Genomic DNA, 72,089 nt, shown 5'->3' on the forward strand with positions numbered 1-72,089 from the left:
GAAAAGAGATAAACTACACTGCTAAGATACTAAATTTTGAGACAAAACAGGAGAATCTGGTATAGCGCAAAAATAAGTTGATTAAAACAGAAAAACCATACACAAGGTCAGGAACTCGTGTATTCTCTTGTAAGCAAAGTTCCATGTTCGCTCTTCGATAGGACATCAACGTTCTTTAGTTGCATTGTATTGAAACAAAGCGACAAAACAACGAACGCATACAGATACGTCCGGTATTACAACTTGTTGCTAATACGTTCATCCGGTTTGAGAAACACAATGGAAACTAGAACATCAAAATATTTAAAGTGTTTACTGTCTGCAGTTACCGTTTCTATGTACTTTTACCCACAAATAATTTTATGATTCTTTAACACTTTTAAATAATTAATTATTATGTAAGATAAAGTGTTGTACTTTCAACCTGTTTTTCAGAGATAATTTCACTCATGTCACAAAACGTTGTTCTACAGATTACCTGATAACTCTTCATTGAAACAACAAGAGTTTAACTATATAAAGACTGCAGAGTGATACTCAAGCATGGGATTTTGTCTCAGATCTTCAAACCTTACAAACACTCGAGGTGAGTAATATACAGTATTTGTGATAAAGTCCGACACTTCAAAGTTGCTCTTTTTGTTATCATTTATTAAATAATAGTTTAATGACTGTTAATGTCATTAAATACAAAATCATATATATATACTATTTGACTACAGGCCTATGATATAAAGTATTCTCCAACTACCTCGAAACAAATTGTTGCGTGAGCACCTTAGGATTCTAAAACATGTATTTTTGGATAGAGCACATACTAGTTCCTAAGTGAAGTCTTGATCCGACTACAGTAGATCCCATAGTTCATTTTTTCATGTTTTCGGCAGCCTATAACACGTAAACGATGGGTTTTCGCCCTATGTTTATTGGATTTTTTTTTTTGTTTTACTCTCAGGAATCACTCTTCTGCTTTTGTACAACGAATTTAGCACCATTACTGTATATATATATATATATATATATATATATATATATATATATATATATATATATATATATATATATATATATATATATATATATTCATTCCTATGATCTCCAAACTTACAATTAAAAAATTGAAAGTGTTACGTTTATGTTTGACCAATGCTTTACAGAACATCAATTCTACAGAAGTTTATGTACTCTTAAAAATTCTTTTTTCTTTTTTCAAAAATGAAGTCTGAATTTAATTAAGATTAAAAAGTCAACTAAATTTCATTCCTTGAGCTTTCATTTATTTGGAAGACAATTATTTCTTTCTCAACAGAAACATTTTTATTTTTTTAATGAACCATATTTTCGTATCTTGACTTAGATTAATTGGTTCTCGTTTTTTTTTATTCTAAGCACTTTTAATAGTGTGCACTTATTACATTATCCAGTGTACATTGAAAAACAATCATGTTTTCATAGCAAAGAAATGCTTAGGAAGTATTGTGAAAGAAAGGGGATATTTATTCTGAGGTGCTGTTTATGGTTTGATACACCTATATTCTGTTAAAACTAGGTGAGATTTGAAAGAGAAACGATCTTTTCTTCCGACGGTGGTAGTAGTTCAGAAAAGTTATTTGAACCCAATTCCACTGACAACTGGTGGCATAGACCAGAGTCATTGCTTCTAGTTCGTAGTCTTAAACTTCCATCTTCATACGATGAGAAATACCGTACTAAATTTATAAGTTGGAAGTTAGTTACAAAATTGTAGTAAGCATTTTTATTTGTAAATTACAATAGTGCTTATAATGTACTTATTAGATGTATTTGAGTGAGATAAATTAGTAGCATCTTCAATGGAGATATTTCATTGCAAGTATTCATTTAATAAATATATCAATTCACATCAGGCCCGCATCCAGGGGGGCCTAAGGGGGTGCTCCACTAAATGTTTGCTGCCCCCCAAAATTTTCACGGTAGGCTTGCAAATGAACTATAATATGGTTGGATCGGGCCACCCCGAACTTCAACCGCCCCTCTCCTACATATTTGGGCTGGCTACCGGCCTGATTCATATACGTAAAACGAATTATTATTTATAAAAAATGGGATCTAGAACCTGAATATTAGTATAAATTCTGAGAATAATTTGTTTGCTGAAAGTGTTAAATTTCGAATTAATTGGAGCTCTTATTCTGTATAAATACTGTGTCATTTCTACCGACTTATAACGTTATGGTTCCAGAGAATTAGATTCGTAAAAAAGTTTATATAAAATATTTTTAATTTTTATTACTACACAGGCAGATTTTCGGACGCAAATCGGGCCTCTGATTTTTTTGTGAGGGCAAAACTTTTCATTGAAAATGGTACAATCAAACTGGAGGATGGTAAATTTAGAGGGTGAAAGCAGTGGCGGATCTAGAAAGTAAAAACTGGGGATCAACCAGAACCCAGACTGTGATACACACATCATGAGTTTATATACTTCCAAAAATGTATAAATAATAAATTATTTTTGTCACTCAAGAAACTGAGGACCTAGGCCACCTTCTCCGGGCTAGATCTACCACTGAGCGAAAGATAAATTTGTGATGGAGAATACTAAATTTGAGGTAGAAAGTTAAATTTCAGGGCAGAATGGTAAATTGAAGTCCAGAGTAATAAATTTGGGAACAAACTAAATTTGGGGGGTTGAATGGTAAATTTGGAATGGAGAATAGAAGCTTTGGGGAGAAAGGTAAATTTGGGGTACAGAATAGTAAATTTAACTCTTAAAGATAAATTTCGGGGTAGAATGGTAAGTTGGGCTGCAGAATAGCAAATTTGGGGTACAGAATATTAAATTTAAGGGAGGAAGGTAAATTTCGGTGCAGAATGGTAAATTGGGGTACAGAATAGTGAATTTGGAGCAGAAAGGTAGATGTGAGGGTAGAATGAAAAGTTTGTAGAGGAATAATGGCATTTTCTTTTATCTGGAATACTCACTGGAAAAGCTTGCGTAAACACAATCATTTTTTCTCAATTAAATTCCAAAGGAGAGAATACAAGTTGTAAAATATCAGAAACTTTTATTTTCTTTTATTTTAACGGAATTTGTTCTTTAAAACGAAAAAGATTCGATTGACTACTATTTCTCTCACTTATAACAGCGAGAAGTATGCACCTTGAAGAATTTGTTACATTAAGTATTTTGTTAATAGTAAATAATAATAATAATAATAATAATAATAATAATAATTATTATTATTATTATTATTATTATTATTATTATTATTATTATTATTTAGAAAATGGTGGGAAAACAAAAATAACATTTTTTGTGTTATTTATTGACATAAACTTGAGTAAATGTGAAAAACTTTCTCAATTTAACTCCAAACTAATTCAGTTAACATATAATAGTATGATGCTCATAAAATACATTGAAATTTACTTGTTGAAATTTTAAACAGAATTCTCAAACATGAAGCAAATATGCTAAACTTTGAGCATTAGGATTGCTTGTTTTTTAAGCTTAATGTAGTCTAAAACAGATTGAGATTGTAAAAAAAAAAAAAAAAAAAAAAAAGTGTTTTCGCAACAGTCAAATTATCACAAGTATTGTGCATACAGTCTTGATGAAAAAGATCTGGCTACCATCTCCCTATGTGAAACCTTCATATTCTCATTTATAAATAGAACTGAATAAAATTAACTCAAATTTCTTTTGGACAATTTAGAAGTTTCTTCAAGCCGAAGCAGCACAATTTCGTACATACAATTAAAAGAATATGGCATTTTCAAGAGAAGTCGTTGGCCAAGTATCTTTTAACAAGGTTGTGTACTGTACTATCCAATATATCATGATTCTTGACTTGAAAGTATCTAAAAAAGTTTCTATGTACTGTACTATCCAATATATCATGATTCTTGACTTGAAAGTATCTAAAAAAGTTTCTATCATCAATTTTATATTTTAGTGTTATAAAGTAACACAATATTATGAAATTATAATTGTCATCACAATATAGTATCATTTTTCTTTTATTTTAGATGAAGACTGCTTTGGTTTTGCTTGCTATTTTCGGCCTTGCTTTTGGTGGACCCAGGGGTATGTATCAATTAGACTCTACCGCATTGCCCTATAACAAAATGTTAATACTCAATATTAAATATTTCAATACTATACAATAGCTAAAGATACACTTCAATCTGCGTACTCTTTGTGACCAGTGAATTTTGATTAGTTGATTAAATCAGGCCTGTATTCATTGGAGCCATTTGAGGAGGGCAGGGGGTAAATGTCCTCGTGAGTTTGATAAGTCCACGTTATTTAATCAATTCTATACTAATACAGTAATAAGAAACACGAAATTGTTATACCTGTGGAGCAACTTGCCTTCCACCCCTCCTCCGTGGCAAAATTTGAAATAACGCTACTGTCTGTATTTAGCATTTTTGCAGCTAACAAATTTTAAACAAATTGAAAATCAATAAGTGAATCTTGAGAAAAATTTGAGAAATTGGGTGATTATGACACACAGACGATGAGATCAGCCAAGCTTAAGAATAAGTTTGTGATAATTAAACAGTCCCAAATTTCTTGTTCTGGTGACTGAGTTAACACGAATTAATCAACAACGGAAAGGGTTTGAAATTACGATCCAAGAATACAGTGTCAAAAATAGAAAAAGAGGAATAGACCTAATTCATAACTAAATAGTTAATTACCTCTTTCTAGTCAAATAGCTTGTTCTTACTTGAATATTTACAAGTGTTCTTACTGCATGCGTTATAAAATTCGGAAATTTCCTGAGCTATGTGACCGCGACAACTCGTGAAAAGTCTGAGCTCTACGCAAATCATAGAACTGCTTTGCCCCACGTCACGTGTGATGCATCGGAAGAATTCGGTGCTATTCGTGGCGCTGCCTTCCGAACGTACACTTGGGAAAAAGTGAAACAGCAGAAGTGGTGCACCAACAACGTTGCCATACTTAGAAGACATTAGGAACAAACGTTAAGAAAACAGCACTTAAAAGAACTGTAACACTAACACTAACGACTATTCGAATTAAATGGTAAAAATAATAATAGCAAAAATATAAAATAACGACCACAACAATAACAACAAAACGAAACTTAGTGCGGCATTCCGACAACGTTGTACCCTCAGTAGATGTTCTGCATATAGCGCTAAAAACAACAGTCGCAAAATTCGTGGGTGAGAGTTGACGACCGGGACACACCCTCGCGTTCTGTTGGGTGGTGAAATTGATAAATCTAGGTGAAACTTCATTACCCCTCGCGATCACTAGAGTCCGAAAAATGAAAAAAAAAAAAAATTAGTAAGCATGCCCCTGCTGTGGATTGCTTTAGTCTACATTTTAACTAATTAATTTTCTTAGTTATTTGAAGGTATCAATGGCTTTCTGTCGAAAGCACGTTCTAATCTCTTTGTTTTCGTTTCCTTTTTTTAAAAAAAAAGCCCTTCACTTACCTCATTCCTAGGTTTTAAAATTTGGTGAATATTACATAGCTTATGCATCTAAAAACAGAAAATAAGCCTGATAGTATCTACAAATGTCATTAAATAAAACTAATGGCTGTTTTCAAACGTTTCCTCATAGAATTTGGATGAGGAGTTTGTGACGTCATAATTGTTGGAAACTTAAAATTCTATGCGTGAAAGGACTTGAAAACAATATTATTAGTTCTTGTAATAGCAGTTTGCTGATAGTATCCGGATCACTTCTTATATATATATATATTTTTTTTTTTAAATATTCTTTATCATTCAATGGCATTAAAAGAAAGTGTGTTATGAAAGATAGGGCGACCATAATTGGGACACCTAAAAAAAAATTAGCTCGAAACTCACTACACTTAAACTTTCCATGGGTGAAGATGAAACTGTTAGAAAACATTCGTTACTAATACCCAGTACTAAATTCCAACTTTCAGCTCTCTCTGCTTCATGTCTTTGTCTTCCAAGCTCAACATATGTGCACATGTAGATCTTTCTACAGTAGGTCGAAAGTATAATCTTAAGCAAATTGATCAAGCAGCTATTGTAAGAAGATTCTGAATTTGAACCGTGTGTTCTTCCCTCTCCCGTCGTGTATATATATATATAAATCTTTTTTTACACTGAAGGTCTATTCTTATTTCAAATATGGTTCAAATTGATCAAGCAGGTTTTATACGGCGATGCTAAATTTGAATTTTATTTACCCTTTTCTTTGGTACTTTTTGATTCCCGCATTAATATGGATATATATAAGTCTATGAACTGTCCCGGGCCGAAAGTCTACTCTTGTATCAAGAATGTTCAAAATCAGTCAAGCAGTTATAGCATGATAGAGCCTACTGTTGAATTTGAATTTTGAGCCTCCTCAGTGGTGTGCCTGCTTACTACATACTTCTCTTCGCCACTCTTCAGCGCGCCAAAATAGATATACATAAAGATAAAATATATCTCAGATTGTTCAAATCATGCTTGAATGATGCTTTGCTAAGTTCGAATTTCAGACCCCTTTCATCGCGTATCTCTCCTTTGTTCACAGCGTCAAAATAAATGCATAAACTTGTTTCAAGGAGGATTCAAATCGATAATTTCTACATTTTAAGTTGCTGTATTCTAGAAAATTTTTAAAATGGCATTTTGCTTTACAGTATTTTTTTAGATTTAAAAATTCACATGTTATTTCAAAGATATGTAAACATTATCCACATATTAACTAGTTCCTCAATTATCTCAAACTAAGATGAATTTTTTCATTCATTCAATATTATCAGAATATCACGATTGTTATGATGAGTCTTAGGTATATATTAAACGTTTTAGTATAGGCCAATGATATGTGAAAGTGTTTAATTCCCCCAATAAGAGTACAAAATGTAGGAAAAAAACTATTGCAATGTGATACACTTTGTTGTACCAATAATATACTAATAAAAAAGCTCTAAAACGAAGGGGCGTTTCAAGTAAGTTTCCTCAGGCAAGTCCAACCCATTTCGGCCTGAACTCATTTGGGAAAACCTAGACAATCGGTAAGAACCTATGAATCCTAGAGCGGAAAATTAAATAAATACCGAAAGTAATCTAATTATATTATTGTTTCAGGTCCCTATTACATTCAATAAGTCAGGTTTGTTAAGAAAGTCACTATAACTATACTTCCTAAAATTGTAACAAGTGTTCAGAACACATGTAATGATTATATATGTTATAATGAAAAATTGTGACAAAGGTGTCATTCTTATATATATATATATATATATATATATATATATATATATATATATATGGGCACTATTTTATGGCCGCAAAACGGGACAATCCTGATTAATCAGGACGTATCGTGATCCTAGGGAAATGCAGGGGCGCATAACGAAGAGTTTTAATGCTAAATCTTTTCAACATTTCCAATAAAACAAATTCTTGCTACTTTGCTGTCAAAAAAAGTATAATATTGTTTCTAAAGATGAATATGAACAATTCTTGCATACAAGTTCATCACTAAGTTTTAATGTATCTCCACTTCCTCCCCCTCCCCCAGCACACACATCTTCAATTTTCTCGTACTTATTATATATTTATACAATGGAACTAAGTCATTATTTTCTGCATTTTTAGGTGTCCATTGCGTTGGTTTTAACACTTTACGAAATTTAGATACAATCCGCCTTATGCAGAGTCGTTTCGACGTATGATTAGTGTCATACTAAGAGCCTGACTACTGCAGGAAACATGTGTTAGTCGAACTCTTTAGTATGGCACTAATCACGCGTCACAACGACTCTGCATAGGGCCCAATATTACTTTGTGATAACTATAAATTCTTCGTGCAATTACTAAATATTAATCACGTTTATTTGTTTAAATACTTATTTATAGTGCTTTGGATTTTAAACAATGTTTTAAGTTTTGGAAAATAAAGTGCGTTATTCTTATTCGTTAAGGAAAACAAACTTTTCAATTACTGCAGCACAGAAGAATAAGATTTAACGAAATAATTATTTCCCTCATTTCAGCTGACAAGTTCGTTCCTCTCCAACTACCAAGACAGGCCTGTGACTTGGCCCCAGCTCTCCAACAAATAGAGCAAACTGTTGACATCGATCAGCTCGTCGCATTCCTCGAGGATAGCTTCCAGAATGATCCTGATGGTCAGAGAGTCCTTGCCTACCTGCAGAGCGAAGATTTCAGGACTATCTTGGACACCATCTACAGCTACCAACAAGTCAGAGATGTAAGTGCATAATTTATTGGTCATACTTTAGATTTATATAATTTAAGGATGAAACTCTATTCTCTAGTTCAATATATCTGGATGTTTTCTTAAGGAATATTCACATATTTGGAATTAGATTTTAGACTATACTTTTCGTATGTGTAAACATATTGAACAACATAATTAAGAACCTTTACTTTCATTGAGTAACTAAAAAATACCTGACGTCTTAGTAATTGTCGACTGATTGAAACGATAACATACCAGTCCTTAAGGTTATGAATATGGTCACAGTATGATCTGTAGGAGAAAATGCTTTAAGATATTGTATTATTTATTAAATTTATCGAAGTAGAAAAGAAAAATATTAAACTGTTTTAGAGTAAATTGTATGTTGTTTCAATGTTATCATGTATTATGTTCTGTAATTTCATGTATTTACATCTTTAATTGATTTAAAGCCAATTCTAATTATTAAAATTAACATTTTTAATATTTCCAGTTAATCGACTGGATTGCTGACTCCAACGTTGACATTTACGGCATCATCAATGAAATCTTGGGCATCCTTGGACTGCCAACCATCACTCCTGGAAGTGCTGCTGTTCCCCGTCAATTGCGTCATAAGATTTCCAAGAGTCTCCAGAGCTGGTTTGACCAATTGGCCAGTTTGATTCCTGTCGATGAGCTGTTGGCCGTTGTTGTCCAATTGTTGGCCACTGACGCATGTGTTGGCGAACTCTTCACTCGTCTGTCCTCCCCAGAAATCAACGAAGTCGTTCAGGCTGTCCGAAATCTTCCTGAGACACAAGATCTCATCGCCACTCTGGAATCTGAAGGAATCGATGTCCCAGGCTTGTGGAACCAAATTTGCCCCATCTTGAACTGGTGTGAATAAACTTTTGTTCTACCATGACATGAAGATATTGTGTATATATATCTTGTAAATAAAGTTTTGTTAATATTTTACATTTTATGTGTTCTTGTATTATATGCTATCCTAGAAATGAAAATATACAAAATAAGCAAAAAAAGACCTTTAGAAAACACACATACTTACAAGTTTAACGTATATTCTATCAGCTTTGATAGTTCTTTGAACGGATCGTACTATACAGTATATACTGAATTTTATTCACTTGTGAAGTGAAAAACGAAAGAAAATTCATAAAGTTTTTATCAGCTCTTAAATATTTTGTTCCTTTTGTATGTAGTCGCAAGTTACATTTTAGAATAATATTGCTGACAGATTATTACAGTGCACGGACTGCTTATTTAATGAACTAATGAGTGTAATAACCCTAGTTTAACAAGACCTCTGTATTTCTTTCTATTGTTCTCCTATCATCCCCTTTTAAAAAATTATATAATCAGCAATGCCATAACTTGATGAACACCATTCAGCTCTAGGCCCTGGTTGCTATCTTTGATCTTCCTTATAGTGTATTCCAGAACAAAGTTAAACAATAATGGCACCAACGCATCTCCTTATTTCAGGCCATTCTCGACATGAAAGCACGTGGACAAAATTTTTTCTACCCGAAATTTACTTTGGAATTCATTTAAACATATCTTAATTAATCTAATTAGCTTTTTCGGTATTTCAAATTCTGTAAGAATGTTGTACAATGTTTCTCTCCTAACCGAGTCGTAAGCCTTTCTAAAATCAATAAATAATTGATGTACCGGGGTATTGCATTCCCATTTCTTTTTGAGTATTTGGCTAGTGGTAAATATTTGGTCGATAGTTGTTCAATTTCGTCTAAATCCGCACTGATAACCTCCATTAATTTAATCTGCGTATTGGGCCAATCTTGTAGAGTGTTTGAGAGGATTTTATAGGATGTTGACAAAAGAGAAATGTCTCGATAATTATTACAGTCAGTTTTGCCGCCTTTCTTGTGAATTGGAACAATGATTGATTCTTTCCACAATTGTGGCAATTCTTCCTTGTTCCAGATGAGGAGAATGAGTTTGTGTATCTTGTTCCACAATGTTTTGCCTCTAGCTAAAACTAAATCAGCCGGAAGTACACTTCGAGATTTGTGTTTCTTTGATTTCTTTATAGTGATTTCTACTTCTATTCGGTTAGGTTCTGGAACATGAGGTTCTACGGTGTGTATTTCCGTTTCTCCATACACATTAACTTCCGTTTCTCCTGCGTGTTAAGCAATTCGTCAAAGAAATCTTTCCATCTATTTAAGATGTTATCTGTATCAGTGAGAACTGTTCCATCAGCTTTCTTTAATATATAAACACGAGGTTGATACCCTTTCTTAAATTCGTTGATCGCCTTATGCATGTCCCGAATGTTTTTAGCTTTACTAATATCTTCAAGTTCCTTAATTTTAGCTTTCAAAAAATCGGGTTTCTTTGTTCTAAAAGTTTTGGAAGTTTCCCGTCTGATGTCTACGGAACTTTATGTAGTTATTTCATTCGGGTTTTGTAGCCAAAGTAATTTTACCTGTTTTCTCTTCTCCGCTAGTAGAATGCATTCCTGGTCGAACCATGGTTTGTTTCTTCGTATTTCCGCCTGTCCTAATTTTTATTTTGCTGAAATTTTAATGCTATCTCTTTTTTCAATCCAAGTATCCTCAACACTAGTGCACTCCGAATCTTCTAAAGCCGAGAATCTATTCGAAACTTCAATTTGGTATTTCTCTTTTCTCGCTTTCTTCTAATTTCTTTAAATTAAATCTCTCCGTTTTCAGACATGGAATATTTTCTTTATTCAGCGATAATCTCTCTCTTATTATCGGTGCTACCAGGTAGTGATCAGTGTCACAATGAGCTCCTCTAAACAACTGAACATCAATTATGCTAGATTATCTTCTTCTATCTATTAAAACGTAATCAATTTGTTTATTTGTTTTTCCGTCTGGTGAGGTCCAAGTATATTTATGAACGTCGCGATGTGGAAATTTAGTACTCTTCACGGCAAGGTTTTTGGATGTTGCAAAGTTCACTAATCTAACACCGTTGTCGTTGCTTTTCTTATGCAGACTTTCATTCCCTATAATTGGTTTGAAAATATCCTCTCCGCCTACCTTCACATTGAAATTCCCTCATAGAATTTTCATATGGTATCGTGGGAGTTGGTCAAATATCCGTTCCACTTCTTCATAAAAACTGTCTTTTATATCGTCATCCTTGTCTTCTGTTGCGGCATGTACATGTAAAACAATAATACCACACCACCGACTCTTAAGAGTAATAATAGAAAGTCTATCAGTAACAAACGCAACCCACTTAATTGCTGATATTATTCGTTTGTGAACGAAAAACCCTGTTCCTAATTGGTGATTTTTATTTCCTTCCCCATAAAAGAAGGTAAAATTTCCGGAATTCACAGTTTCATTTCTTTCCCACCTAACTTCCTGAACTCCTACTACGTCCATCCTGTATTTCTCTAGCTCATTCGTTACGGATTTTAACGCACCTGCCTGCCCTATAAAGACTTCTAATATTCCATGTTCCAAATCTCATGTCCATTTTCTTTTGCTGAAGTCATGTCAAGTTATCAGTCCTACTCCGAGGCTTCTGCGAATATTTCTGAACAAGCTTCTTTTTTATTTACAGGATAAGGTTGTTAGCCTCACCCAAACCCCCAAGCTGGAGGACCACTCCTAGTCAGCTGTCCGCGACTACTTATTCAGTATATTCGCAGCTAACCTCTAAATTCTAGAGGCCTTCCCCTCGATCCGCAACCTGAGGACGCACCATGCCGTGGTGACAGTAACCCACATTACACCGCTTTTATTATTATTATTATTATTATTATTATTATTATTATTATTATTATTATTATTATTATTATTATTAGCGGTGTTATTACTTTTTGCCTTTCAGTGCTTTTTTTAAAGTCAGTTCATGTTTCTCATTTTTTTAAAACTGTTTTTAATCATATTATAGAGGAATAATCAAGAAATGAAAACACGAGCAGATAAGTAATAGTAGTTATACCTTACGCCAATTTTAGTGACCCCCATTTAACAATTTCTTTACCCCATTCTTTGAGAAATATTCTTTCCTAGCTTTATTAATTATCTGTTGAAAATGCTCTACCTGTTTGATTTTTCGATTTGATTTCTTTTTAGTTTAGAGTCCACTTTCAGCAGCGAGACTATATGAGACGTGGACCACCTACAGCTTAACGTGAGATCCGAACCACATGAGTTATCGCTGAGAATCGAACCCGGGTCTCCCACGCCAAAGGCGCGTACAGTAACCGCTTAGTCACGAGGGAGCTCATGCTCAATATTTGTTAACTCACTTTTAATTAATTAGTTTGTATACTAAATCTTCAAGTTTCCAACATCCGCCATTCGTGAGTTTTTTTTTTTTAAATGAGTTTACTTAGAGTCCACGTTTCCTTGTTGACTACCAATTCACGAAACTTCACAAACAAGGACAGAAGCTTTAAATCATTACACGAAACATGCAAAAGGTCGTTACAGAGTGGTCCTGCAAAACAGTAGAATAAATGACGGAAATCCAGCAGGTAAAAGATTCATAGAATCTATATTTCAGATTAGAGTAGGCATGTAATAACTAACAAGCAAATAAAAAGTCACACAAAAGTAAGGAACATTTCGCTGTAAAGCACTTAAAATAAGTATAAGGAGTTAAAGAGCTGTATTAAACACATATTACAAACCTTAATATACTTATCCACATTGCCATTCAAGCTCTTGTCACAGCGCGGTGTGAGTTTCTCTAGTTCGTAGTTGTAGATCTAATAGTTGCTGTCAAACAATTAAAGCAATGATAGCTTTTATGAGTAGCCTACTTTATACATTAGTGAATTGAAGGTTACGGAGTATTTTCCTTTGTCCCCAAGAATACTTTCCGAAGCAAGTAGTAGTCACCGAGGGCGAATGCACAATGTATGAAAATTATTACCTCTTGCTGGAATATATTGTCGAATTCTTACACGCTCTCAATGTGATAAATATTTTGGCAAGCATCATCGCATGTTTATGGTTTGGCTCAGATTGAGCTTGGTTGAACAAGTACCTCATTGATAGTGGGGAGATATTAAGCTTTCATTGTGCAAATGGATACCGTAGTGGTAAGCGAGTGTATGCAAGTATGTTTAATTGTTTATAGAAACTTAGCATCCCATTACAATACTAGGACTATAAGCGACGTGGATCAACAGTTTAAGGTTAAGGTTCGGAGCCACTGTAACGAGGTCAATGCTCTCTCAACGGGAACCGAATCTGGAACCCGTACACCAAAGCTGCTTGCACTGGCTGCTAGATTAGCTAGCAGAGCTGCGGAAGTATGGGAAAATCAGTATAGCCTCATGGTAAAGCTACAATTTACATGGTGTCTATGTGGATGAGCGAGTGAAGTTTACATACGTGTATGTTTCCAATAAAGCTTTTTATTATTTTTTAAAGTATTTTTTATTCCAATAAAGCTTGTCCTACATATTCTATGTCAATACAAGCTTTGCTTTCAGGACAAACTACATGTAGAAAAACGAAAAGATATACACGGAGGTAGTGTGTGTTCCGCTGAAGATTACTGACCCTTATCACTACGCTCCTCAATCCTCAACAGTTTATTTTAAATACCCGTAGTGAATAACTTTAGAACCAAAAAAAGATAAAACATTTGGACAAGAAACCATATACAGGGTGTTTCAAAACAACACCGACAACGTTTGGGAGGTGATTCCTCACACCAAGGTAAGACAAAAAGTATAGACCAATCTGGGTGCACAAATGCTTCCTTTCGGAGCTATAGGCTGCCGAAAACATGAAAAAGTGAACTTTAAAGGTCCATAGCACCAAAACTGTGGGACCTACCGTAGTCGGATCAATACTTTATTTCGGAACTAGTATGTGTCCTATCCAAATATCCATGTTTCAGAATCCTGAATACTTCCGCAGCAATTTTTAAACCGGAAGTTTGGCTACGGCCATATAATTTGAAGCACTCCCCAACTACCTCCAAAAAAAATGTTGCGGAAGTATTCAGGATTCTGAAACATGGATATTTGGATAGGGAACATATTAATTCCTAAGTGAAGTCATGACCCGACTGTGGTAGGTCCCATAGTTTTGGAGCTATGGACCTCTAAAGTTCAATTTTTTATGTTTTCGGCAGCCTATAACTCCGAAAGGAAGCATTTGTGCACCCAGATTGGTCTATACTTTTTGTCTTATCTTGGTGTAAGGAATCACCTCCCAAACGTTGTCGGTGTTGTTTTGAAACACCCTATATAATCTTAAAATTGGTATGAAATGAACTGTTTCCAGGGTTTCTCTTATATGAAAGAAATCTGAGAATGCTGTTTATGAAGTTATGAGCGTCTAACAATTAAGTGTTCATACAATACGAAAGGTTTTAGTTTATTTAATAATATTTTGTTGCCACTCAACGACCATATTATTTCCAAAATTGTCACGATGTTTCTTCTTGAGTTACTTACAATAAAGTAGCAAAAGTGGTAGAAAACATAGCGAAATTCTACTTGTAAGTAATGAAACAAGAAATAAACAGAAACAACTTCGTGTGAAGAAATTGAAGAGTAGCCATACTTTCATGCAAACTTTACCATATGTATTTGAACTAAAGTTCGTCGACGTACACAATCGAAAGTAAAAATTGAAATAAAACACATATCCAAACTGTTCCCTGTGATCTTGAATGGCACAATAGATTCTGTATAGTGAACTTAGCTGTTATCTACTGATTAATTGATCTGACAAGTACAATAAAAACACGTATACTTTACGTCAGAAAAGCACGTTGTCCTAAACAACGCCTCCTTAAACTTGTGATAATACATAAGAAGATTTCAAGTGTTTATTATGTCTAAACTTCCGCTTCCATGCACTTTATTCCGATATAAGTATAATATTTTTCTTTGCATATTTTTAAAAAGTAAAAATTAGTTATTCAGATTGATCTTTCACCTTGTTTCTCTTAGATAAACTTCTATTTATCACGAAATCTTATCGAACGAATATTCTGATAACTTTCATTCAAACAACAAATGATTTGCATATATAGTCTGCAGAGCAGTTCACAAGTATGGGATTTTGTCTCAGATCTGTAAACTGTACACCCTGTGAATCTGAGTATTGTATTTGCAACTAAACAGTAATGAAGAATACTTTCTACTATGTCTATTCTGATCAACATAGTTATATTTGGCACCGTCAAGGATAGTATGCGGGACATTTGAAAAATTCTAACGTAGTAGTGACAATAACAGGTAAAATATTTAGGCATTCTGTAAAGTGATATCTATTTCTCCAACTACTAGGAAACATCCAATTGCTTGCGCAAATGATCCCCAATTGGCAGCTACAACATTGCATATTTCAAATACTGATAGGCTATATATGGAATTAAGTGAACTTCCCATCGTATCAGTTCTAAATGTAACAAAACTTCAAATACATTAGTTATTAAGTAATAGATAAAACTACAGCAAGAACCACCAAATTTTCATACAACAACAAACATTTTATACATGAGGGGCAAGCCCTTTAACCCCCTTCTACAATTAAAAAAAAAAACAAAAATTAAAATTTTACACATGAAGGGAGCAAGCCCCCTAACCCCCAATTACAATTAAAAAACCGAAAACTAACGTATAGTTCTAACTGGATAGAACTACATACTTGAAAGGAAACATGCCTAAGAACGAAACCAAGTAAATATCTTACAACTAGGGAAAAAAAAAATAATGTGATTTTAATATGGCGAATAAAATTCTGCAGCATGCTACATGAGTAAAAAGTACTTTTGTCCAATGATAAAACCGGAACAAGATTCCCTGTTCCATAAATAATGACATTTATTCCGAAATTGGTCGTCCGCCTAGTCAAAAGCGTATAATAGAGTAAGTAAAGGTAGAGTAGAGTAAGATAGGGATAAGTAGGGTACGGTAGGGCCAGGTTACATTGAGGTTAGGGAAGTTTGGACCCATTTTGTTAAAACTATTAGAATGTGATTTGTTCTCCCTCCGTAAGAATATCAACTGGACGTCTCTGTACAACTGCAGCCATGTTCATAATACAAATGCTCGGTACGTACTAATAAAACCAACCATATGGTAACTTTGCGCGAAGTAGATCTTTGCACTTGCCAACTAGTTCCATGTTTATAACCGCTTATAAAGAAAAATAAACACACCTTCCGCTCTCCTTACATATTATCAAGCACACAAACGAGCAAATTATCCATTCCTCCTCGTCAAATTTTCAAAATTTTGTTAGAAACGGATGGCCAACTTTGGAACTTAACAGTAAATAATATTCAAACTGCAACATCATCCCTTCTAAACCATGTGTGCAATTCAAACTCCTCTCTCCCATATGATTTGATACCAGTAATGAACCTAGTGGAACAGGTAAGTTCTCAAAACCGGAGCAAAGAGAACAAATCAATGAATCGAAGAACATTGTGTAACATTTTCAAAGCTAAGATTAACAGTTATCTTCTTGAAGAGGGTTTACGGAAACATAGAATATTATAAATCCAATTATCATAGTAGTACCTCTGACAGACCCGCATTTCACATCACCATCGCCCTTCATCCTGACAAGTGAGCAATTCACTTACCAACAATGACTTTTCAGGCGTTCCAGTGACATCAATATCTCAGTTTGGGTTTGGGATCATGCTTCGGTGAACCTTGACTATCACCATCAGTAGCTACTAGAGAATCAGAACTTATTTCGGTATTAGATAATGTGGGTAACTATGGCTTTTCGTCTATAGAAGTCGGAGAGTGTATGGTATTATCGCAGGAAATATTTGATACATAAGACTTAGATTGTCAGTGTTTAGGAGCAACTTTTAAAATAATCAGTTACTTTAAATGTACTACAGATTAGCCGATAAAACCCGACAGCCATAGTCGAGTGGTCTGCGGCATTAGGCTGTGGATCGTTAACTGTGAATGTCTTGGATTCAAATCCCACTTCGGGCATAGGTATTTTTAACTGTCCTCGTTTACTTCTATGTCTGTGTGGTGTCGTAATGGTTACAGTGTAATCCGTGCAAAGCGTTCAACAGGTTAAATAATCTGATAAAAAGCTGTTACCCTTTTATATATAAAAAACAGTGGTTAGCGCATGCCTTCGGTGTCCGTGGTCATGGGTTCAATTTCCGGAGAGGCACTCAACAATTTCGATGTTGACCCAGCATCGTGAGGACAATTGGGGAGTTATCTTAAGTAAGAGGTAGCGGACTCCAGTCTAGAAAGCCGGCATTAGGGACTTTGGGTGTCGATGCTTTGCCTACACCTTCCCACTTTGAACGTAAGTCCGCTGGTAGGAACCAAAGGATTGTCGTGCCAAGAATTTAGTTTGTTTTAATTATCATAAATGCCTTCTTTATTATTAAATTTTATCCAATATTTTCTTTTCAACCAGTTTGCGAAATTCAGAGCTAGCTACTTGTTTTTCTTTCAATTCATGTTCATAGTTAGCACAACTAATCACAAGGAAAAACAATCTTTTCGATAAAATTTGCCTCGCGTCTTTCGTAGCTCTAAGTTTAGTTATTTTTAGCTTTTTTTTTTTAAGCTGAATGGCGTTTTATCACTTTCCCCTTGCTTTCCCTATTTTTTTAAGGTTTTACCTATGTTTCTTTCGCACGGACATTGTGCCTATATGCACATGCTTAGTGTGTTCGTTTACAAGAGCGGGCCATTTTCCTACCACTATAGAAAGTAAGAGTGCCCTGTATCAGAGAAATATTAATTGACGTAAGTGAATATATCTGTGATGAAGTCATAATTTATCAGTTTTTGCATCGTACATAGTTTCCTCATCCTCATTAATCTCTTCATCCCCGTTTCCTGAATTCCAGTTCTAGTATTCTTTCTTGATGGGGGACTGATGTCTCATGTAGGCTTATTAACTATAACATCAGCAATAAAGAAAGTGGGGTTTAATTTGCACTAATTTTAGAACATCACGTTAATTAAATAATAATAATAATAATACAGAGCGAGCTCAGGCTACTTGTTAGGATTCTTGCTTCGCAATTGGATAATACCGGGTTCGAATTCGGAGACCAGCCATCCTGACTGAGGATTTTCCAGGGTTGTTCCTCAGTTATACTGGGCAAATGCTAGGTTAGTACCTTGATCTAAGGCTCTGGAAACCTTCCTTCCATTCCTTTTCCAATGTTTTCATCTGTTGATTACTACAGTGTAAAGTGGCCTCTGAGGATGTATCTGGTAGCTTATAGTAAACAAACAATAACGACGTAATATATCTTCACGAAACGTGTGGGTTAATTTAACTACAGCCTTACAGTCCCAATAGATAGCTAAAGTTTTAGTATCAATTTCCTGACTTTTATATACTATTTTCATATTGTTTCAGCTTTCAATTTTCTCATGTATATTCCACCGAGAATTAAACCTGAGATCACATGAAGAAATGCGAATATGTTAAATATTTTTGAACACTTTAATATACAAAACACAAAACGCTTCAATGATACGATGCATGGATATGTTTTGGTTACGTCCTGCAATGTATGATTAAAGAAACCTGGAGAGTGAAGAAAAAATAATAGAAATCTCTTTTATATTTACTCCAACAAACTCCTGACCTCAGAAGGGCAAGCCATAAGTTAGGTAATAAAGTCATACAACGAACACTTTTATTAATACTAATAATACTACACAACCATATCGCTCTTCTGAAATTCTCGTGTGTATGTTTACAAATCTACTGTTGTTCCTCGCCAACCAGTCTATATTTTTTGCTGTACCTTCGAAGTGAAAGATATTCATTATTACGTTTGTTGATGGATGGACTCTAGTGAGTCAGAAACTACTATTAATAAAGAGTTGGTTTTGTCCAGTATTCCTGCGATTAGAAGGGTCTATCTAAAAGATATTTCATTTGTATATGAGAAAATAAGAAAGTTTATTTGCTAAGAATAAAATAAATATTTTCAATGTGAATTTAACATTAAGTTTCGAAGAGGAGCTAAACAGAAGAATTTGTTACCATTTAGATCAGTTTTCAGACAATTCAGTATACTCTGAAATGGGAAGAAGGCAAACTTGAAAATATTTTACTAAAGAGACTTCGATGTAAATATTGCAAGGTCAAAATAAAATAAAGAACAAAGGTAGCACAAACGTGTTATGGAAACATTTAAAAGCACAGCAATCTACTATATTAGAGAATCTGAAAAAAGTTTTGACGAATTTTAGATATTCAATTTTATCATCACAATTTCAGATGCAGGTTTGGATACGAATCAAGATCTGAGATTCGAATTTCGGATCCAGATCCGAGATCCGGAACCAGATCCGAGATCCGAGATCCGGACCCAGATAAGAGATCCGCATTTCGGATCCAGATCCGAGATCCGAGTTTCGGATCCAGATCCGAGATCCGAGTTTCGGATCCAGATCCGAGATCCGGATCCGGATCTCACTGGATCCGGGATATCCGGATCCGAAAATTTTTGGCCATCCCTACCACACACGATGACAGTGATCTCGCCCACCGATAGCGTTGACTGATTCTTTAGGTGCATTTCGCCAGCCCCCCCACCTTGGAGTTTCGAAACAAAACCTATACCAATCGTTTGTGCTACGTTTGTGCCGGAATGTACCGCAAAAATTTTCGTTTGTACCATTCCGGTACGAAGTTATAAGAGTTTTAAAGTGGGAGGCCTGGGGAAACGGCAGTCTCCAACCTTGGAATTTCGAAACAACACCTATGCCAATCGTTTGCACAACGTTTGTATCGGAATGTATCGCAAACATTTTTGTTTGTATCACTTCCAGTACAAAAGTATGACAGTTTTAACTAGGGGGCTGCCGTTTCCAGAACCCTCCACCTTGGAATTTCGAGATAAGACTATGTCAATCGTTTATGGTACGTTTTTACCGGAATGTACCGCAAAAAAAAATCGTTTGTACCAGCACCGTTACAAAAGTATAAGAGTTTAAAAGTCTGAGCTGTAGAAACGGAAACTTCCCCTTTCAATTTCCAAAATTGTAGATTTTCCCAATCGTTTGTACTACGTTTGTAACGGAATGTACTGTAAAACTTTTGCTTGTACCACTTCTGTCAAAAAGACGTAGAAGTTTTAACTAGGGAGCTGCCGTTTCCACAGCCCGCCATCTTGGAATTTTGAAACAAAACCTATGACAATCGTTTGTACTACGTTATTTCTGGAATGTACCGTAAAAATCTTCGTTTGTACCACTTCCGGTACAAAGTTATAAAAGTTTTAAACTAGGAAGCTGCCGTTTCCACAGCCCTCCTCCCCATTGAGTTACCAAACAAATCTTATGTCAATCCTATTTACCATGTTAGTACCGGAACGTACAGCAAAAAAATTCACTTGTGTCCCTTCCGGTATAAAGATAAGGGAGTTTTAATCTATGGGGCTGCCGATTTCACAGGCTCCCACCATTGAATTTCGAAATAAAACATATGCCATAACTAGAAGGATGCAGTCTCCACAGCTCCTCACTTTAAAACTTCTATACTTTTTTAACGGAAGCGGTACAAACGAAAATTTTTCCTATACATTCCGGCACAAACGTAGCACAAACGATTGGCATAGCTTTTGTTTCGAAATTCCAAAGTTGTTGGCTGCCGTTTCCACAGCCCCCACTTTAAAACTCCTACAACTTCGTACCGGAAGTGGCACAAACGAAAATTTTTGTGGTACTTTCCGGCATAAACGTAGCACAAACGATTGGCGTAGGATTTGTTTCGAAATTCCACGGTGGGGAGCTGCTGTTTCCCCAGCTCCCCACTTTAAAACTCTCATAGCTCCGTACCGGCCCAAACGAAAATTTTTGCTGTACGTTCCGGCACAAACAATTGGCATAGGTTTTGTTTCGAAATTCCAAGGTTGAAGGCTGCCGTTTCTCCAGCCCCTACTTTAAAATTCTTATAACGTTGCACCGGAAGTGGTAAAACGAAAATTTTTGAGGTACCTTTCGTCACAAACGATTGGCATAGATTTTGTTTCGAAATTCCAAGGTTGGAGGCTGCCGTTTCTGCAGTCCCCCACTTTAAAACTTTATAACTTCGTACCGGAAGTGGTACAAACGAAAATTTTTGCGGTACATTCCGGCACAAACGTAGCACAAATGATTGGCATAGGTTTTGTTTCGAAATTCCAAGGTTGGAGGCTTCCGTTTCCCCAGCCCCCTCTCACTTTAAAACTCTTATAACTTCGTACCGGAAGTGGCACAAACGAAATTTTTGCGGTACATTCCGGCACAAACGTAGCACAAACGATTGGCATAGGTTTCGTTTCGTAATTCCAAGGTTGGATGTTGCCGTTTCCCCAGTCCCCACTTTAAAACTCTTATAACGTTGCACCGGAAGTGGTAAAAACGAAAAATTTTGCGGTACATTTCGGCACAATCGTAGCACAAACGATTGGCATAGTTTTTGTTTCGAAATTCCAAGGTTGGAGGTTTCCGTTTCCCCAGTCCCCCCCACTTTAAAACTCTTATAACTTCGTACCGGAAGTGGTACACACGAAAATCTTTGCGGTACATTCCGGCACAAACGTAGCACAAACGATTGGCATAGGTTTTGTTTCGAAATTCCAAGGTGGGGGGCTGCCGTTTCCCAGTCCCACACTTTAGAACTCTTATAACTTCGTACCGGAAGTGGTACAAACGAAAATTTTTGCGGTACATTCCGGCACAAACGTAGCACAAACGATTTCATAGGTTTTCTTTCGAAACTCCAAGGGGGGGGGGGGCTGGCGAAATGCACCTTGATTCTTTTGCTGTGCAGACAATCCAAACTGATTTCAATAGCGCATATAGAAATTTGCTCGTCTATATGTATTCTAGTCTGTGTTTTCATTTGTATTTTTCGAGAAAATCGAAAAAAAACGAACTTTTGTGGCGCTAAATTGTATATCAATTGTTTCCAATAGTAACTGACAATTCTTACATCGCTGGAAGAAATTAATATTCATTTATGTAGTACACACCACAGTATATATACAAAATTCACCTTTAACTAGCATATTGTAGTCTGTCTTTTCCTAATGGTAACAGACATGCTCTTCATGCAAATACAACTTGTAATTATATGTATTTCACAATGCTACTGACATACTGGGACCAATACTGAGGGAAAATCTTTGGATTTTTAACCCTTTCAAATTTTGGCTGTTTGAAGGTGAATTATAGACTTTGAGTCAAGCAGCTAGAGCATTATCCATCTAGGATCATGGTTTGTACCTCATTCTCTTCAGAATAGAACAGCCTTTCAAATGGTATGGTACCATTTACATTTCCCTATCATGTCCCTGACGTGGAAAATTTTGAGAGAAATTGTGATTCTTTCTGATTTTTTTCAAATTTTGAGCCCTTCTGAAATCCCTCCTGTGTTAAAGTACAGATTTCAAAATCAACTGAAAAATGTTAAGGGGTGCTCTGAATTAGTGTTGTAAAAAAACGTTTTTTTTCTGTGAAGTTTTTTTTTCAATAAAAAACATCGTTCTTTTCATGTTTTTTTCAAATGTCTGTTTTTTTTCTGGCAACTATTATTTATTGATTTACGTTGCAGATTATTGAAATAATCAACAGAACTTGAGTCGAAGCCCTCGTAACTTACAAACATTTTGTTTCTTTGCTCCTATATACTAGCAAAATTGTGTGATTATTCCTTTCGGCCCTCAGGTCATTTTTGGCGTTTTCCTACATTTCCAGTTAGTGACTTATTGCTCAAAAGCCATTCATTCGATTGATATGGTTAAGGCCTTGTTTTTTAGAAAATGGATGTGGCTATTTTTTGATGTAAGTTGCATTGCAGTGTTGCTAATGGGTGGGAAATTATTGAGGGAAATGTAGGGGTGAAAATTTACAAAAAATTCCCTAACCGAATTTCAAAATTTTTTGTATCTAGTACCACTGCTGCTATATGGGTTCAAGTCGCCTAAAAAAATCTTTGGTGTGTTGACAAGGTACAGTGAAATCCTGAAGTCGCTTGCTTCCATCCAAAGAGGGAAAGAAAAAATTCTGTCATACACATGAAATTTTGACACTTTTTACGCCTCACAAGCAAAAATCAAATATGCCGGGGCTACAGCTTCTCTAATTATCCTATTGAAACTTTTTATGGTGCATTATGTAGGGCAAAGAGGAAGCTTTCAGGTAGTGGTACGTTTGTTTCAATGTAGCCAGTAAGAGGGTAATAATAGAGGGGAAAAGGGAAATTTTCCGAATTTTTCACCTGAAGGCGGGAATTAATTGTTTTGGCTGGAAACACTGCCATCAGACAGACGAAAACTATCTGAAAATAGCTCTTAGTACTCCAAGAATATATCCTACAAGTATATAACAAAGTAAGCATGAAATTTAAACAAAAATCTCATTCTACCTCAGAAATTCACCATTTTCTTACCATTTACAGAACATGGTTTATTATAAACCTCAACTGTACTTTCCCTAATTATTCTAGTGAAAGTTTTTATAGTGCGCTGTGTAGGCTAAGGATGAGGCTGTTAGACACTGGTATGTTTGTTCGAATGTAGCTAACAAGAAGGAAATAATAGAAATAGAAAAGGGATTTTTTTTTTCAAAATTTGCCCTAAAATCTGGAATTAAAATTTTCTGTAGCTGGCAACACTACTATCAGACACACACAAACTATCTTAAAATAAGCTTTGGTGTCCCTCTAATATATCCTACAAGTATTGTGACGATATCTAATAAAGTAAGCATGTCAATAAAAAATATCTCATTCTACCTTTAAAAAAATCACAGTTATCTTCCCAATTAGAGAACAAGGTCTACTGTACTTCCCCTAATTATCCTATTGAAACTTGCTATAGTGCGTTGTGTAGAGCAAAGACGAGACTTCCAGATACTGGTACGTTTGGTCCGATATTGCCAACAAGAGGGAAATAATAGAGACGAAACAGATAATTTTTCCAAACTTTCCCCCTAAAATCTGGAATTAAAATTTTCTGTAGCTGGTAACACTGCTACCAGACAGACGCAAACTATCTTAAATTAAACATTGGTACACCACTAATATATCCTACAAGTATTATGACGATATTTAAGGAACAAAACTTCTAATTACCAAAAATATATTACTGTAAACAGAAAAGTAGTGAAAAACTAGAAAAATCAAGGGTTGGAACCTAAATACGAATTTTTCGTGCGTTCCCTAATTATCCCATTGTAACAATCTGTACTTGCGTTTGTTAAGTAAGGACAAATGTTCGATTGGCGTATGTTGACTTGCACTCGGACGTATAAGTACGGATTTATAAACAAAAATCTCTATTTTTTTCCCCAAATTTAGGAAAATTTTAATTTCCCTAATTGGCAACACTGCGCGCAGGCCCGTTCAAATGATGTCAACAGTTAGGTATCCATCCGAGGTATCTACCTGGCAAGCATAAGGAGATCTTTCTACAACGAAGGAAGCTACAGGGAAAAAAGAAGTAAAGGAAATTCGAAATTAAAAAATTTTCGAATTTTTGTCTGGGGTGAAATTTGAGAAGGAACTTCGACACCAAGAGAAAAAAATTAATATGATAAACTATAGTCCAACCATATTTTGCAAGAATAATATCCCGATATCTTAATTAGTGTCCACACAGGAGCGGATTAAACAAATGACACACCCGTGTGTGCCACTTTGGCTACCTGGGCCACCGAGTATACATTTGATTACATTTTTTTGACTACTAACTCGTGTTGTTGTTGTAGTTATAGTCTCGACTAATAATAATATCGTTGTTGTAAACAATAACTTTATAAGGAAAATTTTCTCTCCTTTTTACATCTTAGTTCCAACACTGTTGGTGAGAAATGCAGGGTGTTTCAAAATGAATTTTGGGATTTTAAGTCTTCGTAGTACTTATTACATTTTACGTACAATTATAAGCAATGCATCAAGTAAAAGAGCACTTCAAACAGTCTTTGCTACAAGTGTTCAATGTGAGATTCATTCATCACACGGCACACATCTAGTCGATAGGCGAGAAAGGCCCATAAACTTTCCGCCATATGGCACAAAGCACATTCAATTTAGGGGAGTCTCGTTTCAAGTGTACCATCTCCTGAGGATTTGCTGACGGCCAGATACAAACATTATGAGTGTTCACATTAGCTCTTAGGTGAAATGTCGATTTATCACTGAAGACGACACGATCCAGAAAATCTTCATTGTTATGCAGCAATATTTCACTTGCGAAATTGGCACGTAAACCGTAGTCTGTAGGCTTTAGACCTGTAGCAACTGCAAACGATAAGGACGTAGTTGCAAGCGTCTCCTTAATATTCTTCACACAGACAGTTGCACTGTACAGATTCAGTCTTTATTAAAACACAAAAAAACTTTCTGCTCTCTAGTCTACATCTTTGCTGCTTGCTCTTTCTAACGGCAGACAGAAGAAACAATGCATGTACATGCGTGCGTACAAAACTGTTTGAGTTGCTCTTTCATTAGATATAATATTTATAATTGTAAGTTAATTGTAATAGATACGTACTACAAAGTTTCAAAACCCTAATATTAATTTTGAAACACCCTGCATTACTTCAAACTGTGTCATCCTATATTTATGTCTTTTATATACATATCATCAGGGCCGGTCCTAGTCAATTTGTCGCCCCATGCAATGGCATAATTTGCCGCCTCCCCCTTTCTCCAGAAAGAACAAATCTTAAAAGTCATGGTTTTAAGTATGCTACTCCAGAATGAACAACAAAGGTGAGGGTAAGTGCAGTTGCACTCAGAAAGGCTTAAATACTTACTAAAAAGGAATCCCGTTGTGTCTTTTTTTTTTTTTTTTTTTAAAAAAAATATTAATCTATTACGTTAGTGAAAGATAAAGCAAACACACCTGCAGAGGAAAGATGGTAATCCTTTTTATAGAATTCACTATCGAGCTTCAATCTCAATGTATCAGTTTGCAATTCCCGTGCAACTAGCTCTTTTATCTTTATTTCTTGATTTCTCTTCAATATCTGTTAACATTTTTTTAAAAACTTTTCTATCTTCAATGCTAAGGAACTTGTTTCTGACAAAAACAAGACTAGTTGTCATATCAAAACTGTGATAACTTACTAAATGGAACAGATATTCACTACTATTCGAGAACTGAATTCTTGCATTTGGCAACAATCAAGCAATTTGTGCTCGGATTTATTCAACCATTTGCTTTAGCATTGTCCATGTGGCCTTAAACTAATGCAACCTAAACATAATTTATGATGTAGTATTCAAATAGAAGGTCAGCTTAGTAAGTGTAACTACCATCATCATGAAGTCTGTTTCCAACAAGAAATATTTAATTTAAATAATATACTTATGACAGATTTTACCGGACCATCCAAACTTGCCGCTCCACGCAAATGCACGTGTTGCATATATGGTAGAGCCGGCTCTGCATATCATATATATCTAGTCGACAAATTATTTATATATGGCATTTAGAAAAATACTATTAGGCGAATTAGTATTAGTTTTTACCTTTAGACAAGTTATTTGAATTTTATATTGTTCGTGACATTATTTTCGTACTTATTAAAGGCCTGCTTTTACGAAAAAACAAAATTTCATTTCTACTTTTATTTCTTAGTTGATATTGTGAAAACTGCTGAAACCCGAATTGTTAATAGGTATGGTATTCATGTAAATTGTAAAATATTTGTAGCGTATCAGTATCCAGCGTTTAATTTATGTTGCACTTTACGGTGATTATACCTACATAAAAATATTTAATACTTAAATAGACGTAAGATGCATTAGAAATGACAATTTGAAAAAAAAACGAAACTTAGAAAAAAACGAGAGGCAATGTTTTTTTTTCTAAAAAACGTACATTTCTGAAAAAATACGAACGGTTTTTTTCTATTTACAACACTACTCTGAATGTATGTGCAAATTTCAATCTTCTAGATGCAAAAGTAAGCCCGCTAAAAAATAATAGAAACAGGCCTAACAAAAGATTCGTGTTTAAGTTATGACGTCATCACCCCCTATGTCTCGACTCATAAAAGCGTGAAACCATACGTAACGCATTTTACAATGCATCCAGGCTTGTAAAAAAACGAAGTAAAAAGCGTTATTAGCACCTTTTTAAATCGCATAATGAAGATACTGCCCTATCATATATACCTAGGTACAATCAAATTTAAAAAGGTTAAATGTTATTAATTAAGTTAAATAATAAATTTACTTTTGTTGCTTCTTATCCATTGCTGCTTTTTATGCATTCAAATACATTCAATCATTATCTTTGTAAATTCTATCATGCAAACATAAATGTATTATTATTATTTAAGAGAAGTATATAACTAATACCGATGTTAATATGAAGTTTCGCTTTTCTTTCCAGATGAAGTCTGCCTTTGTTTTCCTCGCTCTTTTCGGCCTTGCTTTTGGTGGACTGACACCAAGAGGTATGTATAAATGAACCATGTTGACAAAACACAAACTGATAACAGTTATGTTTCGTTACTTATTAATTTCTCACCAGGAAACTTTTAAACCGATATATTTAAATATAGAGCAAAGAATTGTAACTATTTTTTCTTCAAACAGTAAATTCTAGCCGGAAAAGAAAGCATTATTATACTGATTCGCAAACTTCTCTCCAGGGCTGGATTAAAAGTCTTCATCCCGGCGAAATTAAAATACCGCTAATTTTACAGTAATTATGTGATATCTTCAAATAGATAAAAGATAATTGAAATATGGAACAAGAGCGCCCTAGACAATATTATTTTGCGTGAGGTACCGTTATCACAAGTCACCTAGTGGCTTTCCGTTTTCAGCTGTTTGGAAACGCGAAAATAAATGCCGATTTTCAAAATGGCTCGAAATCGAAAGCAGATAAGTGAGTCGTGATAACGGTTTCTCATGTAAAATAATATTGTCTAGGGCGCTCTTGTTTCACATTTCGATTACCTTTTATCTATTTGAAGATATCACATAATTACTGTAAAATTAGCGGTATTTTAATTTCGCCGGGATGAAGACTCTTAATCTATCTGGAGGACCGGGACTAGAAAAATATGTGGCACATGCAGACTTCACCTAATATATTTCTGTGAAAGTACAGTAGGAAAATTGAGGGAATATGTTTCATATTTTTGGCCATATTTTATTTTATGGTGATGATTGTATCTTCATGACTCCTTTTAGATAGACAGTTGAGAGTTGATCAGAGTGGGGGCCCCTGTCTACCTTGAGGCCCGGGGCTATAGCCCCCTTAAGCCCCTCCCTTAATCCGGCCCTGCTTCTCTCATACGAAGAATGATGAATGTTGATATAATTGAAGAAGGAATGTGCTACAACAAGACAAAGCCATAGTAAAATTGTTATTTCTTTCTTTTAGCTGCCAAGTTTTTCCGTCTCGAACTCCCACAACAAGCCTGTGACTTGGCCTCAGCGCTCCAGCAAATAGAGCAAACTGTTAACATCGATGGCCTCGTCGCATTCCTCCAGGACAGTTTCCAGAATGATCCTGATGGCCAGAGAGTCCTTGCCTACCTGCAGAGCGAGGATTTCAGAACTATCCTGGACACTATCTACACCTACCAACAAGTCAGAGATGTGAGTGTACTATTTTATTGCATACTGCTCTATGTAACATGTTTGAGGCCAGATCAAAAAATCAAACTCAATATAATTTTATGTTCGTTTCAAAGCTTTAACACCTTCTAACATTACATTCTCCCTTCACGTGTGATTTTAGTATTAGAGTATATTACAGGTTTACTGTAAAATAAATCATTGGATAACCGAATTTGTCTACTACCGTTCCCAAATTTAATTTAATTTAATAATAGTTTGATTAACTTATATACAAAATTACTTTAGTAATGCATTCTTAGCCTATTATGGAGAAAAACGTGCACTGAATTGTTAGTAATTAATAGAGAGGTTTTACTCTATTCCCGGAGATAGAGCTACATTCATATATATATATATATATATATATATATATATATATATATATATATATATATATATATATATATATATACAAGGTGTTTATGAACTCTACCGACAAACTGTAAGAGGTGATTCCTCACATCAAAATAAGAGAAAAAATTCATATGGGCATATGGCGAAAAGTGCATAGTTTCAGAGCTAGGGCTCTCCAAAATCGGTAAAAAGCCAAATTTCAATAGGCCCTATTTCGAACTTTAGGAACTGTGGATGGTGGTTTTTATCAACATAAAGGAAGCCAGGCATATACAATCCAAAAATGCATATTTCATCAATTGTCAATAGGAGTAGAGGGCATTCCCTACAGGGTGTAATTCTCGGATATGTTTTCAATAGAGTTTTCAGTTATACCATGATTTCAAGAATGGTCCAAAATAGGCAGAAGATAAACCTTGACAACGATGGACATCCAGTGCTTCGGAGGGAAGGCAGAAGTGTTAGAAACTGGCAGCTCCATGTTTCTTTGTGTTCGGAATAACGTGTGATGATATGTATTTCGTCACGGTATATTTCACGTTTTCTTCATTTATAATTGCATGAAAGAAAACAAAGCACCATGCGTTTTCCCAAGTACGAGAGATCGTGCTGCTGACGATCCTTAATACTTCTGACATCGCACCAAAGGATTCCGTGTTCACTACTATCAAAGCTTATCGTTTGCCTACTTTGGAGTTTGGACCAATCATAAAGTCAGAGCATATCAAAAAATTCGGTTGATGGTATGTCTGGGAATTTCACCCTGCAGGGAATAATCTGTGCACCTGATGAACATTAATGAAATATGCATTTTTGGATTGCGTATGCGTGACTTCGTTTACGCTTATAAGGACCACGATCCACAGTCTCTCGAATTCGAAATAGGGCCTCTTGAAATTTGGCTTTTTTGCGATTTTGGACAGCCCTAGCTCTGAAACTATGCACTTTTCGCCATAGGTCTATATGAACTTTTTCTGTTATTTTGATGTGAGGAATCCCCTCTGAAAGTTTGTCAGTATAGTTCATTAACACCCTATATATACGTATAGGGTATTACATAAATGCGTCCACAATATTTTGAGGACATATTCCTCACATCAGAATAAGAAAGAAGTTCATATGAGCCTGTTCTCAAAAGTAGATAGTTTCGGAGTTATAGGTGCAGAAAACGTAAAATAAGTGAACTTTAAAAGTTTATAGATCCACTACTATGGGATCTATCGTAGTTGGGTGAAGACATCACTGAAGAACTGGTATGTGAACTATCCAAATATCCACGGTTTAAAAATGCTCCAGTACTTGTACACCAATTTTTAGAGAGGTAGGTGGAGAGTGATCAAGTACTCCCAAAAAACCTCTCTAAAAATGATCGTGCAAGTACCGGAGGTTCTGAAAGATGGATATTTGGATAGTTAACATACTAGTTCCTCAGTGATGTCTTGACCCAACTACGATATCTCCCATAGTAGTTTAGCTATAAACTTTTAAAGTTTACTTATTTCACATTTTCTGCACTCCGAAACTATCCAGTTTTGAGAACAGGCTCATACGAACTTCTTTCTTATTCTGATGTGAGGAATATGTCCCCAAAATATTGTGGACTCATTTATGTAACACTGGATATATTCTCAATAAACTTACCTTTTTATCTAATTATTGTTTGCAGTTGATTGACTGGATTGCTGATTCTAACGTTGACATTTACGGCATCATCAATGAAATCTTGGGCATCCTTGGACTGCCAACCATCACTCCCGGCAGTGCCGCTGTTCCCCGTCAATCGCGTCACAAGATTTCCAAGAGTCTCCAAAGCTGGTTTGAACAATTGGCTACCTTTATTCCTATCGATGAGCTGTTGTCCGTTGTCGTCCAATTGTTGGCCACCGACGAATGCGTTGGTGAACTTTTCACTCGTCTGTCCTCCCCAGAAATCAACGAAGTCGTTCAGGCTGTCCGAAATCTCCCTGAGACCCAAGATCTCATCTCTACTCTGGAATCAGAAGGAATCGATGTCGAAGGCTTGTGGAATCAAATCTGTCCTATCTTGAACTGGTGCGAATAATCTTGTTAGCTTCCATTAAATGTTTGATGTATAAATCTGTAAATAGAGCTTTTACATATTTTAGCACTTGATGTATTCTTACTTTTTAAACCCTTGTACTAAAAGGCAGTTTAAGTAAAATTAAATTTTCTACTATAAGAGCTCATTTTAAGGTTTCTAATGTAGGAAATAATTTTACATACATAAATGTTCTTTCTATACTTAAAATTATCTATGAAATGTTAGTTCTAATTTACTATTTATAAATAATGATTTCTTAGTTTGAATACAGTCATTAATTTACCCTTTCTGACCACTATTCGTAAATATTTCTCATCTTAACTGTGATGCAAGTGGCGTCATACATGATAGAATAGTTGTACTAACTTCTAAAGTGAAGAGTAATATACTATCATGCACATATGATGAATGAACACAAAGTTCTTGCTTATATCGTCCCCCCTAATAAAGAGCTGTAGCACTCAACTATGTTTTTGATTCTTCCATGTGTAGAGAAAGTCATTTGTGATGGTACTACTGACTGGATGAATCAACCGTGACGAGAAAAAAAGCTTTGTGCATTGATTCATTTAAAAAACTAGAAGAGAAATATTCTGAAGAACATTCAGATCCTTATTATGTTTTTAAGCATTCATTCTCCCTTGTTTTTGCACAGTTTGATGTCTTAGGCCTACCGCTCACTGGCAACATTTTGTCCGGCAACTATCTTGTTGCTTTGGCTAAACGCATTGAGTCTTATGGGAATCCACTCATTGAGCAACAGCGACAGAAAAGTTGCCGAGGTGTCGCCAATCAGGCTGACAGCAGAGCAGCAGCTCGGCGACGGAATAGTTGCGCAACATCTAAAAATGCATTGAGTCTTATTGGAGTCCGCTCACTGCGGCAACGGCGACAGAAAAGTTGCCGAAGTACCTCCGAGCAGATTTAAAAAAAAAAAAAAAAAAAAAAAGAACATAATAGTTCGGTGTGTAGCGCGTGGAAAGAAGTGTTCGCAATGGAAGCTAATTCGTGTATGTCTTTAACTAGTGATGAAGACAATGAAAAATTCATGGTGGAAATAGAGAAACGCCCAGCGTTTTATATATATAAATAAAAAAAAGTTTGCAAGAATATTCAGATATCAATTTAAAGAAGAAATTGTAGAAGAAAATGTGTTCCGCTGTTGTAAGAAATTAGAATGAGCTTTCCACCCAAGTAAAAATAACACAGGTAGGTAAATTATTTGACAATTACATATCGCTGTCATACTGCACACTACTATGTTTATTGAGTTCCCACTACTAGAAAAAAATACAGATAAAATTATCATTTTCAATTTTTTTTATACTTCAAATGTGAAAAAAATCAACTGTACAGCATAAAATGAATTTAAAACATTAAGAGTACGCGGGAAGAACAAGGAAAGCCAAAAAATTTTATTTTATTGCTATATACAGAACATCTGAGAGTATAGTCATGATACAGTGTTGTCGGATTGCAGCAAAGTTTCGTTTTGTTAATTACGAGGGTCACTACGAAAGTTTTGAGATACGCATTGTTGTGTCACAGTATTTGAATTCCAACAATTGCGTTCAGTAGTGGTATCCAGAGCGAAGAAGCGAAGCAAGTTTCAACTCGCCTCGCTTATCGGCGTGGCCGTATCGCCTTCACTTGTTTGTTGATGTGAGCATTATTCGGCTGTCTAAAATGGAGCTCGAAAGGGAACATTTTTGGGCAAAGACCCTTTACGATTTCAAAAGAAGTTTGAACGAGACACAAAGCCTTCACCGTTTGCAGGGGGCATTTGGGGACTTTGCTCCTTCCCGTGCTACAATTTTTCGGTGGTTTGGAATGCAGAAGAGGCAGGACATCGCTTAAAGATGAAGAGAGAGCTGGACGTCCGGCAACAGCTGTGTCAGATGAAAACATTGCCGCTGTGGAACAAATGATTCGAGAAAATCCTCCAACAACTTTCAAGGACATTGAATCTACAGTGAACATTGGATCGCCAGCAGTAACAAATATTATTCATGATCATCTTCGGCTCAGGAAGGTTTAATCTCGTTGGGTGCCTCACACTTTGACTAAACAGCAGAAGTGCATGCGTGTGGAATGGTGTGGAAAAATGCTTGCAAGATTTGATGGAGGCAATTCTGGATGCGTCTCTGACATTGTTACTGGTGATGAGACTTGGATCTATCAATTTGACCCTGAAAATAAACACCAGTCTACAGTTTGGATCTTTCCAGAGAAAATCCACCCACGAAAGTGAAGCGACCGCGAAGTGTGGGGAAGAAGATGGTCGCAACTTTCTTCTCCAAATCTGGCCATGTTGCAACTGTTCCACGTGAAGAACAAAGGACTGTTACTGCTCAGTGGTACACCACTGTTTGCCAAACAAAAGTGTTCCATAAGGTTCGGGAACGGCGTCCAAGAACTGGATTGTGTGGGATCCTGCTTCATCATGACAACACATCCGCACACACGGCCAACATCACAATTCAGTTTCTAAAATCTACGGAGGTCAAACTTATGACTCATCTGCTGTATAGCCCTGACCTGTACCCGTGTGATTTTTTTCTGTTCCCCAGGATCAAAGATCGCATGCGTGGGAAGAAATTTTGCAGCCCTGAAGAAGCCCTGAAGAAATTTTGCAGCCTGTAGTGGCTGACGAGAATGAACTTTCAACACTTGAAGAAAAAGACCAGCAACACTGCTTCCAAAAGTTGTTTTCGAGGATGCAAAAGTGTGTACAGTGTAATGGTGAATACTTTGAGAAAATGTAAGTGTTAAACTCATTTTAAGTATGTAAGTTATTTCACATCTCAAAACTTTCGTAGTGACCCTCGTATTTGCAGTCGTTTTATATTTTTGTTTCTATTGTTATATTTTGATTATGTTAATTGTTCCTGTTCGGATTATAGTTATTTAGAATGCTATTATTATTATTATTATTATTATTATTATTATTATTATTATTATTATTATTATTATTATTATTATTATTGTCACTCATTCACGCTACCTTTATAAGTTTGATAACATTGGCGTATTTAGGTTGTTTTTTTTTCTAAAAATTGGAAGAACCTTTTAGAAGATCTCGTTTTAATAATGTTATATAGCTATGTCGTCTGAGTCCTTCCCCCCCGCCCTCATTGTTAATCTCTTCAAATTATTTAGTTCCGCATTTCAGATGGGTGTCCCACTGTCGAAGAAATGATTCGCAGGATTCGCTTTGAACTTCAACACACCCGAAAACTTGTGCACGCTTATTGCGAGTGTGAATGGACAAAGAATTATCTTTCATGACTATGATAAATGTGCCCACGCTAGGATACATATCTAATAGACCTTTTGTACTAATCTGAGGACGCTCAATCCACCCAATTTTGAGCTTATCTTTCTCCAGACTCCATGGATGAACATGTTAAGAAAATTAGTTATATTGGATTGAGCTTCCTGAAATTAGTACAAAAGGCGAACTTAAAAATTTATTCAAGCGGATCTTATTTTATTTATTTATTTAACCATTGGAATGGGTGTTTTTTTTTTTAGAAGCCCGAAACCAGAGATTACGTACAGTGTCCCGTTTTCCGACTATGTAAATTGTGATATCAAATGCTCGCAACATTTTTGTTGCCGTCGCCAGTGAGTGAGGGTGTGGTAACAAAACAGTTTTGTCTCCGTGAAGTTGCTGACTGCAGGCGATAGCGACGAGATAGTTGGGCAACTGTTTTGTCGCCAATGAGCGGTAGGCCTTACTGGCAGACACATCTGACCCCAAGTGGTCTGTTTCTTCAGTTCATTTGCATTTATTTATCTCTGCGCTTTTCCCCCCTCAGCAAGATGAGAAGGGAGGCTGATTTACGGTACAGTCAACAGCAAAGTACCTCTTCTCTGACTGCTATAATTTCATTATATTGTGTCCAGTGCTTTTGCTGGTGTAGCAAACCTCTGGACAGATGCAACTGAACTTATAACGAACATTTCAACAAGGAGAGACAGTTGATAAGACTGTTGAGCACTGAAACAGGGATTTAGTGTGTAGTTGATGCGCGGGAAATATCTCCAATTTAAAATTAATGTCTATTATTTGGAGTATGTTGTTCAATGAGTGCCATATTAGTTGTGTATATAATACATTATTTCACTACATACTGCATGTGAGAAAAAGAAAAAAATGATCATACTTGCATTAGAAAATTGTCGAAATTAAAAAATGAAATGAAATCTTTGAGTTTTACGTCCCACGGTTATGCCGGTTAGGCTAAAGGAGACGGTGATTATGAGAAATGAATGAAATGGTGGAATGAAGAAAGTGGGAGGAAACGGGAGAACCCCGAGAAAACCCACGCACACGGTGTTTGTCCACCACAAAGTTCAGTTGGCGGGGGCTGGGATCGAACCCGGGACCCCAAGCACCAGAGGTGAACGCTCTACCACTGAGCCACCGCGGCACCATTTGTCGAAATTAACTAAAGATATCAAATGTGGAACAATTTAGGGAAATACGTTTGTAAAGCTTTGTCTCCATTCATAGAGCTACCCCAATTCTCCGTCAATTTTGTAATTCAAACAAACATCAATGTACTATATTATATAGCTGCGAAATATTTATAATTTTCTTACACCCATACTCTTTGCAGTAGAGCACAGATTCTTTGTTTAAAAAAAAAAACATAATTTGAAGTAAAAAAAAGATTCGAACCTATGCTAAAATGAAGTTTTGCATACAACTCCATTACGGTAATCACTACACCAAGAAGACAATTCTAGAGGTTGTCCATCTGCGTATATCTGTTACCTTGGTGATCTACAGTCTGTAGAAGCATAAATTCTGTATCACCCAGTATGCCAGATGATGATTTCCTTTGACCTTCTTTCATATTGTATGACTTTTTTGTATATGGCAATTACATATTTACTTGATGGTGGTCCAGATATTCAATATTTCTGCTGTAAACGGCCGTGTTACTCTCTAGCAGAATAGAAGCAAAATAGATTTTCCTGTAAGCACAAATCTGAGGGACGTAAGGATCTAGTTTTTTTTTTTTTTTTTTTTTTTTTTCAAACTTGCTGTTTGGTTTCTATGATCAGAAGTGTACGTTACGACTTATTGCAATATATTGACTGAACGATTAGAGTAGAAATATGAATACATTATAGAAAGGCATGTCATCATAAATGACGCCACTTAAAAATCATAACAATACATTAACATTTTTTGAATGTTACTATATTTAAACTTCAGTCACTGTGCACTTTACCCTGGTAAAATAAAACTTCCATTTTTGTATATCTATTTTTAAAAAATTAGAAATAATTATCTCTACATTAGAAGATATTATCCGGAACTGTCACTTCGTGTGAGATAAGCTTATTATTTCAGAAAATCTTTTCGAGTTGATATCCTGATATTTTTCTTTTTATTCAAACGAAACATAATTAGTATATAAGAGTTATGGAACAGAGCACAAACATGAAATTTTGTTTCAAACATCTTCCTACAAATGATGAATGTTTTTATTAGCTTATCTTCTATTTTTGGGATAATTTACATGCCAATTAGCGTCTTGACACTTGGTCAAATCTAGTATAATTTCATTCTTTCTCCTGAAAAACAAAGGACGAACATCTTGATCAATGGTTCAATCATCGTCGGCTACGCTTCGTTTAGAAATGCTCAAGAATGAATTCAGGGAATAAAATTTGACTATGCAAGAAACTGTTAAACTGCCCTTTAGGTTTATTATTATCAATTGAAACCTGACTGTGAAGCTCAATAATGATTAAAGATTTCCTTCGGGAGGAAGGGGAATTGAATGAACCAGGATGAAAGTAGTACTGCAATCTAGGTTGAGTCGAATCGGAGAAATGCCCTGGGAGGAACTGATGCCCCTCGATCTCGGTCCGATAGGGCTCAACACTGAAATTTCAAATTAAAAAAAAAAGAAGAAGAAAGGAATCCTTACCCCACAAGACCAGAGGCTCGTATCCACTAAGGTTACCGCAAGCAGTCGTGAAAATTTCCAGAAAACAAGACTTAATATTATTCAGTTTTTCAACAGTATTATGGCAAATCAGAGCTAATTTCTCATCTGATAACAATTTATTAACAATAATTCAAAAATCACAACAGCTGAATAAATAATTTGAATTAAAGATTGAGTTGAATGTGTATGCAAGTAATAATTTCCTTCAATTATGCAATCTACCTTACAGTAATTAATATTTAATTCAAGATACAATATACAATACCTTTGTTAATAGATAGATTTTCCAATTTAATCAAGAATTTTAACGATTTGACAACTCATTAATTTATGAACGATGCAGCAACAAATGACGTAAGGTAGTATTTCGGGAACTAATTATTAATAGAACGAGGTAGCAACAAGCCACATACGTTAATAACTTAATTAATGATTACTTAATAGTTGAATACGTTAGTCTTTCTTAAAACTTGACTTGCCTTTTTCTGGAATTTACTTTCTTTCAAATACAGAAACTGATCCGAGTTCGATTTCTTGTTAACAAATTTAGACTGATCAACCAAATGGAGCAAATAACTCGACCGAACACATACACTAAATGCCACAAAGACACAGAAAGGATAGAAAAGGAAGTTAAATAAACTTATTTCTTACCTTTAATTATCCGCAATCTGCTCACCCTCCTATTTCCTTCTCTGTCTGTGCCCAATGTTAATAAATCCAGAGAAAGAAATACAGAACCAACTACCAGCAAACAAGCAAACAACGACAGTTTCCTTCAACAAACTCCCTCCTGGACTCGGCCATTCGACAAATACTCGAAGCAAACAGCCAGCGACAGCTACTCGCAGCAACACCCAGCGGAAGCAGCGACAGGTCACAACTGACTTCCCACTACCTACGGAGCCACGAGGCAGGGAAGAAACGCGTTGTTGCCACATCGTCATAACTACAACCTCTTATTACTTTTAATTCACATAATCCAATATTATTTCTATTAACAACATACATTATTTAAATATTTCTTCTTTCTTTTCATGTCCATAATAAGTATTTTATTTAACAATTTTTATTCATTTATATTCAACTTGATTAGGTTAAATAGACTCGTCCATATTTCTGGTGGGTGTTTCCTAAACCGTCAAACCAGCGCAGAGATATCTCCCAAGGAACGTCATCAAGTGGCGGCTCGAAGGGAAGTCACATCAATGGCGGCTCCAATGTATGAACCATTACAGCAAGCTCTAAGAGAATTTGCCCCCTCCCGGGACACCTCATGAAATTATCACTAGAGGAGCTATCTTATGATCTGTGGTTTGGTTGATCTTGGGATGGATATTTCTGCCCCTTCTCACTCACTTTACAAAGAAGGTGAGAACGAAGATAGTAATACCCCGATAGAATGCTCCAGTTGTGTGCATGTTTTGTATATACTGTTTTAATTGACATCCCCTCATAAAAGAAATTGCTCTTCTTCCGCTTCCCAACACAGATACCCGACTCATTTGCTAAGAAATTCAGAGAAAATTGAAACATTTCTTACAAACTTCTTTTCAAACGAAATATTTTTTTATTTGTGGTAATTTGCCACTTTATTGTTTCTTTATACAGAGTGTCCAATATACAGTGCGACCCGGAGTTTGGAATAGTAGAACTTTTGAACCTGAAGTGATACACAAATAACGGTTATACCAAAATGAAGCCTTGTTCATGCATATATTTTTAAACTAGGAAGCAACGATTGAAGTACACTAGGAACCACACAGTGTTGCCATATGTAACCGAGGGTATATATATATATATATATATATATATATATATATATATATATATATATATATATATATATATATTGCAAAACATGTAAATTGACTCATAACTCATACGTATGGATGTTTTGTCGTTAATTTTCAGTTTGTTTAGTTGGACTGGCTTGGAAACTATGGAGCAGAAAAAAAGAATTTTTCATTTCCGTCGATAACTAATCGGATGAGGCCTCTGTAAGGGGGAAATCGGGAAATCGTAGTTTTCATAAATTAACACTCTGAATTGGCAACCATGCTGATGTTTCAGTGCATCAGAAGGTGTGTTAAGGATCTGTCTACATTATGCAATTCCTGAAAACAATGAAAAACAAACTTTGAAATTATCATGATAAAATTTTTACTTACATGCACCCGACAACACTGCTATTCATTTCTATGGGGCTATTTAAAGCAAGAGGTATAAAAAAAACAATTCTCGAACTATTCAAGACCTGGAAACGAACATTTGCAGTGCCATTGAGAATATTGACATTTCTAATCTTCGTAAAGTTGCTACCTGGTGAAACGTGTGAACCAGTGTTTGAATCAAAACAGGGGACACTCCCAGCATCCGCTGTAGAGCTGGTAACTCATTTCTGATAGTAGCAGTGTTGCCGGGTGCACAGGTAAACGTTTTATCATGATAATTTCAAAGTTTGTTTTTCATTGTTTTCAGGAATTGCATAATGTAGACAGATCCTTAACACACCTTCTGATGCACTGAAACATCAGGAAAGTTGCCAATTCAGAATGTTAATTTATAAAAACTATGATTTCCCAAGTTCCTCCTTACAGAGGCCTCATCAGATTAGTTATCGGTGGAAATGAAAAATTATTTTTTCTGCTCCATAGTTTCCAAGCCACTTCAACTAAACAAACTGAAAATTAACGACAGAACACCCATGCGTATGGGTTATGAGTAAATTTACATGTTTTGCAAAAAAATTGATTTACACCTTCGGTTACATCTAGCAACACTGTGTGGTTCCTAGTGTACTCCTAGTGGGTTTCCAATTGTTGCTTCCTAGTTTAAAAACATGTGCATGAACAAGGCTTAATTTTGGTATAACCATTATTCGTGTATCACTTCAGGTTCAAAAGTTCTACTATCCCAAACTCCGGGTTGCATTGTATATTGGACACCCTGTAGTTTCTAACGGAATCCCTGCACTTTACAAGGGAAGATTAAGACTCATGGAAAATATCAGGTTGTCTAAAAAGTACTGAGTCTTTGTAGATCAAAATTGCGAAGATATTTATTGTAATTTGAAAACAACGTTAAAAAAAGATAGATGAGTGATTTTGTTCTAAGACTTTTTGCCATTTTCCCGGCAATACCATTATCCCGTTGTCCTGCCCTTGCTTTACCGTATCCATGCATTACCGGGGGTTACAAAATGTGCAGCCAAAAACTACCCCCCAATAAATCATATTGACAAACACTTTTATTCTTTCGTTCTTGTAGAACCAGATATATTTCCAAAAGGATGCCGCCTTCCCAGCCACTTTCAGGGTTGCCAGTAGTATAGAGGTTGAAGTAAGGGACAGCGTGATCAACTTGTACCCCCCAATAAATTATAATGACAAACACATGTGGCTCTCATAGAAGATACCGTCTATGAATTCCAGTTTTAAAGAAAAAATAGAATAAACAATAGAGCAGGAAAAAGGACAAAGAAGTCTAGGTATTACCTCAAACGTCTTCGTTTGAAAAAGCCATCTGCTGTTTTAACACAGTATGCATTGACATTTTACAACCATGATTTATGAGGGGTTAAAAATTGGGACTTCAGTCTTTCCTGGGCACTACATCGGTTTAAATGGCTTCGTAGTTCACGAGGTGCTTTAATTTAAAGCCCGCGTAATTTAAAGGTTAATCATGACTTTTGACGTCATTATACAAGTATTACTACAAGTATCTGTCTTAAAATCATTGTTCATTGCAGAGTTAAACAGGGTCCTAGAACCTTTTTCATTATAATCCAAAGTAATACCTATTGCTTTTGAAGTACAGGCTTATATATCATGGCCATCGAGTTTTTCTTTTTAACATGACCGTCCAAAGTATTATTATTGGAGAAAATGTTGCATTGCTTGTGCCTTATGCAGACCCTTTTTCAACAATCACCATCTTGAATAAACAAGTGAAAGCTCCAAATACTATAGTGTTTCCAATTTTTAGAAAAATATAACACAATAAACTAAGACTTAACAGTTTGTATTTTTACTTTCCTGACAAACCTCGTATACAAAGATCTCTTCTAAGCGACTTCATCGAATAGCGCCTTCAAGATTGTCCTATTGTGAACTAAAGCAGTTTTGTTTAGTTTGTTGCTAATAAACAAGTTTTGTCCACAGAACGATATGTGAGGATGTACTTGTAGCGGTACACAGGGAACATAACACACTCTTTTTGTTAAAACACTCTTGACCTGCTTGACCCATATCCAGCAAATGTTTACCCAGTAGATGCCTCCAACAGACGGATAAATAACACTGTTCAATAACGAAAATGTAAATTGAACAAAATCAGCTAATTCTTATTGATTTTGTGGTGCTGATCACGAATTTGAAAGTTATTTTCGAATATTAGCTCTACTTTTCGTTTTACAGGCATGTCTAATAATAATGTTTTAAAAATAAATATATTCGCTTCGTTTGGGGTAAAATGTTACACTGATCCGGCAACACTGGAGAAACTATATGAACGCTTGGTTTCATTGTGTTCCTTATCAGTGTTGCCAATTTAGCGACTTTGTCGCTAGAACTAACGACTTTTGGAAGTGTCTAACGACAAAAATTTTTATTTAGCGCCTAGCGATAAATCTAGCGACATTTAGGAATTCAAATGTTTTGTTCTATATTTATATTAAAGTTTCCAAAGTTTTGCAGTTTGTGATACTATAATTACTTTCACATACTCAGTTGCACTACTGCTATGAGCGACTTACTTCGTTGGATTCATCGCTGCTATGAGGATTATGTTCTTCTTCACTGCGATTCGGAAATCCGGGAATTTCCTGTATCTAACTAGTTGCGTAATAGCTGGTAACCTCTTGCATTGCACAGTGCGTACAGTGACAGTGACGTGGGAGAACAGTGTGCTTTTCTGGTTCAGTGTAGTGCGTGTGATTTATATATTAACAGCGGTTGTTCTTAATATAAATTATACAGAAATTTCGTGGGGTGAGTTAGTGAAGTGTTCCCATAGGAAAACAACATGAATTTCCCAACCTCTCCCCCCAAAAAAAGATAACAGAAAGAGGAAAGAGAAAAAGTGATCCAAAATTTTAAGTATTTGCAAACTTTTGATGCTATATTTATTAATCATGTATTCTTCAAAGCGCATACTGCAGTGGTTTTGTCAAGATGGTAATTTTTTAAAAGAAAAAAATACTGGAGTGTTCCATTGTACATGAAAAATATTTAAATTATTTTAATTCCTTTGTAAAATTATATAGCGACTTTTTTAGCGACTTGGCAGGAGGCGTTTAGCGACTTCTAGCGACTTTAGAGTACTAAACTAGCGACATTTCACATTGGCGAGTTGGCAACAGTGTTCCTTATCCCAGTAGTGTTCTGCTATTGTTAGAAAAGACAGGTTTAGTGCAGTTATCAGCGTTTTGGGTGTGACGTTTGTGTAGTGCAGGACATAAAAATACAACTACAAGTACGCAAAAATACTGGTATTTCGAATGTATATTTTTAAATAGTTGTTGGAACTATTTCAAGTGACATTTTGAGAATTTCAATAAACAAAAATGCCGCGAAATTGTGTAAACAGTGCGGATAGCTTCTGCTACGTGTGTGGGGAAGTGACATTTTCCTCACAAAAGCAGACTATAACACCACTAATAAGAAAAGCCTATCAATATTACTTTGGTTGTAAAATTGGAGACCAAGATAAATCTTGGGCACCCCACACTGTGTGTAACACTTGTGCCAGCAATCTAAGAAATTGGATTAATGGGAAGGGGTGCTCAATGCCTTTTGCAGTGCCCATGATTTGGAGGGAGCCAAGCGACCACATCAGAGACTGTTATTTTTGTATGGTTCCTTCCGTCAAGAAGGGAATTTCCACGAAGAAGAAGCGGGCCTTGATCTATCCTAACATTCCTTCTGCAATGCGCCCTGTTCCACATGGAGAAGGACTACATGTTCCTGACCCACCTAAAGAATACGATCTTTTTTCTGATGATTAAAAAGTTGAGGCTCCTGAATCAAGTACTTCGAAGGACCCTACGTTTATTGTAAAAGAACCTCCATGTGAACCACATAGACTTATTAAAGAGGAACTATGTGATCTAATCAGAGACTTGGACCTCTCGAAAAGCAAAGCCGAAATTTTAGCGTCACGCTTAAAGCAATGGAATTTATTGCAGGAAAAAGTAAATATTTCAGTGTATCGGAATAGGGAGATGTTCACTTCATTTTTTACTATGGAAGACACACTTGTGGCATGTACAGATGTAAATGGTCTCATGAGGGAACTTAAAATTAATTACGAACCTACGGAGTGGAGACTCTTTATAGATTCGTTCAAGGTGAGTTTAAAGGCAGTGTTTTTACATATTGGAAATGAACTTCCTTCAATTCCTGTAGGTTACGCATTTCATATGAAGGAATCTTAAGAAAACTTGAAACGTTTACTTCAAGCCATTAAATATTACAATTTTCAGTGGCTCATTTGTGGTGACCTTAAAGTAATAGCACTGTTGCTAGGTATGCAGTTAGGGTATACAAAGTATTGTTGCTTTATATGTGAATGGGACAGTAGAGATCGTGGATCTCATTACCGCAAAAGTGATTGGAGTACCAGAGAAACTCTTCAGCCGGGAGTGAAAAATGTGCAGCATGAACCACTGGTAGATCGTAACCGAATTTTGCTTCCCCCTCTACATATTAAATTAGGTCTTATGAAAAGTTTTGTTAAGAGCATGAACCAAGAGGATGAGGCCTATAAGTACCTAAGAGGACAATTCCCTCGATTAAGTGATGCCAAAGTTAAAGAGGGTGTTTTCATAGGGCCACAGATTAGGCAACTATTCAAAGATCACAAGTTCGACGAAATTCTCCAAGGTGAGAAGAAAGCTGCGTGGGAAAGCTTGAAGAGTGTTTGTTCACAGTTCTTGGGAAGACACCGAGCAACAAATTACAAACAACTGGTAACAAAGTTGTTATTGTGCTACGAAAATCTTGGTTGCAATATGTCTCTGAAACTCCACTTTCTTCATTCACATCTAGACTTCTTTCCCGAAGATTGTGGAGCAGTAAGTGACGAACATGGTGAGCGTTTCCATCAAGATATTGTAGCCATGGAGAAGAGATATGAGGGAAAGTGGAGTTCTAACATATTGGCCGACTACTGTTGGACTATTGCAAGAGATGCTCCAGATGTAACCTACAAAAGGCAAACCAAGCGAAGACGCTCAAAATAAAATAAACATAATCCTGTACAAGGGATCACTTGAAACTTTTGTCTACATTGCAGTGTAGTTCTTGCACAAAAAGGTATTTGTACATATTTTCATATTTTGATGTTAATACTGATTTTTATTACGGAATTGTTAATGTTTAACTTGACCACGGTTACTTTATTTTCTGTATCGCTGTGAAACTGGTATTTGCGCAATTTTGAAAAAGGAAGTACAAGGGTATAGAAAGCTATAAGTTAGGGTACTTCTTAGCTCCCCAGCTTATCACATCACAGTGAAATAGATAAAAAAAATGAAATGTAGGTTTTTACAAGGATTTTGCTTAAATGTTCTATAAATATTAATACATTTGTATATATACAGCTACTGTTGTAAAAGGGCGTTTTTTTCACAACCTGAGCTAAGAAAATTCTTCTATTATCATTTCCTTTCATATATGCTTAAATGAATGTAAAAATCGCAATTTCAAAGAATTTACATACTTTCGATCAAAATTTGTTGAACAGTGATAATCACTGTTCACCGGTTTCCCAGAACCAGTTCCGTAGAGGGTAATTTAGGATACCCAAAAAAAAAAACGGACACTATGGCTCTCTTCTTGTTTGTACAAGGTTAATTACGCCTTCGAGCTACTACTGCTAGGTGAAATTAACTCAATTAACAAATATCTTTTTTGTCGATATTTAGCTACGCTCGTACCAAGCTATCTTGAGCCTACGAGGGTCCTATTTCCAAAGATATTTGGGCAAGTAAATCATTAGCAAATGATTCTATATACGCTTAGCGACGGAGACACAGGCTCTCTATTACTAGACACCTTCGTTCACCGTTCTTGAACAGTGTCACATAGACTGAATTGTGATCTCAAAATACTTATTCAACACTGAAGGAGTGATTGTTTCGTACTTGAAAAGACTGTTGGTCAAGAATTCAAATTCACAAAACATTTATTAGAAAATACTTTAAAAAAAGTATAAAAATGAATACTCTGAATAGAATATCGATTATTGTTACATAATCTTGGTCTTAACTCATCAATTGATCAACGCTATCACTACCTTCTGAGCACACAACTGAACCGGTGTACTGTTGCAAGACAAGTCAACTGCCACAAGTTCGTGGCAAATTAGAAAGCAGTAAAATTCCGAAAATGTACGACTCTCAAAAATAACTCAAGGTCTAATCGCAAACACTGAAGTGACTACTTAAGTGAAGGAGGAGGATAGGAAGCTAGACCGAAGTAGCTGGTCGACTCTCTCTAAGCGGTATGCTTGCTCAGAGTTGCCAATTTAGCAATTTTGTGGCTAGATCTGGCTATCTTGAGAACCTGGCTAGGTACAAATTTTCGAAAAAGCCAATAATGGCTTTTCTAGCCTTTTGAAATTTTTCTTTTAGCCATTTTCTGAGTTTAGCCACTTTATATATATATATATTATGCGAGTCACTTTGGTATTTTCTGAACTTTGATTCGTTCCCTAAGTGTTACCATCCTGAACCCCACTGATAGAATTGACCCCCTAAAAGATAGCATGATGGTAACATTGATGCCTCTCCGTATCTTGGTTACACAGTAGAGCAGCGTTTCCCAACCGGTGTGCCGCGGCACACTGGTGTGCCGCGAATGGACCGCTGGTGTGCCGCGAGGAAATCGAAACAAAATTATTAATTCTATAGCAACCAAATTGCAAGACACAGGAAAAAATGTATATTTTTGTACTTCACATTACTATGAATTTCTGCCATGGAAAAAATTACTGTAATTGTGATATATTATTCTACATGTATTACTCTGTAGCAGACAGTATTTCGTTTCGTACACATTTCTACGTTTAGCTACTATGTTACGCTTCAATTGAGAGTCATACTAACAGCGAGAAATGGAAGCACTTGTACGGTACGTTTCAAGTGAACGTTCGTAGAACACTTTTTCGCACGTGAATAACAGAACAACACTTTGTTCAGCAGCTGTGTTTTGACTTCGACGCATCGCAAACTGTGAGATTGCAATCATATGCACTGGTTTTGGTTAAAACAGCAAAGTTAAAAGTACAAGATATTTGTTTGTTCGTTCGTTATTTAGTGATCTTCGTTCTTAGTAAAAGGTTGGAAACAGTTTTCGAAAAAGAAAGCATATTTCTGCATTTCATTGCAATAGTTTTCTGTTTTAAAATTAGAATAAAAAATAAGCACAATGAATTAGCATGGGGGAAAACCAGTTATCGAGCTTTCATCTCTGTGAGGAGATCAGTAATCACAGAAAAAAATTACCATGGTATCTTATATTTGCAAATAATAATAATAATAACATCTATGAGTGTGCCGCGAAAATTCAAGTTACACCCGTAGTGTGCCGCAAGTTGAAAAAGGTTGGGAAACGCTGCAGTAGAGAATAAGCTCGCCTATAAGCTACCAGTAGACATTGAGAAATATCTTCGGGGAAGACGTGTAGGTTTCATTAAAAATTCAAGAATAGGCTTCCTAATAATACAAGTATATACATCTTTCAGAAAGTGTCGCTTTTCAGACTCAACGAGGATTTCAAACCAGTGAAACAGTCTTTTACTGACTTAGTTTTAGCTTTTACTTTGGAATTTGAAGATAATATTTTAAAATTTCATAAAATGCATAAACAAATCTTCAACTGAAGAAGTTTTGCGAGAGGTAAATCAATACATAAATCGTGAGGGAAAAATTCAATTTTCAGAATTCATTGCGTTGGCTTTTTCATACTAACACTTCCTCATTCGAACGCGAGAATGAAGCGTGTGTGTTAAACCTGGTGAATATAGTCAAAAACAGTGAGGAACAGGTTGAAAAGAAAAACGCTCTCTACAATTATAAAGAATGTGATTTGGAATGCGCCGCGTGTAAAAGTGTTTTTTTAAATACGAAATTTCACCCATAGTTTTGCAACTAGTTGAAACAAAAGCAGCCCGATACAAGCAACCGAGACAGAAGCAGCTTCGGCTCAATCTGGAGATGATGATGACATTTATTTCTGTTTGATTAACTTTGCTTTAATTTTATATTATTATAGAATTCGAATTTCTTTAGGTTTATGTCAGCACGCAAGCTTACTTTTTTTTTTTATTTCTAGCCATTTCTGGCCATTTTTTAGCTATTGATTTTAGCCACTTTTTCTCGTTGAGTGTTGGCAACACTATGCTTGCCGCTTCGTTCGGGAAAGATGTTCACCGAAGAAAAAAGATGGAGACAGTCTTACTCATACACAGTTAGCTGAATCACTTTATAATGCAGAAATGAAACTTTTCATTGATCATACATTTTCATAAGCACTGTCCAAATTAACACTTTTCTACGGGACGCTTGGGTGCAAAAAACATTTCCAAAAACAATATTTCTAAATTCTTTTTTATTTCAGTTTTTTTCTACAGAGCTACTGAGAGGTTTCCTCATGTTTGGAGAATAAAACTCCCTTTACTAGATCAAGAGTAATCATAAGAAACAGTTTCCTGATTTGTTACGATCGAGCAAGGGAAAACTTCAAGTTATTTCCCGCATACTCGACATATGTGGCAAGAACCTTTGCCTTTATAATATTCATATGACCATTCACATGTCTTGGCGCCATATTCATATGTCTGCCTGCTAAGGCAAGCCTCGACTTGCATATCTATTATAGTTCTCTCAATCGGAAGCTCTGTTATTAGTATTTTCATTCTGTTATTCCTATATCTTCCTACCAAATCTCTGAGTTAATAAAAATAAAGGAATTCCGGGTATGCGTATAGTGTAGGAATATCCCGCTTACACTTACAACCCTTTTAAGTTGTATCTCAAAGAAATATAGAGATATGGCTCCAATGTACTTCTTGCAAAACATAGTATCATAAACGCTATGCAGATGCAGATAAAACTTACTACATTTGGATTTACTGTGAGCGTGCTAATGTATGGAAAAATTCGTTTTTCGTATGTTTTTTAGCATAATATTGTATTTCAATATTATGTCAATAACGTTGATAGTAAGAAATATTCAAAACTGCGATTTGAGTAGTTTCGCTTCAAGTCCCTTACAGGATGACTCTGAGATATCCGCTGGGAAAATGCGACATCCACTGGGAAGAATGGAACGTTCCGTACACATTTCAATATGCTAGGGTCAAGGCCGGATCCAGGACTTGATGGGGATGCCACCTCATGTCATAACTAATATACTCTAATATTAAAGCCTTAAGGCATCTGTGGTGTGAGTGAGGAATATTACGTTTGTTTAGTGAATCCTTTTCCCTCAACCTTCAGATAATCGACTTAAACTATGAAGGTTTAGTTTTGCAAAAGCAATAGTTTAAGTCGATTATCTGAAGGTTGAGGGAAAAGGATTCACTAAACAAAGTAATATTCCTCACTCACACCACAGATGCCTTAAGGCATTTAAAAACTTAAAAATTTAAATCAAATGTAGTAGTAGTTATTGGTGCATCCCCATCAAGAAATCCTGGATCCGGCCCTGGGTAGGGTTTGATTTCTGGCGGGAGCTTTTGTGAATTGAATTCCATGTTAAGGTATCAGTCCACGTCTCATCGAGCCGGGCTGCTGAACGGGACGCTAAAACCAAATCCGATATCCCAGGATATCCCTGTGATTTCTGTGATATGTGGATGGCTTAACTAGGCAAAGATCTCTTTAGAAATTTTACTAAGTTATCTCAGTTCATTGTTTTCTAATTATAGAGCTCCCTCTGGGTTATATTATTAGTATATGTGTCTTAGGCGAGATGAATAGGGGTTCGATCGTCAGAATTCATGTTATTGGGCATCCACGTTGAGGTGTAGATCCACGTCTCATATAGCCTCAGTGCTGAAAGGGACAATAAACTAAAATTACAACCAACCTTTTCTAATTATTCATTCATTTACGAAATTGATTACTGTGAACTTCCTCTTTTCAATTCTGCAGACTTCGATAAGCACTTTCGTACTTAGTGTGTTACACCTTTCTTTTATTTTCATATCTTCTGTATGTTTTGTTAAGAGTCTTCATCCCGGCGAAATTAAAATACCGCTAATTTTACAGTAATTATGTGATATCTTCAAATAGATAAAAGATAATTGAAATATGGAACAAGAGCACCCTAGACAATATTATTTTGCGTGAGGTACCGTTATCACAAGTCACCTAGTGGCTTTCCGTTTTCAGCTGTTTAGAAACGCGAAACTAAATGCCGATTTTCAAAATGGCTCGAAATCGAAAGCAGATAAGTGAGTCGTGATAACATTTTCTCATGTAAAATAATATTGTCTAGGGCGCTCTTGTTCCACATTTCGATTATCTTTTATCTATTTGAAGATATCACATAATTACTGTAAAATTAACCGTATTTTAATTTCGCTGGGATGAAGATTCTTAAGGCTTTTTGATAATATGTGCATTGTTTACACTATAAGCTAGACTATCATTTTTTCTCTCGTTACCAATTATTTTCCACGTGAACAGAACGGTTCGGCCTATATCCCGAAGGTTCCACGCATCCGAGGTTGAGAGCAGCTGTTATATATTTTAAGTTATATGCATTTTATTTTCATGGTTTTAAAATAATAATATAAATAATAACTCAGGTTGACAACGGATGGTTATTTATTATTGTTTCTGTTCGAAAGCGAGAAGTTACAAATTTTTCGAAGACTATCCTGAGAAGGTATTTTGGAAAACTGCAGTAATTAATTTTTATTTTCTTTTTTCTTTCCAATAAAGTCCAAACATGCCAAGTTAAATAAGTTAAATATTATATGTATATTGAAAATTGGAAACCTTCATTCCGTGCATCAACAACCTTGAATTCCATCGGTTTCTCCACAGTGATCTTCTTATCGTCACTCAACTTTCCAAACCAAATATTTATTCCAAACTAAAATCGCTTTCCTCATTGCGGATGAATCGTCACATGTTTACAATTATTTTAAACAATTTGTTTACAATTACATTTCAAACATACATTACACACAAGTTACATTAAAAAAAGAAACAATAGAAGCAACAATGGTTGGCTTCTTTACAATATATTTGGACACTAGTACAATATGAAAGAATGCAATGTTGTTCTACAGGTGGAGACTCAAATTCATAAGGAAAGCTCTTCTTTTTTTAAACAAGCGTTAATCAACGAAGGTTCAAAATTTCATAAGAGAAAGCCGATGATCTGTTTTCATAGTTGATAACTTGCGTAACTCAATTATATTGTTCCTCCTTCACCATTTCGTAGTGTTTAATGTAATTCATAATTATGTATGTATAAAAAATTCAAATTATGTAAAATTAGAATCGTTATTTTTCTACCAAAACATTATCATTAATATGAGCCAAGGCACTGCATCTACAATTAAAATTTTCTTCTTTTCTTGTTTACGAAATGAGTAAATAGTGGCATATATAGGTATTTCCGATTCAGGGGCTTCAAGTTTAGTGTATCAGCTGGAGATGTCAGTTGCTGAAGTCTCCCCTGTTAACTGACCTCTGTAGATGAAATAGAGGCTCCAAATACATAAAAGCACATTAATCCTTCGTTAGAAACAGCCATTGAAGCAGCAGAAAATATAGCTCCACCATGGCTTCTTATTTTCCGATGTGTCTGTATCTGTGTCGAAGATTATTCCGTCGAGTTCTGATTCTGGAATATCATCTAGAGAGCTACCTTCAGTTGTTACAGTTCTGCTATCGTCTGAGTCAAGGGTGGTGAGAGAGTTAGAAGTGTGCAGAAAGTATAAGAAGGTGTTGTTCGACGGTAATTCATCAATTTCTTCAACTTCGTCACCTGCTTCATCTGTAATTAATGAGTTCGAAGATTCATCGCAGTGTAAGGCGAAACAGTCGTCACTGGCATCCAGTCTGTGTATTTCAACAAAAGATCTCAAGTCAGATCGAATACTAACATAAGGAAGTATTCCAGTCACAGACATTTCTTGTGGAGAAATCCAGAAGACTGCATACGCTTTCAGAGTGAATATGAAATATTTTGTGACTACTTCTTCGTCGAACTTAAAGCTCCATACAGTATTACCATTACTGTCCTTACTTTGATACTCCGTACACCTCCTATCGCAACTGATGGTATCGATAATATCGTCTACGTAAGGAAAATGTGCTTTGTACTTCGCAATGTAAGAACTTTGAAACCAATTCTCCATATTTACTTACGAGCTATTTTTATATACGTCCTTTCGATAATACCTAAGTCGCACCACTGAATTTTCCTGCTCTTAGCAACAACAACACAAGGCACAAGAATAGAACTATAACTTCATCAACAATGATTTAGAATATTCTGTAGTAGGCATAAAATTATTGAACAAACAAAAAATATATATTAAAAAACGAATATTTTTATAGTTTAACGTGCCTCGATTGTGTACAGAGGCTAAGGTGATGACGAAATGGATGATTATAGTGGAATGACGAAAGTGAGAGGAAGCAGGAGAACCCCGAGACACAGTGTATGTCCATCACAAAGCTCATTTAACGGAAGCTGGGATCGAACCAGGTACCCCATCAATGGGGTACGAGAGTATGGATTTGAAGGCAATTTTGAGGGGTTCATATGAGAAATAGTATTTAGATATATTTAAGACACGCTTTATTTTAAATTCGTTTTGATCTCTTTAACAAAATGCGAGATAGAGAAATGTAGAAAACGGCATATAACATAGTACGGAGAATGTATATAATTTCAGTGAAATTTTACACCAGTTTCTTGGCAACTCCTCAATGACATCATAGATAAAGTATAGCAAATGGAATTGAATAACGACAATCATAGTAAACGGAGTAGTATATATGCATTTAGAAAAGACCGAAGAATACATACCGGGTGTAAAAAAAAAACGCGAATTCTGACTGACGTTGGGGCGTTCTTTTTGTTTAATTGGTCTGGAGTTTGTAACGTACCGTTACACTTTTCAAAAAAAAAGTAATATTCTTTGTTGCTGTTTGAATTATGTATTTAAAACACTAAGGAAATTAACTACTGTTAATTTACATTATCAAGACTTACAAGGAAAAAAAAATAAAATGTAAAAAGATTTCCTTTCTCCCGTGCGACCTTACGGTCGAGGTTTTTTTCTCCCGTGCGACCTTACGGTCGAGTTAGGATTACTAGTGGTGACCTTTGCTTCTTTGCGCATGACCGCAGCTGACTTCTCCAAGCTCCCACCTTTGTGTGGTAACTTGGAAGGAAGCTGCCCTGTGGATCGGATCATGACTAGGGATTGCTGTGTTCGTTACGAATTTGTACTTGTTGGATTGCTTGTGACCTCGCTTTGTGTGCTTGCATGTTTCTATGTGGTCTCGCTTTCCATGCTTGTCAAAATGGAGTGGCAGTGAAATAGGAATCCAGTCAGTTGATAAAGATTATTGGATTTTTCGACGAAATATTATTATTATTTGAAGAACAGTACAAAACAAGAATAATTTGTGCTATGAGGAGTGAAGTGTTGTTCGAGTTTTTATATTACGTATTGGAATTCTGAGAAGTATGCAATTTTTCGTGTGCTTCTGTTAATTGCTGTTGGTTTGTTATAGCAGCTGTTGCCTTAGAGTGGTTTGACGAAATATTTTTTTTTTGTTTTTTTGCGAGTGATGTGTAAAAATATATTTTTTTAAATTAGTAATGGAACTGTATGCATGAGAGGTATCAATTTCTTTTCCCTCTTGGGATATTAAGTGGATCTGATTTCGGACTCCGGTGGTCCCCAGGCCCGGTGATTTCTCTTTATGCTATTTTCTCCTCATAAAATGAAAATTATTCTTGTTTTCATGGAGTGGTCCAAAGTCAATTGAAGCCAGGAATTATTCCAGAGAGGTAATATATTACTAAGGAAAAAATGAGGTGAGTGTTAAAACTTTGTACTAAGTTAGTTCCTGTTTAAGTCCAATGTTTGTGACGTCTTGTGTGGGTTGTGTAATTGCCTCCAAAATAGAGAGTAATTGGCTTGCTTAATTCTCAGAGAATAAGGATTCATTACGGTTGTCCCTGTTCCAACTGAAAATCCAGGGGAAGCGAGGTGGAGGGTTTGGACCCAAAACCTCAGTTATATGAATGTTGTCTTTTTCAGGTTTGGTCACCAGAATCTGCGATTTCAAAAATTATTTTCTTGGAATTATTACGCGTGAAGTTAAATAATATTTTTTGATTAAAAATAATTAGAGAGGAAATAACTTGCTTGGAAATTAATATCCGAGTCTCAGGCATCGGAATAATAAGTAATATAATTATTGAAAAGGATATTTTTTCTGGATTTAAGGAAGTTATTAATTTATTTGTTGGATTATTAGCTCCTTTAATAATTTCTTGACTAGATCAGAGAGTACAAACACAGGAAGGAAATCTTTACTAAAAAATGGTAGAAATAAATTAAACTTGATAGTTCGGAAGCTTTAATAGGTAAAAATTAGGTCTGAAGAAGGTGAGGTCTTGGACTGGCCTCAAACGTTAGTGGATAATCTGAATTTGTTGCATTTAATGGAAGAGGTCCTGGACTGGCCTCCGACGACTGTAAACTGAATCTGGAATTTTGTACCTTTAATGAGAGAGGTCCTGGATTGGCCTTTGTGTGCATCGTATCCAATGATAATTGAAATTTCATCCAAGAAGGAATTGACATAATTATTTCAATACAATTAATTTTTTTAAAATTAAATATTTTTTTTTTTGACTACCAGGAAGAAGAAGAATTTTTTTGAAATCTGTATTATTAATTGTAAATAAAATTATAAATCTGATTTGTTGTGTTTCTTATTGAATTTATACTGCTTTTTTGTGATTTTGCCATATTGCCAAACCTCTGGATTTTCATTCCACTAGTAATTCTTGAGCATGTATCTGGTCCGCGCAAAGCCCTTTCTGTTGGCTAGATCGTTCGACGTATTTCCCGCGTTGCAGTGATTGGGCCTGGATAGGGGCGTTACATCTGTGGCTTCCTTCCAAGTTCCACAAACAACTTTTGTGTTGTTCCAAGTTCCAAAACAACTTTTGTGTTGTCCAAGTTCTCAAAAAAAAAAAAAAAAAACTTTTGTGTTGTTCCAAGTTTAAAAAATAACTTTGTGTTGTTTAAGTCTGGTTATATAAATATAGAGTTTAATTATATTACGCGTCTAATTTGTGGTTAATATAGTTATTAGCGTTGTCATAATAAATTTGAATTTAATATTAACTTTTTTTGATATATTAAAATATTTTAATTTGTTATTGAGTATCTTTCGTCATCAGTTTAAGTAATACAGACTTTGTGATTTAAAAAAAAAAAAGAAGCTTGTAATAAATTTTCATTATTAGCAAAGGTAAGCAAGGAAGGTGTTTGTTAGGTTGATTCCATTTGATCTTATGTTTGGTTCGACTGTAGTGTCAGTAGTTAGTGGGTACATTTGTGATGATAATTGGTTGTTAAATGTTTGAAGTGATATTTATTTATTTATTATTGAATATCATGTGTAGCCCAAGGGATTATGTATCTATTGACATTCCTGAACAGAATTCAGAATTTGTAACCCTCGACCGTACCGGTTTTATGGACCTTGAGTCTAGGTCTGACTGTGGTCAGGTGAATATGTCTTTGACTCCACCCATTTTTGATAGCTTTGCTAGAAGACGCTCATCAACCTTGAATGTTGATTTAGAATCTGGAGTGAGCCCTCAGAATTTTGCTAATAATTTTAGTAGATTAGCTAATGTCGGCAGTGTAAATGAAACTGCTCGTGATCACAGACAGGTAAATTTTAGTGAGCCCTTTGATAATTCAGGACAATTAGGTCGTTGTGTTCCATCTGAATTTAGATCGTCAGAGGCTAATAGATTATCATCGCCATCTGGTTATCTAAATTTAAGAGATTATTATAAGCGAGTTTCTTTGATGAGAAATTTAACACCTAGGTTAAGTCATAATAATAGGCATTTATATTACACTAGAGAACCTCCGTTACGGGGTGATGTAAATGCAGGGTTGCCAAATCTTGGTAATATTAATGAAGACTCGCATTTCGAACATAATCTTTTGTTGAAATATACCTTTAAGAGAACGAACGACTTTCTTGAATGTAAATTTAAGGATGTCAAGTTAACCGATGGTAGCGATAGCGTACTTGTATTTGACATTTTGTCCAAAATTGAAGAGACTTTACTAGACACTAGTTACTCTCTTAATATGATTCTGTCATTGTTAATTGGAAAGTGTCAAGGAGCTTTTTTGAAAGAAATATTATTTGCCTTAAATAATCAAATGAGTTGGAGTGAATTAAGAGGCAGGCTTGTGGGTCTGTTTATTACCCCAGTTTGTTTACATCAATTTATTTCTGAGAAAATATATAGGCGTCAGCGATTGTCAGAATCGGTTTATCAGTATGTCAAATCAGTATTTATTGCTATGAATATTTTGCAATTCGGTGTAAATGAGTACGACATGGTTAATGTAATGATTAGTGGGATGAACCCAAATCATAAATTTAAAATGTTAAATAATTATGTTCCAGTGTCTAGGTTAGAGTTATTGGAAATTGCTGAAAGGCATGATTTAGAATTTAGAAATCAGACGGAATATAATAAGGAGATGGGCATTTCTAGAAGGAAATCGAATTTAGTAATGTTTAACCAAAATCCTGATGTTAGTTATTCCAAAAATTTTGAAAAATCTGGAAAACATAATACTAATGTACATTTGGATCAACCTAATTCATTTGATGTTCAGAGTCAGATGAAAGTTAAGTCTCAGGCTCGAGGAATATACAAGGATCGTTTTGAAAAGTCTGATTATTCAAAGAAAATTAAAAATTCAGCAGTAACCATTCCATGTGAGATGTCTGACACTGTGGCTTCTTTTGTAGTTGGGAGGATTCATGGACGCTTGTCCGATATTTGTATTGATGGTGGCTCAAGCTTTAATATAATACGTTTAGACTTGGTTCAAGCTTGTGGGTTGGAGAGATTTATTAAATCTACTCCAGAGAAGTTGGTTAATGCACCATCAGGACTTAATTTTTATACGAACATGGAAATTCTAGTGAACGTAAATCTCTCAGGTCATTTTGAGAGGGTATGGTTTAAGGTGGTTAAAGAGTTACCCTGTTCGTGTTTACTGGGTACACCGTTTTTGAGATCGACGAATTCGGTTATTGACTACTTTAGGAATTGCTTGAATTTGCGTGGTGGACTAAAAAGATTGAAGTTAAACTACAAGAGATTGGTTCAACCAAACGGTAAGTTAAAAGATATTAAAAACGTTGAGGACCAAAAATCTTTTGGGGATTCACCTGCTGAAAAGGCGGATTTAGGAGTTTTATCTGGATTCATGGCGTCATTATTTATATGCGAGGATGGGTTTGTTTCTAGGTATAGTCATGCAGCGGTTCAATGTGAATTGGACTATCGGGACATTGAATTAAGGATGCTTGAAATAAGTGCACCGAGTGTAATGCAGTTAAAGGAACTTAGATCTTTGATTGATTCTGAAGTCAAGGCTGATCTACCTGAGAATTCAATTGAGGTGAGATGTGAAGGAGCTCTTCGAAGTAGTGGGGATCAAAGGCTACCTATTAAGACAGATGACTTAGGAGTTCAAGAACCAAGATGTTCGGAAACTGATGGACTAATCCGAAGAATAGATTGTGGATCAGTAATTGATAATTCAGGAAATTATGGAGGTGGTGCAAGTGAAATGTCCTTGGAAAGGATCAACAAGAAACAAACCAAATTAAAGGCTATGACCCCGTTCAAGGTTAAGGAGTCCAGTGCGACAGACAGTGTGAATCTACCATGTGTGGTTGGACTGACATCATCTAATAGTTTAGCTGTTAACAACAAGGAAGAATCTTTGGGTTGCGACAACAACTTAAAATCTAAGGAGATGATTGAAGATGGAAAGACTGTTGAAGATGCAAATAAACCTAAATCAAGAAAGAAACGTCGGAAACCACGTGATTCCCGGAAGAAGGTCATTAATGTATCGGAAATCAAATTGGTGAATTATGCAGAAGATCTTAAGAGGAGTGATGGATTAGCCGCTAGTACAAAACAACGTTGTGCATCCAAGAGTGAAAGTGATTCAGTGGCGTCGGATATCGATCTGGATCAAGCTGAGAATTTTCATAAACTTATTAAACGAAACAAGAAGTACATTGATGAGGATATTAGACAATCTAGTGAAGGAAAGGATCAGACCCCTGTACAGGTGAAAGACCATAAACATATACAGGTGAAAAACCAAATTATTGAAAATGATTCTTGGAAATTCACCGAGCCGGAGATCATGGCTTTCATTGATTCTTTGAAGGAGAGGTATAAGGATGTAATAACTGACAAAGTTGGGTGTATTAAGAATTTTGTTGCTAGATTATATTTGAAAGAACACAAGCCATTTAAAGATACACCTTTTCCGATACCAAAGGGCAAAGAACGAATTTTCTATGAACAAATTCAGGAGTTACTAGACGAGGGTATAATTGAGGAAGTTGATCATTCAAATTTCGCTAGTAGTTGTTTTTTGGTGCGAAACAAGAATAATACGCATAGAATTGTAGGAAATTACATTAGTGCGAATTCACTTATTGTTAATGATGTTTTTCCTTCACCTAATTTAGAGGAATGTCTCACGGGGCTTGCAGATAAGACCGTATACACTAAAATTGACTTGCGCCGAGCATATTTCCAGTGCTTACTGGATAAAGAGTCAAGGGATATAACTACCATAGTTACTCCTAAAGGCTGTTATCGTTATACGCGGTTACCAGTCGGGATAAAGACAGGTAGTAATATTTTGTCTCGGGCTATGGAGAAGGTACTTGGTGACATGATAAATGATGGTGTAAAATTATTTTTTGATGATGTTTTAATAGCGTCACGTAGTTTATCAGAACACATGATTCTAGTGGAAAAGGTATTACAAAGATTTAAAGAATTCAACATTACGGTGTCACCTGATAAATGTCATTTCTTTTGTAAAAAGATAAACTATTTGGGTTATCTAATTGAGGGAGATCAAATGGAAATCGACCCCAGTAGAGTTTCTGCGATTCGTAACATCCCTCCACCAAGAAATAGAAGAGGGTTGATGAAAATTTTAGGTTTATTCAACTACTATTCAAAATTCGCGTCCGAATTTCAGGAGTTAATGGGGCCATTAAGTGCACTGAAATCACCAAAGGTAAAATTTGAATGGAAACAAGAGCATCAGAGAATTCTTGATAAATTGAAGAACATATTGATAGAAAATGTTGTTTTAAAAATTCCGGACTTAAACAAGCGCTTTGTTGTCAACGTCGACGGATCAGGGAAAAGTGTAGCTGGATGCGTGTCACAAGAAAACGATAAAGGGAACTTGGTACCTGTCGCCTATTTCAGTAAACGCCTGTCAGAGGCTGACAGGCATAGAAGCATTTACGAAATCGAGTTCATCAGTCTTGTGAAAACGATATCCAGGTACAAGCATTATCTTGTAAATGAATTTGAAGTCCTGACCGATAACAAAGCTTTGACATGGATCCTGGGAAATAGTAAGAGACTTTTGAAATACGGGCCTTTGGTTGAAACCCTATGCCAATTTTCATTTAAAGTCAAACATGTTAGGTCAGCCGACAATACCGTAGCAGATTTCTTAACGAGGATGTACGATCCATTCGAATTCAATATTATTGATGGACCTGTTGGCCTGGCTGTGTTCAAAGGAAATATGAGAGCTGCGAACCAGTGGAAATTACCAATAGTGGAGAATTCGTTGGACGAACTACAAAGGGAGGATGAAGAACTGAAGATGATTATTGAGAAGATTGAAAAAGGAGAACAAGTAGTAGGGTATCATTTGAATAATAAGATTCTTATGAAAAGGACAAAATCTGCCCTTAATCCATTTAAAATAGTAATTCCCAAAAGATTACGAAGAGTTCTCATAGAATATCACCACAATGATAATCTGGTGGGTGGACATTCTGGAACATACAGAACGTTAAGAAAACTGATGCGAAAATTCACGTGGGAGAAGATGAAGGAAGAAGTTAAAGAGTTTGTTTCAACATGTGACGTTTGCCAGAAGATGAAGGAATCAAACAGGCGTAAGATGGGTTATTTAGCTTCTGAATATAGTAATCGTGTAAATGCACACTGGATGTATGATATAGTAGGAGCTCTTCCCAATTCAAATGGTTTCAGGTACATATTAATTGGTGTAGACAATGCTAGTAGATATGTTGTAATTGAAAAATTACGAAATATCTCTTCAAATTTGGTAGCCAATAAATTGATGGACATATTCAGCCGAATTGGGGTTCCGGAAGCCATTTCGACTGATAACGCATCCATTTTTGTATCTGAGACCTTCAAGAGATTTTTATTTGGTCTAGGAATCAAACACATTCGTTTGAGCCCGTATCACCCTGGGGGAAATGTAGCGGAGCGCTTCATCAAAACCTTGAAGGCTGCGTTACGCTCTTATATATCTGGAAACCAAAAACTCTGGTCAAATTTCATTCCACGATTGCAATTCACCCTAAACATCAGTGAGCATGAAGGATTGAAGATGTCGCCATTCGAAATATTTTATGGACGTCCGTACTCAACACCGTTAGAAAATCGATGGGACATTGTAGATTCTGATTTTGGTGGTAAAAGTTCAGCAGAAATGTGGAAACAGGCAATGGAAAATTTAGAGAAGAGTTGGCAAAAACGTCGAATGCTAATGATGCGTCGGAGAAATCCAGTCACGTTGAATGTTGGAGACAAGGTTCTGGTGAAGTCCCATGCGAAATCATCTCTAAAAGATAAATTTACAAAATCTCTGGCTGAAAAATGGGTAGGTCCCTTTGTTATTAGAAGATTTTTGACTCCCAATACCATTTTGTTATCGGATGAAGCAGATGCAGCAGAAACCTACCGTAGATCTCACGTATCGGAAGTTAAGATCTATAGATCTCGAAGATCTTAAAGTAGTTTTTTGAATTAAATTGTCTAGGTTGACTCCTTGCTTATCCTTTGAAGAAAATAGATATTGATAGTCTTAATTAGATATGTTATTTGTAAATTTTCCATGTTTGCTAAATGTTATTTTGTCATATTCTATTGTTATTAAGTGTTAATTGTAAATATATTTGATTAAATTATTTTCATTACTATGGCCATAGTAATCAAAATTTTATTTAGTGAAGTGAAAGTCATTCATATTAATCAAATTATATAAGTTGGATATAGTTATTCATAGTGAAAATCAGATTTAATATGAATTTAATATTGATAAATTAATTGAATAATAAATTGTGTATGATTAAAACTTGAATGAGTTATATATTTTAAGATATGTATGTCAATATGTAAATATGTATAACTATAATGTCTCTTTTATGTTTCGTAGCTTGCCAGAGGAGGAGTGATTTGACGAAAAATTCCGGAGTCAGAATTTTTCTTTTTCCTGGCCGCCGAGTTTGTAACGTACCGTTACACTTTTCAAAAAAAAAGTAATATTCTTTGTTGCTGTTTGAATTATGTATTTAAAACACTAAGGAAATTAACTACTATTAATTTACATTATCAAGACTTACAAGGAAAAAAATAAAATGTAAAAAGATTTCCTTTCTCCCGTGCGACCTTACGGTCGAGTTTTGTTCTCCCGTGCGACCTTACGGTCGAGTTAGGATTACTAGTGGTGACCTTTGTTTCTTTGCGCATGACCGCAGCTGACTTCTCCAAGCTCCCACCTTTGTGTGGTAACTTGGAAGGAAGCTGCCCTGTGGATCGGATCATGACTAGGGATTGCTGTGTTCGTTACGAATTTGTACTTGTTGGATTGCTTGTGACCTCGCTTTGTGTGCTTGCATGTTTCTATGTGGTCTCGCTTTCCATGCTTGTCAAAATGGAGTGGCAGTGAAATAGGAATCCAGTCAGTTGATAAAGATTATTGGATTTTTCGACGAAATATTATTATTATTTGAAGAACAGTGCAAAACAAGAATAATTTGTGCTATGAGGAGTGAAGTGTTGTTCGAGTTAATATATTACGTATTGGAATTCTGAGAAGTATGCAATTTTTCGTGTGCTTCTGTTAATTGCTGTTGGTTTGTTATAGCAGCTGTTGCCTTAGAGTGGTTTGACGAAATATATTTTTTTTTTGTGTTTTTTTGCGAGTGATGTGTAAAAATATATTTTTTTAAATTAGTAATGGAACTGTATGCATGAGAGGTATCAATTTCTTTTCCCTCTTGGGATATTAAGTGGATCTGATTTCGGACTCCGGTGGTCCCCAGGCCCGGTGATTTCTCTTTATGCTATTTTCTCCTCATAAAATGAAAATTATTCTTGTTTTCATGGAGTGGTCCAAAGTCAATTGAAGCCAGGAATTATTCCAGAGAGGTAATATATTACTAAGGAAAAAATGAGGTGAGTGTTAAAACTTTGTACTAAGTTAGTTCCTGTTTAAGTCCAATGTTTGTGACGTCTTGTGTGGGTTGTGTAATTGCCTCCAAAATAGAGAGTAATTGGCTTGCTTAATTCTCAAAGAATAAGGATTCATTACGGTTGTCCCTGTTCCAACTGAAAATCCAGGGGAAGCGAGGTGGAGGGTTTGGACCCAAAACCTCAGTTATATGAATGTTGTCTTTTTCAGGTTTGGTCACCAGAATCTGCGATTTCAAAAATTATTTTCTTGGAATTATTACGCGTGAAGTTAAATAATATTTTTTGATTAAAAATAATTAGAGAGGAAATAACTTGCTTGGAAATTAATATCCGAGTCTCAGGCATCGGAATAATAAGTAATATAATTATTGAAAAGGATATTTTTTCTGGATTTAAGGAAGTTATTAATTTATTTGTTGGATTATTAGCTCCTTTAATAATTTCTTGACTAGATCAGAGAGTACAAACACAGGAAGGAAATCTTTACTAAAAAATGGTAGAAATAAATTAAACTTGATAGTTCGGAAGCTTTAATAGGTAAAAATTAGGTCTGAAGAAGGTGAGGTCTTGGACTGGCCTCAAACGTTAGTGGATAATCTGAATTTGTTGCATTTAATGGAAGAGGTCCTGGACTGGCCTCCGACGACTGTAAACTGAATCTGGAATTTTGTACCTTTAATGAGAGAGGTCCTGGATTGGCCTTTGTGTGCATTGTATCCAATGATAATTGAAATTTCATCCAAGAAGGAATTGACATAATTATTTCAATACAATTATTTTTTTTAAAATTAAATATTTTTTTTTACTACCAGGAAGAAGAAGAATTTTTTTTTGAAATCTGTATTATTAATTGTAAATAAAATTATAAATCTGATTTGTTGTGTTTCTTATTGAATTTATACTGCTTTTTTGTGATTTTGCCATATTGCCAAACCTCTGGATTTTCATTCCACCAGTAATTCTTGAGCATGTATCTGGTCCGCGCAAAGCCCTTTCTGTTGGCTAGATCGTTCGACGTATTTCCCGCGTTGCAGTGATTGGGCCTGGATAGGGGCGTTACATCTGTGTCGAAGGAAAAATATAAAATGTAAAAAGATTTCCTTTTTCCCGTGCGACCTTACGGTCGAGAGTTTTTTTCTCCCATGCGACCTTACGGTCGAGTTAGGATTACTAGTGGTGACCTTTGTTTCTTTGCGCATGACCGCAGCTGACTTCTCCAAGCTCCCACCTTTGTGTGGTAACTTGGAAGGAAGCTGCCCTGTGGATCGGATCATGACTAGGGATTGCTGTGTTCGTTACGAATTTGTACTTGTTGGATTGCTTGTGACCTCGCTTTGTGTGCTTGCATGTTTCTATGTGGTCTCGCTTTCCATGCTTGTCAAAATGGAGTGGCAGTGAAATAGGAATCCAGTCAGTTGATAAAGATTATTGGATTTTTCGACGAAATATTATTATTATTTGAAGAACAGTGCAAAACAAGAATAATTTGTGCTATGAGGAGTGAAGTGTTGTTCGAGTTAATATATTACGTATTGGAATTCTGAGAAGTATGCAATTTTTCGTGTGCTTCTGTTAATTGCTGTTGGTTTGTTATAGCAGCTGTTGCCTTAGAGTGGTTTGACGAAATATTTTTTTTTTTTGTTTTTTGCGAGTGATGTGTAAAAATATATTTTTTTAAATTAGTAATGGAACTGTATGCATGAGAGGTATCAATTTATTTTCCCTCTTGGGATATTAAGTGGATCTGATTTCGGACTCCGGAGGTCCCCAGGCCCGGTGATTTCTCTTTATGCTATTTTCTCCTCATAAAATGAAAATTATTCTTGTTTGCATGGAGTGGTCCAAAGTCAATTGAAGCTAGGAATTATTCCAGAGAGGTAATATATTACTAAGGAAAAAATGAGGTGAGTGTTAAAACTTTGTACTAAGTTAGTTCCTGTTTAAGTCCAATGTTTGTGACGTCTTGTGTGGGTTGTGTAATTGCCTCCAAAATAGAGAGTAATTGGCTTGCTTAATTCTCAAAGAATAAGGATTCATTACGGTTGTCCCTGTTCCAACTGAAAATCCAGGGGAAGCGAGGTGGAGGGTTTGGACCCAAAACCTCAGTTATATGAATGTTGTCTTTTTCAGGTTTGGTCACCAGAATCTGCGATTTCAAAAATTATTTTCTTGGAATTATTACGCGTGAAGTTAAATAATATTTTTTGATTAAAAATAATTAGAGAGGAAATAACTTGCTTGGAATTTAATATCCGAGTCTCAGGCATCGGAATAATAAGTAATATAATTATTGAAAAGGATATTTTTTCTGGATTTAAGGAAGTTATTAATTTATTTGTTGGATTATTAGCTGCTTTAATAATTTCTTGACTAGATCAGAGAGTACAAACACAGGAAGGAAATCTTTACTAAAAAATGGTAGAAATAAATTAAACTTGATAGTTCGGAAGCTTTAATAGGTAAAAATTAGGTCTGAAGAAGGTGAGGTCTTGGACTGGCCTCAAACGTTAGTGGATAATCTGAATTTGTTGCATTTAATGGAAGAGGTCCTGGACTGGCCTCCGACGACTGTAAACTGAATCTGGAATTTTGTACCTTTAATGAGAGAGGTCCTGGATTGGCCTTTGTGTGCATTGTATCCAATGATAATTGAAATTTCATCCAAGAAGGAATTGACATAATTATTTCAATACAATTATTTTTTTTAAAATTAAATATTTTTTTTTACTACCAGGAAGAAGAAGAATTTTTTTTGAAATCTGTATTATTAATTGTAAATAAAATTATAAATCTGATTTGTTGTGTTTCTTATTGAATTTATACTGCTTTTTTGTGATTTTGCCATATTGCCAAACCTCTGGATTTTCATTCCACCAGTAATTCTTGAGCATGTATCTGGTCCGCGCAAAGCCCTTTCTGTTGGCTAGATCGTTCGACGTATTTCCCGCGTTGCAGTGATTGGGCCTGGATAGGGGCGTTACATCTGTGTTTTCAATCTTCTCAATAATCATCTTCAGTTCTTCATCCTCCCTTTGTAGTTCGTCCAACGAATTCTCCACTATTGGTAATTTCCACTGGTTCGCAGCTCTCATATTTCCTTTGAACACAGCCAGGCCAACAGGTCCATCAATAATATTGAATTCGAATGGATCGTACATCCTCGTTAAGAAATCTGCTACGGTATTGTCGGCTGACCTAACATGTTTGACTTTAAATGAAAATTGGCATCCGTTTGTGGATTATATCAAGAGATTTTAGATAGAAGAGCTTCGCCTAAGAATCATGAAGTTTTGTTGCGTCTTTGTGCAGTGGAAGAACAATATCACCAGATTTCAGGCAGCATATGAATAGTTCAAACTATATCTAGAATATCGAAAATCATATCTTGGATAAATTATTCTTTAGTGTATGTGAGATGATGTTAAGTGAATCGTAGCAGTATCATGTTACGTGCTTGATATAAATTTCTGGTGTACAGATATTGTCAATGTAATTAATAATAGAAAAGTGTCTTTTTGTAAACGGAATGTGTGTATGTGTAAAGGATTTTGTATCAGTGAAAATAATTGGTGTGCATGAACTAATTCTGTAATTTTGTTGTGTTTAAATCTGTTCTTCACTTGCGCTGTAAAAAGAATGAACTTTTTCCACTACAGAAAGAATTGAAGATACCAATTTTACCGTATAAACAGATTTTTACTTTCGTTTAATATTACCTACTCTTTAGTGCCAACAAACTTTTGTGATATTAATAAATTAAGGGTGAAAAAAGAAAAGAAAAATGTCTGCGGAAGAGGAGTCAGATATGGAATATTCTGATGAAGAAAATGAAGATTATTATTATTATAACATCACTGAAGATAATGATTTGGAGCAAATAGATCAAAGTAAGACTGATCCGGAATATTTTGTCTTCGAATGCCTTAGCGTGGAAGAAGTTGAAAGATTGCTAAATGAAAATGTTGAAGCTCTTAGTGATGAACTGCAAATAACACCATCGTTAGCCAAAGTACTTCTTCATACTCATGAGTGGGCAATACGGGACATAATACAAAGTTATCGTTCAGATTGCAACAAATTATTGATCTCATCTCGAATTAAGCTGCCCTGTGGATCGGATCATGACTAGGGATTGCTGTGTTCGTTACGAATTTGTACTTGTTGGATTGCTTGTGACCTCGCTTTGTGTGCTTGCATGTTTCTATGTGGTCTCGCTTTCCATGCTTGTCAAAATGGAGTTGCAGTGAAATAGGAATCCAGTCAGTTGATAAAGATTATTGGATTTTTCGACGAAATATTATTATTATTTGAAGAACAGTGCAAAACAAGAATAATTTGTGCTATGAGGAGTGAAGTGTTGTTCGAGTTAATATATTACGTATTGGAATTCTGAGAAGTATGCAATTTTTCGTGTGCTTCTGTTAATTGCTGTTGGTTTTTATAGCAGCTGTTGCCTTAGAGTGGTTTGACGAAATATTTTTTTTTTGTTTTTTTGCGAGTGATGTGTAAAAATATATTTTTTTAAATTAGTAATGGAACTGTATGCATGAGAGGTATCAATTTCTTTTCCCTCTTGGGATATTAAGTGGATCTGATTTCGGACTCCGGAGGTCCCCAGGCCCGGTGATTTCTCTTTATGCTATTTTCTCCTCATAAAATGAAAATTATTCTTGTTTGCATGGAGTGGTCCAAAGTCAATTGAAGCTAGGAATTATTCCAGAGAGGTAATATATTACTAAGGAAAAAATGAGGTGAGTGTTAAAACTTTGTACTAAGTTAGTTCCTGTTTAAGTCCAATGTTTGTGACGTCTTGTGTGGGTTGTGTAATTGCCTCCAAAATAGAGAGTAATTGGCTTGCTTAATTCTCAAAGAATAAGGATTCATTACGGTTGTCCCTGTTCCAACTGAAAATCCATCGTCTGTATCTGTGTCGAAGATTATTCCGTCGAGTTCTGATTCTGGAATATCATCTAGAGAGCTACCTTCAGTTGTTACAGTTCTGCTATCGTCTGAGTCAAGGGTGGTGAGAGAGTTAGAAGTGTGCAGAAAGTATAAGAAGGTGTTGTTCGACGGTAATTCATCAATTTCTTCAACTTCGTCACCTGCTTCATCTGTAATTAATGAGTTCGAAGATTCATCGCAGTGTAAGGCGAAACAGTCGTCACTGGCATCCAGTCTGTGTATTTCAACAAAAGATCTCAAGTCAGATCGAATACTAACATAAGGAAGTATTCCAGTCACAGACATTTCTTGTGGAGAAATCCAGAAGACTGCATACGCTTTCAGAGTGAATATGAAATATTTTGTGACTACTTCTTCGTCGAACTTAAAGCTCCATACAGTATTACCATTACTGTCCTTACTTTGATACTCCGTACACCTCCTATCGCAACTGATGGTATCGATAATATCGTCTACGTAAGGAAAATGTGCTTTGTACTTCGCAATGTAAGAACTTTGAAACCAATTCTCCATATTTACTTACGAGCTATTTTTATATACGTCCTTTCGATAATACCTAAGTCGCACCACTGAATTTTCCTGCTCTTAGCAACAACAACACAAGGCACAAGAATAGAACTATAACTTCATCAACAATGATTTAGAATATTCTGTAGTAGGCATAAAATTATTGAACAAACAAAAAATATATATTAAAAAACGAATATTTTTATAGTTTAACGTGCCTCGATTGTGTACAGAGGCTAAGGTGATGACGAAATGGATGATTATAGTGGAATGACGAAAGTGAGAGGAAGCAGGAGAACCCCGAGACACAGTGTATGTCCATCACAAAGCTCATTTAACGGAAGCTGGGATCGAACCAGGTACCCCATCAATGGGGTACGAGAGTATGGATTTGAAGGCAATTTTGAGGGGTTCATATGAGAAATAGTATTTAGATATATTTAAGACACGCTTTATTTTAAATTCGTTTTGATCTCTTTAACAAAATGCGAGATAGAGAAATGTAGAAAACGGCATATAACATAGTACGGAGAATGTATATAATTTCAGTGAAATTTTACACCAGTTTCTTGGCAACTCCTCAATGACATCATAGATAAAGTATAGCAAATGGAATTGAATAACGACAATCATAGTAAACGGAGTAGTATATATGCATTTAGAAAAGACCGAAGAATACATACCGGGTGTAAAAAAAAAACGCGAATTCTGACTGACGTTGGGGCGTTCTTTTTGTTTAATTGGTCTGGAGTTCAGCATTTCGTTTCAGGACCAAGACTATAAAAGACTTGGACCTGCAGCTTTACACAGAATTCAAACCACATGAGCTCTCACCGGGAATCGAACGAAAGATGCGTATGCTAACCATAAAGCCACGAGGGACCAATAGACGTTCTCGTTGTGTTTATCTACTCTTTTAGACCAAGCAACTGATTAATGAAATTGAGAAACCTAATGAGAAGCAACAAGGAAGATGTTTGCTTTCAAGACAGCGTTAGTGTACGTAGTTATTGTCAAGAGTTATTAGATTGATTGGTTGAATTGTATTGTACAGGGTGCGGCACGTAAAACCGGCCCGTAAAGTAAACACATAAAATGAAATGTAATGTATTGAATATGACTACTCACCTTCAGCACGGAGGTGCTGAAAGTGTCCTCCACCCACTTCAACACACATGTGAGCACGATTGAGGAGATTCATATATACCCTTGTCAATTCTTGTGTTGTAATGCTGTTGGTGACATCCTGGATCCTGGTCTTGAGTTTTTCAATTGTGTGTGGATTTGTTTCGTATACTCTTCCCTTTAACAGTCCCCATAAGTAAAAGTCACACGTGGACAAGTCTGGTGACCGAGGAGGCCACAAGCCTTTGCTGATTGTCCTCTCTGGTGTAAACATCTCATGCACAAGGGACAATGATGCAGTTGATATGTGGCATGTTGCACCGTCCTGCTGAAAGTAACATAACTGACGCTCCTCTTCGGTCAAGTGTGTATAAAACTCCTCCAGGATTCCCATATACACGTCACTGTTCACTGTCGTCTCAAAGAATATGGGCCCAATAACGCGTGTGGCAGAAATGGCACACCAAACACCAATCTTCTCATTATGCAAGGGTACCTGGTGGATTGCGTGTGGATTTTCTGTCGACTAATACCGGTTGTTTTGGGAATTTACGTACCCAGACAGGTGAAACCACGCCTCGTCACTCATGATGAGCATTAATGGATCCAAGAAACCACTGGCAACATTGCTCAACAGCCATGAACAAAAATGCACCCTCTTCTGCAGGTCAGGCTCCTTCAGTTCTTGCACAACACTTATCCGGTACGGTTTTAACTTCAGTCACCTTAAAACACGTCTGCAACTTCTCTCACTCGCATGAACCTGTTGACTCAATCTCCTGGTTGACTTTCGAGGACTTCTGTCATTATCTCCTCCACCTGCATCTTTAATTCAGGTGTGCAGACAGATGGTCGTCTGTTCCTGGGAGCATTTTGAACCGATCCTGTACGCCGCCATTTTTCAATCAATTCCTGAATGGTGGTGCTTTTTGCTGGCACAGAACGTCCTGGAAATTTCTCCCGAAACAAATTCTTAGTTTTCACAAAAGATCCAGTGAGAATGAACCCTTCAACAGTGGCAACACGCTCGGGTATCGAATACGGCATTATCACACACTGACACTCACCCGGCTTAACACAACGAGGCCTTTTTCTCAACTGGTTTCGACAAGTTTCACTGGCTGCGGCTGCACGTGACTGCTGCAGGTCACGTAAGTCGGCCCGACCTCGACACGCCATCTCTTGGTAGGAAGGTAGATTATTTAAGTGTTGCCAAAAACACAATATACCAGAATATTACGACGGGCCGGTTTTACGTGCCGCACCCTGTAGTTTGACGTCCCGTTCAGCAGTAGGGCTATATGAGACGTAAATCTACAGCGTAACATGGAATCCGAACCATAGGAGGTTCTGCCGGAAATTGGACCGGGACTTCTGTGCCGAAAACACGTATGTTAGCCACGAGGTAGCTCTAATTGAATAAAATATGTATTATTGGGTTTGACATATGTGCTAGTGTTGAACACAGGCCTCAAACGAAAAAATTGAAAGAAACTTGTTAGCCAGCAAATAATGCTACTACGCTCTAATTGTGCAATTTTATATGACAAAACGTGAAAATATAATGAGAGCAGTTCACTTTGTCGTTTATTTTTCAATTTATCTTGTATATTTGGTCAGTAGTTCTAGCACAGTAAATTTACCCTAGACCACATAATAAAGCATTAAGCTTGGCAGTTCGCCTAACCTCGATCCTTATACTTTTACCACATTTGAACGTCTTTTCATTCTCTCTATCAGTCACCTTGTCACTAAAAAGCTCTGATTGGCTCATTCAGGACAAATTCCATTCCACTATTGATTTATATATTTGTGAACTAAATAAAGATGTGATATACGCGTAATCTTTAACAAACCTCCCACTCTGAGACATAAGACAAGGATCACAACACCAGATACGTAGTGGACAAATGTTGGAAAATAAATACATAAATATATAAAGGTAACCAAGAAAGTTCTGTTGCTTTTTCACCCACCACTTTCGAACATCGAGATGTCACCTAAGACGTACCTGGAAGGTCAAAAATAGTCCCCATCAGCGTCGACTACCTTCTGCAACGATCTCAAAGGCCACGGATTCCATCGCGGTAGAACATAGTGGGCATCAAGTGCAGGTATCAAGTGCATTTTGCACCTCTACTAGGGATTTGAACTGGCGTCCTCTAAGGTGATTGTCCAACGAATGGAACAAGTGATAATCGGACGGTACAAGTCCGGGAGGTATGGCGAATGTAATAGTTTTTCCCATTCAATTTGTAGAATGGTGCTTTGGGTCATCCTAGCCACTTGGGGCTTAGCATTGTAATGTAACAGAAGGACTCCTTTGCGATTCAGAAGCGCTGGCTCCAGAGTTTTGAGATTTTCTTGAACATGGCTTAACTGCTGATAGTACACAGTTGCATTGATGCTCTGACCAGCTAATAGCAGTTCCTTATGTACGATGCCGCGAGGAGTTCACCAAATACACAGGAGGACCTTAATCTGCTGGCTTCGGCTGTTTTGGAACCGGTGTCCTGCCCAGGATTGATTCCGTCCATGCTTTACCGGGGGGTACAAAATGTGCAGCCAAAAACTACCCCCCAATAAATCATATTGACATCTGCTTTTATTCTTTCCTTCTTGTGGAACCAGATATATTACCAAAAGGGTACTGTCTTCTAAGTTGGTTTCAGGGTTGCCAGTAATATAGAGATACGAGTAAGGGACAGGGTGTTCTTTCAGGAGTTCAAGGAGTGCTTACACAAAGATTACCTCCCAATAAATTATTTTGACAAACACATGTAGTAGCTCTTTCTTCTAGAGATGAACTTCACAAACAGGTGCCCTCTATGGATACCAGTTTTAAAGAAAACAGAGGATTGACAATAAAGCAGGAGAAAAGGATAAGGAAGTTTAGTTCTCCCTACCTGCTCACGCGGTCATCGGGTCTCTAGTTGGCGTCAAAAGACAAACGAAGCTCTTTATTCTATTTACAGCCACACCCCTATATTCTTCGACCAGCCAATACAATTCTAGTGTCTAATGTCAAACTCTCACCAACTCCACGTGGACTAACCGTTCTTTGTAAAATTTTTGTGTATCCGTTTGTAATAAGTGACGTAAGTTACGAGGGGTAAAAGCCAACGAAGATACTTACGAAAATCAGCTCAAATAATTGTCATATTTCTTACCTGCTGCAATATTTACAGATTTATTGAAGCTATGATGGCTATTCCTTATTGCGTTTCATGTTAATTTTATTTGTCTGATTTCAAAGTAGGAAAATTTCCATAATTATTGTAAATATATATTTGTTTTGTGGTTTTCTTTGATTGTTTCATTTGCAAGAAACTACCATGGTATTTTTAAAAACATTTCTTTTATCAAGACTTACTTTGTAAAAAAAAATCTGGCTTTAGAAACAAGAATAGTTATTTTATTTATTTATTTCTTATTAATTGTTCTTTGTTTCTCTGTCTGCCTTATCTTTTAAGACAATTATATTTTTAATAAAATAAATATTTTAGTAATGCTTATAAGAAAAAGAGGCAAATGATTGGATAATGAACCAATTAGTTAAAATAGATACACATATTTCCCCAAATTGTAGTTCGTAAAATTAAGCTTTCTTCGAAGGGACTGCAAATTGCAAGGAATGACTAATGGAAGTTATAACACTATTTCACTTTGAAATAAGTATAATAGGCTATCTGATTCTCGTTTTAT

The 72,089-nt window shown here is 35.8% G+C and overlaps 1 protein-coding gene across 1 annotated transcript; it reads left to right on the top strand.

The window, feature by feature from the left end:
* The first annotated feature begins 459 nt into the window (after nt 1-459).
* On the top strand, nt 460-31,198 carry LOC145680715 (uncharacterized). Its single transcript, XM_081751652.1, has 7 exons — nt 460-586; nt 4,012-4,069; nt 7,995-8,212; nt 8,697-9,089; nt 27,542-27,605; nt 28,544-28,761; nt 30,803-31,198. Exons 2-7 carry the CDS (start codon nt 4,012-4,014, stop codon nt 31,196-31,198), a joined length of 1,347 nt encoding a protein of 448 aa, XP_081607778.1. The 5' UTR covers nt 460-586.
* The last annotated feature ends 40,891 nt before the right edge of the window (nt 31,199-72,089 follow it).

The sequence above is a fragment of the Thermobia domestica genome, chromosome 1, assembly GCF_964235325.1.
Source record: "Thermobia domestica chromosome 1, izTheDome1.hap1.1, whole genome shotgun sequence".
Taxonomy (NCBI): Eukaryota; Metazoa; Arthropoda; class Insecta; order Zygentoma; family Lepismatidae; genus Thermobia; species Thermobia domestica.

Coding starts and splice junctions, on each gene's coding strand:
- LOC145680715 (XM_081751652.1), top strand. CDS start 4,012: ATGAAGACTGCTTTGGTTTTGCTTGCTATTTTCGGCCTTGCTTTTGGT. Junction 27,606..28,543: donor TGGTGGACTGACACCAAGAG/GTATGTATAAAT, acceptor TCTTTCTTTTAG/CTGCCAAGTTTTTCCGTCTC. Junction 28,762..30,802: donor CCTACCAACAAGTCAGAGAT/GTGAGTGTACTA, acceptor TATTGTTTGCAG/TTGATTGACTGGATTGCTGA.